The sequence below is a fragment of the Neopsephotus bourkii genome, unplaced genomic scaffold (assembly GCF_033783945.1).
Source record: "Neopsephotus bourkii isolate Nb327-2 ecotype Australia unplaced genomic scaffold, CSIRO-AGI_Nbou_v1 NB_107, whole genome shotgun sequence".
NCBI lineage: Eukaryota > Metazoa > Chordata > Aves > Psittaciformes > Psittacidae > Neopsephotus > Neopsephotus bourkii.
The window spans coordinates 5053984-5114967 of NW_026900624.1; the positions used below are offsets into that span (position 1 = coordinate 5053984).

At 44.1% G+C, this 60984-nt stretch overlaps 2 protein-coding genes and 1 long non-coding RNA gene across 5 annotated transcripts in view; 1 reads left to right on the forward strand and 2 right to left on the reverse strand.

Annotated features, from left to right (window-relative positions):
- Positions 1-1856, reverse strand: part of ETV6 (ETS variant transcription factor 6) — a 134570-nt gene extending 132714 nt beyond the window's left edge. For 2 of the 3 annotated variants that reach the window (XM_061358736.1, XM_061358727.1), the window contains exon 1: positions 1538-1855. In XM_061358736.1, coding sequence (XP_061214720.1) covers positions 1538-1570 — 33 coding nt within the window. In that variant the 5' untranslated portion in view covers positions 1571-1855. Of the gene's footprint in view, positions 1-1537 lie in introns of all 3 variants that reach the window. The other variant, XM_061358746.1, reaches the window with a different exon arrangement.
- Positions 1857-36525: 34669 nt separating this feature from the next.
- LOC133214929 (uncharacterized) lies at positions 36526-37594 on the reverse strand. Its single transcript, XR_009726272.1, has 2 exons — positions 37405-37594; positions 36526-36816 (listed from the first exon to the last, which is right to left on the reverse strand). It is a non-coding gene; the product is annotated as an uncharacterized LOC133214929 (long non-coding RNA).
- Positions 37595-38108: 514 nt separating this feature from the next.
- LOC133214974 (protein mono-ADP-ribosyltransferase PARP12-like) lies at positions 38109-60201 on the forward strand. The gene is given in 14 exon segments (XM_061358511.1): positions 38109-38464; positions 41165-41297; positions 43454-43751; positions 43754-43873; positions 44380-44541; positions 45654-45755; positions 48054-48177; positions 49346-49511; positions 50001-50121; positions 50678-50774; positions 51217-51295; positions 56155-56285; positions 58694-58845; positions 59678-60201. Coding segments are annotated over 14 exon segments (2256 nt in total). The 5' UTR covers positions 38109-38177; the 3' UTR covers positions 59962-60201.
- Positions 60202-60984: the final 783 nt, after the last annotated feature.

The following is a 60984-nucleotide window of genomic DNA, read 5'->3' on the forward strand; positions in this document are numbered from 1 at the left end:
AACGATACACATCAAAACCAAGGAAACACAACTCATATGACACTACTTTTTCATGGCATGCATTTGCATTCTTCTGTCCAGAGAACACATCCTACCTTTCCACAGGATTTACTAATAAAAACAGCAATTGTATTTCATTTTACATACATATACATATAGGGATCTGCTTAGTTAATTGTACGCGTTTTGCCTGCACTAGCATTTTACCACCCTGCAATGCGCATACAATACCCCATTATCCAATTTGTCCGTCTGCATTATGAAAAGTCCAACTAGACTCTCTGCACCACGAGACTTCACGGGACATGGGCCTGATCCCATTTAACTCAGCAAGAGAAAATACACCCCCAACTTTTCAAACTGAGGTCACAGCATATAGAACATAAGACTCCCATCATAAATGTACACAAACTGGGACAAGCAAACAAAAAAGCATCATGGTGAGTAAATACGTGTTCATTCATGGCTCTTTCCCTTACAGCCTGGAAGTCACCTTTTCCTGCCACTCAGGGAGAGACAACTGTTAAAGCACTCTTAACTCGGGCAGTTAATCGTGAGCAGGAGGAAGATTCCTGGCTGGCAGCAAAGCAAAGCAACTCCTCCAGAAAGCACACGACTGGAATGATACCGAGGGGTGAGGGAAGAAAACACTATTTCTAGCAGATAGGAAAGGTCTGGACAAAGAAAGGAAACTCAATTTTGTTTCCATTGTCTCAGCTTTACACCGCTTCCACTTAAAACCAGAAATTTCACGGGGCAACCCCTCCTTCCACAGGCCAAGCCACAGAGAAACGGATCCCCCAGGCCCTGGCAGCACGGGGCCGGGCTGTGCAGCCCCGGCTCCCCTGCCTGCTGATGGGCAAGAGATGCTAGTAAATGCAGTGAGTAAAAATTAATAACATGGGCATTACTAAATAAAAATGGAAAGGAAAGGAAAGGAAAGGAAAGGAAAGGAAAGGAAAGGAAAGGAAAGGAAAGGAAAGGAAAGGAAAGGAAAGGAAAGGAAAGGAAAGGAAAGGAAAGGAAAGGAAAGGAAAGGAAAGGAAAGGAAAGGAAAGGAAAGGAAAGGAAAGGAAAGGAAAGGAAAGGAAAAGGAAAGGAAAAGGAAAGGAAAGGAAAGGAAAGGAAAGGAAAGGAAAGGAAACCCCCACATCCCCGTGCTGGTGGAAGCAGCAGCGGCTGCATATCCCCGACGGCAGGAAACTTTCTGCGAAGTTGCTATCCGGGGCCGTCGGGCCACCAGCCCCGCGGGAGAGGAGAGGAGACCGGGAAGGGCTCCCCGGCTCCGTTTCAACCTCCCGTCCCGCCGCCAGCTCCTGCCGTGAGGAACAACGCCACTAAATCTCGGCCGCGGAGGCTCTGCCCTGCGTGTCCCCGAGGGGGCCTTGGGGAGGGCGGGGGGGATGCACCACGGTGACAACCGACGGGAGCCGCGTCCCTGTGTGTTCCCCGCCCGCCTCTATCGGGAGCTCCGGAATACCTCGGTCGGGGGCTGCGCGCTGACAGGGGCCGGACGGACACAGGGATGGAGCTTTACCTTGATGCAACACTGAGCAGGAGCCTCAGACATCTCTCAGCAGGGAAGCGTCGAAGCCCGGCGGGGCGGGCGGACGGACGGACGGGAAGTTCTCGGGCTTTCCCCACTTTCCGCTCCCCTCCCGGCCCGTCCCCTCAAGGGGAAGTTTCCGCCGCCACCATGGCGCAGCCCGCGGAGCTGCCCGCGGGAGAGGCGGAGTCGTCCCCCCCCTGCCGCCGGGGTCCACTCCTCAGCGGTGCCGGTGCCACCGCCAGCCGCCTCCTCCGAGTGAGCGCGATCGCTCCCGCCCCGCTGAGCGCGACTGTGCGTGCGTGTGCGTGTGTGTGTGTGTATGTATGTATGTATGTATATGTGTGTGTATATATGTGTATGTATGTATATGTGTCTGTGTGTGTGTGTGTATGTGCGTGTGCGTGACCGCGCGCGCTCTGCCCGCGTGCGGCGCGGGGGGAAATGGAAGTGGGAAAAAGGGGGGGAAGGGGGAAGAAGGGGCGGCGCTGCCGTCACGGCCCCGCTCCCCTCCCGGTGTTTTCCTTCCTGGAAGAGAGAAACCGAAAGGCGGCGGGGGAAGGGCCGGGCGCTGCGCTGCGCCCCGCCCCGCCGCCGCTCATTGATCCGGAGTTTCGGGGCCGAAACTGACGTGGGTTCCCGGCACCCCGCACCGCCCCTTAAAGGGCTCGCGTCGCCACGAACAGCCACTACCGGCGGGGAGGGACGAAGGGGAAGGCGGGGGTGCCGGTTGCCCCGTCGCAGTGGGCGCCCTCGGGTGCCCTCGGGTGCCCGTGCGGGGCGGGCAAAGCGGAGGGAAGGCTGGAAGGGCGCAGCCGCGTCGCGTCGGCTCAATTCGGTGTCGTTTGACGCCGCGGGCCCTTTAAATGCGGCGCGCCGGTACTGGCGTTCAGCGGCGGAGATGGGCAGCGGGATGAGCGAACGTGTCTGGCGGGGAGGGGAGGGATGGCAGCGGGCGGAGCGGCTGGCCCGCGGGCAGCACAATGGCCTTTGTTCCATTTGTTCCACCGCCGGAGTGGCCCCTTTAAGAGCCCCGACCAGGAAATGAGGCTCGGGTTACGGCGGGGCACGGGAAGTCCGGGGCGGAAGCACTGCCGGTCGCTGTGGTCTTGCAGCCCCACGCCTGGTCCGCTGCCCCACAGATTACCCCCCCTCCCTCCCCGCCCCGTCGGTGAGCCCCTACCCGGCGGAAGACGGCCGACCCCTCGGAGAAACGTTCTGGAGCCTGGGGCTCTGCCCATGTTTAGAGCCCGGGCCGGATAGCACCAGCGCAGAGGTCCAGGTCGGGGTTGTGTCAGCTGCAGCTCATGTGGTCCATGGTATAGCGTGTGTTGTTTTCAGCTGCAATGGAACAGGGCTGTTCTTCTGCACTCTGTGGCTCCTGCGGCCACAGGAGTGGGTACAGCCCGAGCCCTCTTCACAGGGGTGGGAGGAGGGGTTGGGAAGGCAAAACATACCTTGTCCCTCTCTTCATCTAAATCTCTCTTTGTGATTTTAGAGAGAGTTTGGATGCACTCACTTCATTGCAAGTTGGGAACGTGCGTGGGAGCACAACAGCCCTGCTTGTACCCATGTCACTGAAAGGCAGAGCAACCTCTGGAGCATGCTGGAAGGATGCTGTGCCTTGGAATACAACAGGCTCCTATTCAGTGATTCAGTGCTACTGAAAATAGCAGATGAGAGGCAATCCTACTATGGTGTTTTAAAGCAAGCCTCAGCACATATGTGGCATTTGCTTAGCTGTGGCACACTTGCATCAAATGTAGAGCTGTTTCGTCTGCATGGCCCAAAGGCTGGACTGCTGGGGTCTCCTGGTAGTTCCCTCTTGGTGGGCTACTGCAGGCCATTTTCCAGACAGGACTGACTCCGCACAGCCTCTTACAGCTTCACAGTGGCTAGTCCCTGAACTGAAACAAGGAAGGTGGAGGGAAGGTACTATTCCCTCTCAGCCTAGCAACCAATCACCCTTTTTTAACACAGGGCCAACTCAATAATAAAGGATTCATATTTACCTGTCTTCCCTCAGCATGGCTGAACTGCTGGAGTAGAGTCGCTGCATCTCTATCACTTTTACAATGCTGCTCTCCCCTATTATTCTCTCTGCTTCATCACTATGATGTTTTCCCTTTCTACCTGCACGATTACCACTGCTTTTCCCAAGTGCTGAGTCATTATTCTGTATCTCATGGCGAGTAGGGGTTCTTTTGTGATTCTTTATATTAAATGCAGAAATCAGAGATGGAAAAGACCTGCTAGGTCATCTGCTTCACTCCCCTGCAGGTAAAGGGTTTGCAGCACATGCTAGATTGCTCTGTCCGCTTTAGTTTTAAATGCCTCAGGTAATGGGGCATTTCTTTTCAAGACTCTTTCTTTTCAAGACTATTTCACACTCCAGCAAGTCCCATGGTCAGGAAGATATTTGTCCTATATTTTCATTTGTCCAGTTTCACCCAATTACGCCTGGCTATAACCAGGAGTATTGTATTGTACTGCCCTAAACAAATTTTCCTCTCTCTGGCTCTTTGTACGTTGCACCCAGACGTCACTTTTTTCCCCTAGCTGTTGCTATTCCTTCTTTTTATCTCCTTTGGTTCATCAGTCCCTTTAGCCACTTTATTATTGTCCTTGGTCTTCTCTAATTCCCATTCAATTGGTCATCTCATCCCACAGATGACCACACTTAGGTACAAGTATCTGCCTGATCCTTTGTGAATGCAGCCAAAACCCCATCATGGTTTAGTTTGTCCCCAACCTGCCTCAGAAGCTTATACAAAATTTGCCACCTGCCATTGCCCTGAATCAGAGCTGGTCCTGTTACTCCTCAGTGTTCTCTCTTGCAGTGCAACTGCAGTCTCTTTTTCTCCATGGAGGCTGGTGAAGCTGCATGTCCCGAGTGTTTATTTGTCTGCCTGGAGTTTCAACATCTGTTTCTTCCGGGTCACTGATAGCTGCTGTTCCTCCGACTTTGATTAATAGCCCTTACAAATATGGGCCTTGATCCATCTCTCAACCAGTGTGAATGGTTGCAAGTACCTGTCCAAGTTCACAGCCTGGTTTAGAGCTGTTCTCTTTCAGCTCTTTCTGCTCTTTTTTTCTACTACTCCACTAAATGTGAGAGCAATGGATGGTAACAAGAAAAGGTAGGGAGATAAACGGTGAATGTGTAGGGAAGGACACAGTCATGAGTGCAGTACCTTTCCAGCCAGAAGTTAATCCCATGGAAGCTGCTGTAAGAAAACATGACTGGACAAAATATACCACACGACCTTGCCAACAGAAGATATGCCTCAACCATGCTAGCCAGGTGCTAGCCACAGTGACTGGAGAACATCTTTGAACCCTTCGAACAAGGAGGGCCAAAGTCCTTGTAATGTGTTAGCTTGGTTCTGCCCCTGTTTCTCTGACCTGGTTTTTCATGGTTCCTCTCATTAGTTCTGTCTCTTGAGATGTCATGGTCCTGGCTGCTGCACCTTACAGGAGAAGACAACTGCTACCAAATCTGGTGAGCAGGATGACCTGTGGCTGCAGGACAGTTGCTCTGGAAATTTGAGGAGAAAGCTTCTCCCTTTAAATCCAGGCTGCATGGAGATTGCACAGAACGGAAAAGAAGTCCATTAGCTTGTATTAAACCTTGAGCAGGCTCCCAGTTAGCTTCCTTCCCTCTCACCTAGAGACTACTGCTTAGTTTATCTCCAGGGAGGAACTTTTAGTTAAAAGCAGGATTTACAATCCCACAGAGACACCCGTCATCAACAGCCTAGTCAGTAATCCCCTAACTTTCTGCTCAGATAGATGATGGCAATGCTAATTCAGGCAAAAGGTAACAGGACTCTGGCCTGTGAAGTGAGGCCAAGTCCCTGCCTTGCTTAGGGCTCTCCCGGGAAAGGAAGATGGGTGGCATGGTCGGGGACAGTAGCAGAATGAGAAAAAACAGACAAAAGTGTGTTCTTCCTCCTCATAGAGGCCTGAAAATCTGGCTTTGGATGCTTATGTTTTCTGGTCTGGAATTTGTCCCTAGAGCAAGCCCTGAAGAAAAGGAGGCAAACCAACTTTTCCTCAGGACTTTTTCATTTTCTGTCCACAGTGGTGCATCTGCATACTGCCTTCCACTAATTCTGTGTTACCTGGGCCTCTTTTTCAGCCATGAGACTCCTAGTGCTTTCCTAGGTGCACTTTCTCAACAGCTAGTTTAGCTTTTTTCCTATGTCCCTGAAGGATGTTGGAGCCTTCTTCCCAAAGGAGTTAGACACTTGGGAACCTACATCCAGCCGCAAGCCAGGGTTTTCATTTCTTCTTCTGCATGCTGGTTTTCTAGTTTCAGCAGTGTAGAGCAGTACCTCAGACATTTGCAATAATTGTTGACTTCACCTTGCTTTTATTAAGGAGACCTTGATCATGGTAGTGGGGTTTTTTTGTCTTTGTATTTACAAAAGCACTCATTAGTTCCCAATGCTTAGATATCATTAGCTCGTCCTGTTTCTCTGCTGTTATCTTTTCCTTCCCTTTATCTTTCCCCAGCACAGCTTGTCTCTCTTCTTTAGTGCTCGATTCTTTGCTTAGTTTGTATTAATAGTTTTCATTTTGTCTTCCAGTGTTTGAGCAGATACCTATAGTCCCTTGATGTGACTTGATGGGTCTGCTGACATTACTGAGCCTCAGCAGAGCTGCTCTTCCAGTTTGAAGGACAGGATCAAGCTCTTAAAGAACAAAACGCAGTAGGGAACAGTAGTAAATGCCAAGAGCGTGCAAGGGTACATTGATGTTAGCAGGCAACAGAGTTTTTGTCCTCAGGACACACCAGGAAATTCATGAGCACTGGTGCACAGAGGTGCAGTGGAAATGATCCCCATTGCACATTTAGCACTACGATTCTTTTTCCCTTATCAAATTTGCTTCTGAACCCAAATTGCATTTTATGGTCCTAGTATGTATCAGTCATGGTGCTTCCTGTCATTAGCCAGAAGATTAGCCTTCACTTCATATTCTTAGGGAAGTCCTTTTTCCAAGATTCAGCCAGGTTAATGTTTCCTTAGCTTTATAGGAATAGGCATGAAATTCAGTCTGAGGTGTTAGACTGAGAAATGCTATATCCACATTATTTGCATTCTTATTTGTTCACCTAAGAGCCTAATCTTTGAGATTCAGTTGTCCTCTAAATGCTCAGTGTTGGCTCTAGGAATAGGATTTGCACCAGTATAACAATTTTGGGAAAAGGTTTGTTTGGTTTTGTTGGGTTGGTGTTTATTTGTTTAAATCAAAAACAGCAATATTAGTGCATACCCTAAAGCTGCAGGCATTTGATATAAAGATACTTACACAATTTACATAGGCACTCACATAGCTTTTCCATTTCAGAAACCCACAGTAGTCACAATGGAAATGCCAAAATCCTGGTATGACACCTATTCATACAGCAGCAAAGAAAATAACCCTCAACATGCTTGATGCGCTCAGCTATGTCATCCTCACACATCATCATATACTGGATTATTTTGAATCATCTAGTGTATTGCTTCTGTAAATAAGAGAAACATTTTTCTGCCACTGTGACTGTTCTTTTAGGGGAAAGGGGAACTGCACTGATTTAACTCCTCTTTGTTGTTCAGAGCAGCGCAGTGTCTTCTGAGAGACAAGTTTATAGTCTCGTTTGAAAAGCAGACTTCATTGCCCAGGTCACTGCTTAGACATGTGTTGGCAGTGCTACTCCTGGTATGTACTTTTAAGTTGCAGCACATGAAAATGAGGCAGTAAGTGGCCCTGACAGAGTTTCTGAGAGCACTAACTCCAATGCCACCAACCTTGCAATAGCTAAATCAGGTTGGGCTAAATGGTGTGGAACCATAGGCCCCTCTCATACCATGAGGTTGTTACAGTCAAGTCCTTTTCTACCTCTTCTAGTGTTCTGGTTACAATATGGTGCCACAAAGCAAAGTTTCTAGGGCTAGCACCCTGCAAAAGTGCCCCATCCCACATTACTATGCTGTGCAGGTGATACCATACCCTCCTTTGCCATGCCAGCGGCTGCCTTTAGAACTGTGAAAAGCCACAAGGAGTATCTCTGTGTGCATCCCTATGTTTAAAGCCAGCTCGGTTCCCCTTGCTGTGGTGCAAACAGGTGGAGACTGGCAGGGATGGCTTAAACTGGAATCTTATGGTCCTTCAAAGCAACAGATGTACCTTCTCCCCTCATCTCATCCTAGTAGCCATCTTGCTCGCTACAAAAGCAATGAGAGGCTTGGCCACGCACTGCTTTTTGCCCTGACACTGTAAAATCTTGCCCCGACAGAATGTGGAAGGGCTGCCATGCATGCAAAGGCCAAGGAACAAAAAGCAGGGGACCTCTGCTTTTGGCTGGAGATGGGCAAGGCCAGGCAGGCTGTTTTGGAGGCTCTTCAGAGGAGGGAGAACATGTCCTGAGCCTGGGAGGACTGAGAGTCACAGAGGGGAGTTTGCTGGGGAAAGAGCAGGGAACTGTGGATGAGCTGGGGTAAGAGGCTGGCATGCACCTGGTGAAACCTCCCCACTTATATTCTGTTACTGGAAAGCATTTTAAATAAAACCCAGAAGTAAAACCTGGAGGGACAGAGTTCAGGTTCTGTGTCAGGTAAGTCCCGATTGATTCACATTCACATATGGATGGGTTTTAGTTCCCCAGATCACTCTCCTCAGCTGCAGAGGTGAGCCAAACTTTTCTCAACCCCCAGTCCTCTCTATTAGTAATATTTTCACAGGTCCCCCACCTCCTCCCTTCTTTTTCAGCATCGTTTTCTCCGTGGGGTGACAGGATTACAGCTCCATTCGGAGCTGTGGTGCACGCTCTGTCATCCATGTCATTGTAACTGTATCTTGCTGGCAGTAAAAGAGTGACACAAATTGTTTTCCTGCCAGATAAACATTGTCTAGTACATTTAATGCCCATAATCTAATGTGAGGAATAACATTATATGAGCAACAGCAGTCAATCTGCTTACAATGATTACCTGGTATTGCTGGGGGAAAAAAATGGGATGCTGCTGCTCCAACCGTGTGGAAGCTCAGCACCTTTCTGCTCAGCTCTGCATCCTCTGGGGCAGGGGCTTACAGCAGCATGACCATGCAGCTGCCCAGTCAGTGGGCTGATGTGGAAGCTTGGAAATGGAAAAGGAGCTCAACTCAAGGCTGAATGAGAGTAGTGCGTGCTCAGCAAATGGCAGAATGAAACCCTTGTAAATGGGGAAAAAACAACGGTGTGAGTACAGCTAGTTGTACAGAATTGTGATTTATCTGCTTTTATTTTCAGTAGTTCCAGTGGCATCATGATGTAGGATTTTATAGCCTATTAAATCATGCCTGACGTTTATGGATACAGTTTAGAATGCATGCATTATGGATAGGAAGTAGCCTTCCCGTGGCTGAGCAGCAGTTTCCACTTGCAGGTTTTAATCCGTCCTCACACTCTCTTAAAACTTTTGCTCAGGAACTGCCAAATACACCCCAAAGACGAAGATTTTGGCCAAGAATACAAAAAATTAATGTTTCTGTTCCCATTGAGGTCATTCTGATTGCTCTGATCTAAAATGATCTTCATTTCTTTTGTTGTCTTCCATTTCCAAGAGCAGGTCCACATCCAGAAGGGTTAACTGCAGCCTCTTCAGGGACTGCATGTTCTGCAGTCTCCATGAGAGCAAACAGATCACCCTCTCACAGGAAAGAGGTGGTAATCAGCGCAAGTCACTGATGAGCTTTTGGGGGGCACGTAGGTGTAATTAAGACTGGAAATTTGAGCTGACCCCAATATTAGCTTGGGAGATGAACTGGGAGTAGGCACAGAGGTGGATGGACCTGGGTGCCGAGGCCTGACCTTATTGGGCATAACTCTGCATGGGTCTCTGGTGGCTACGGAAGGCCTCCACCCCCTTACTCTGGATTTCACCTTGAGGACTGCTCTTGGCAACATAAATCCAGTGAGTTTTGTGTCCTTTTGTGGGGCAGCATGCAGGGGCAATATGTTAATAATGGGGCAGCTGGGTATGGGTATGGGTGGTGCTGGAGGACCAGACTATGGAGCCTTCATGGGCATGCATGGGAGGACAGAGACGATGGGCTCTGGACGCATTGCTCAGTGCCTTCTGCAACCTATGGTTCATCACTTGGACAGTGGTCGGATGGCAGCATCACCACTGCTGCCCACCCAGTATCTCGTCCACCACCCCTTCCCATCCTCATGGGCACACAGCATCTCACTAGACAGACGTCTTTGTGGCCACTGCCTGAGGAAAGCAGAGGTCAAGTCTTGGATTGTACCAGTTGAGACAGGCTGAGAGGGCAGCCAGGAAGGAGGAGGAGGGAGGGTGGCTTGGACAAGTCATGTCAGCCATAGCAGAGGGAAAGGGAAGAGCGAGCCAATGGGTGAGGATGGTGGAAAAGGCAGTTAAGAAGGGAGAAGAACCAGGATTTAGGTTCAGGAGAGGGCTCACTAGCAATTTCAGGGGAAGAGAGAGGAGAGAGTGATCAGGGAAGTGGCTGGATGGGTGACCTTGACTGGAGGGGAATTCAGCCTCCCTGCCTGTCATCCAGAAGGAATTGCCTGCAGCTAGGGAGTCTCCACTGTGTCAGAGGACTACGGCACAGGGACCTTTGTGACCAGCAGAAGGGAATGTTTTGGCTGCCGGGGAAAACCAGTTTTATATGTCAGGGCCTGAACTAAGCACAGATTGCAGTGGTCATAGCTACCACTGCAAGAGATAAAGACACATTTCACTCTTAGATAGCATCTTACAAGTGGTAATTAAATTTTTACAACACCCATGTGAGGTAAGTGTGCAATTACGGCTCCTATTTTAAAGCCAGGAGAGAAGAGAGGGTGAGCGGCTTTCCAAAGGCCAGGCAGTGACTCAGTGATGGTGTTGCCATCGCCAACCAGCAGCTCTCGGTTCCCAGCCCGGCCCGAAAACCGCGGCCGTGGCAGCGGCGTGACAGCCTCCCTGCTGAGAGATGAAAGTGAGCTGATTTCTCAAGAGCTTTGATGAGAGAAGGAAGGTTAGAAATAGCCTGCGGCTGTTTCTAGAGAAAGTGTCAGGGCTGAGGGAGAGTTTCAGAGGAGGGCAGCAGGAAAGGGAACGGTAGGGAAGTAACTGTTGGTACGAGCAGCTACGAAGGGAAGGGAGCTGACAAACCAGAACCCAATGACAGAGGAGGAAAATGGGTCAATAAAGAGGGTAGATTTTCTTGAGAGAGGTGTAGGGGAGAGGAGAGGAGGCAGCAAGAGAGGGAAGAACGGTGATAAGGACATGGGGAAGGAGAAAAAACATTCAGCAAGTGTGCATAATGGCGTTTGAAAGCTGTTGCGTTAGGAGGCAGACAAAGAAGTGCCACCAAGTATGGGGTCTTACAGTGCCTGGGCAATTATAATCATGCTATTGTGTCTCTTGCACAGCAGCTGGAGATCCTGGAGCCGTCTGCAGAACGGGATAAGGATCATTAGCTTCGTTTCACCTACAGGAGAACTGAGGCTCTGAGCAGCAAACCCTCTTGCTTATGGTAATGCAGTAAGGTCAGCACATTGTTCTGGTTTAAACTATTAAGATAAATGCAACTTAAAGTAGGAGTAGGACATACAGGGACACACAGTTGTCAGTGGCATAGGAGAGAAGAAGAGAGGAGATGACTGATGTCAGCAGCCCAACTACTTTTTGTAGCTCTAGAAAACATAGCATCAAGTAAACTGATAGGTTGAGGCTATGAGCTTTGGATCCTCTGTGCTTTGAACTCCAAGCTAACGAATACTAACAGGCAGACACAGCACTGTATGCACATGCGCATAAATATCTGTGCACACAATAGCCCTGATGCTAGCACTAGTGTGGTCTGTGCTCTTAGGTTATTTCCTCGGTTTCCTTCCTTTCAGCAAAATTAAGGTAAAAATTTGTACCCACAACTACAAAATGGAGACATATCCGTGCTCCAGAAGACTTCCACAATGCCATGTATTCTGAGGTTCCCGAATGCTTTGAGATAGGATGAGAGATAGACTAGACTAGGCTAGACTAGAATATTACAGTTGGAAAGGACCTACAGTTGTCTGGAAATGCACATGACCACTATCGGGGGGGAGGGGGGGGGTGTTATTTGTCTGCAGTCATTATGTGCCACAGTGCAGAAACCATACGTCTATCAGCCTGTGGCTGCCACACCAGAAGCAGCAGCAGAAGACCAGAAAATGACCGCCACTGTTACTGGTGGATTTCACTGTTTGAGGTAGCATAGTGTTCTTAGGGCCTAGAAAGTGAGATGCTTTTGTAAAAGTTCCTCTTAACTTAAAAAAACACCCCTCCTCACCTCTTCTTCTTCCTTTTCCTGACAAGCAATGAAGAACCTGCCGCTATTTTTACCTTAGTTTGAAGAGGGCAGAGAAGCCTCCTCCAGTATAAAGTGAGAGGGGAAGACCAGTGTAACACATCTGCTGAAGGAATCAGGAAAGAGCAATATAAAAGATAGAGCCTATTTTTAGTAATACCCTTTTAGTATTAAAGCTTCCACCATTTATTCCAACTTCACCACCTCTTCTTCCCCAGCTACTCGGGAGCATCAGAGGCTCCCTCGCCTCACCTCTCCCTCCTCCTGGTGCGGAGGGCTGTGGCACTTGAGCTGTGCAGTGCTACCACCCTCTGGCCACCGTCAACACCACAGTTCTCCATCGGCAGGAGTGTCCTGAACTCAGGCCATCTGCCTCGTACATCTCTGCGGGGTAAATCATGGAATCATAGAATAATAGACTGGTTAGGGTTAGAGGAAACCTTAATCATCTAGCTCCACTCCCCCAAATACTGCCTTTCAGTGTACCCAGTAAAGAGATACAGTGATTTACACCTTCTGATGCAGCTCTACATGATGCTTGTTTTGGCCTCTTGGTTTTGTAAAGAATGCAAAGGTCATGACTTCCAAATGTGTTGGTCCTCCACTGATCCAGCACATGTTGCCAGTGGGTTCATCTCCTTGTGACTCCTTGTAAGGATGCACCAGCATCTTAGAATGGTGGCTGATTCCTACTTGAAGATGTCTTTTGTGAGATGAGACATTCCTGGGTCATTTGGGGATCAAAGTGTTAGAATGGCATTTCCCATGGCACCTTGAGCAGGACACTTTATCTTTCAGCATCCCAGCTGCACAGCTGTAAAACGCAGATTGCACACCTTAGCTCTTGCACATGGATGATGCTGTGATGAATTCATGAATGGTTTTGGTTGCATGAGCACAGGGATATAAAATGCCAAGTCTCACAGCAGTCTGTCCATGACTTTCTGTACTGGTACTACCAACACTGAGACTCCCGCAGAGCTGTTCGTCAGTAGAGGCACCTTCTGCCCATCAGAACTTGCACTGAGACCTCTAGCTCATTTCCCAAGGAGCAGCAAGAAGTTATGGAGTGGAAAGGACTGGAAGAGTAAAACCAATTTGTGACCAAAGCCCGAAGTACTTGGAATACAAGAACTATTTTGCATGGTTCTACTATGTCAGCAGACTGAACTGATTTTGATGAAAATAAGCAATAATTTTCATAAAATACGAAAAAAAACTTTTCATATTTTATGCATGAAAATATGCAATGAAAACAGGCATAGAGAGAAAAACAGTCTCATAAGCAAATAGTGGCTTCAAAATTCAAAGGGCATGATGCTTTTTTTCTGTGGCAACCAAACCATGAGTTCTTTTCAACCATTATAGGACAAGAAACTCAGGAGCGTAAGTGACAAAGTGCTTTCCTGCAGAACTGTACCGGCTTTATAGCTCTTTGGGAGTGATGGAGGATCACCCTGGCCTTGTGCTGTTTGAAGGAGCAGTGAAAGTGTCTGTTGTTCTTTATCATTTCCTTGTTACACCCTCTCCCTATAGGTGACAGGTTGCCACACCCTTTTCTACAAGTGCTGTGGGTAAGGCAACAAGGAGGGCTTAGATTCACTGGGACTCAGTTCACTGGGACTTCACTCAAGCTCCTCACCTGCTCTCCAAAATCTCTTGAAAGGTGCTATTAGGTTTGTGATATTAGGCCCTGGTGACCTTGTAAAGAACCTGGTGCAGTAAATGGTCATTTCAGGCAGAATTTAGCTTCCCTGGTAAGTCATTTAAGCCTACGTGTAGATTTTTCTATTGGTAGAGCAGTTCATCCCAGAAGTGGGTTTTGGGGTTTTTCCCCTTGGTGCAGTCACATTACAGTACAACTTTCTGTGTGGACAGTAATCTTCCAATGTAAGTGTCTCAATACTCCATGGTCTATTTTTTGCCTGATAACAGCTATATTTGCATTAGTATTTCTATACAGGTCTTTGTAATATTAGAAGGCTAAACTACTGTCCCAGCAGTGGGGTAGTTGAAGTCCTACAACTTCCATGTATGGGCAACCCCGAAGTGCCAGCAATGCTACTTCATTTCTCAGGTTCAAAGTGGGAGGACTGTTTAGAGCTCCACTGTATCTTGTGATCAGCGTCTCATTTTGTGGCAGTTGAGATGTCCTTGGGAAAAGGAATTATTCTGTTTTCCACACCAGGAATGGGGGGAAATTAAATTTAAAGTCACCAATTTAAAGGGTGGCTACAGAGAACTCCCTTTTTACATGGAGTCACATGGAAAAGATGAGGAATAAGGGGTACAAGTTACTCCTGTGGAGATTCTGGTTGGACACAAACATTTCTCACAGTGAGAACAAATCTCTATCAGAATAATCTCCCCAAGGAAGTAGTGGATTCCCCAACACTGGACACTTTTAAGGTTTGGCTGGACAGGTTGCTGGGACATCTAGTCTCGTTCTCGTAGTCTATGATTCTGTGGAATGGGTCTAATCCAAGCAGTTGACAAAAGAAAGCAATGGAAATGGAGGCTGGTCTATTACATTCCCCTTCTAAGCCTGGGAATGTCTCCAAAAGCAGCCAATTTTCATGTGGTCACATTCAGACACCACACTTGCAGGCAGTGTGGCACTCCAAGTGTTCCTCAGGAGGAATATAAAACCATAGGAACGACCATACTGGCTGAGACCAAGGATCCATCTAGTGCAGGATCTTATTTCCATGAGGGTTCATGAGCAGGCATGGAGGGAAAAGTAGTAACAGGTGAAGCAGATGCGATTCACCCATTATTTCCCAGGTTTTCTCCGAGCATCCTTTGAATCTCATGCCATTTGTCAGTAACCCTCAATAGACTTTCCTTCCAAGTAGCTGTCTAACTGCTTCTTGAGCTCCTGTAAAGCTTTTGTATGCACTACGTACTTTTGCAAGGAGTGCCACAGGTTTACCATCAGCTGCATGATCCCCATTTTTTGTTCCCAGCCTGCTCCCTAAAAGCATCATCTGATGGCCCCTGGCTCTTGTAACAGTAAAGGTAATGAAGAGTAGCTTTATTAACTCTGTCAATGACATTCATGGTTAGTGTACTCCTCTGTTAAGCCCCCCTGTCCTCTCCAGGGACACCAGGGGTACTTCAGTATCCCAGCCTGCCAGGAGTGGGTCTCATTACCAACGCTTGCTGAGCTGAAGAGACGTAAGCACAAACACCAGCTCATCATGCATTGTCACTTGCACACTGGGCAGCCACTTGCACTGTGGGAAGCAAACTTATTCAAATGCAATGATACTTTTGTGCACAGTTGCTATTCCCTGTACTAAGGCCACTGTACTATATATGTGTTATCTCATATGTAAGAGTGTCTATCTGAGAAGGTCCATCATTTCCAACAGGTGGATGTGCATATACTGCAGAACATAATTATTTCTTTAAAAATCCATTTATCTTTCCTCCTCCTCCTCTAGAGGAGGGCCTTTGTATAGATGTATAAATTTTGTATGCTAGGCTGAGGTTAAAAATTGCTGTACACAAATGTGTTTAAAGGAATCTCAGCGCATACCTGAATGCTAACCATGTTGCTCACAAATTTTTCCCCTTTGAAAAAGAGACAAGTCCAGTAGCATCTCTAACACTTCTCAAAAATAAACTGCTCCTCTTTTCCTCTCATCTACCCTCCTGTCCATACCCAAGAGCTCATTTATTTAAAGAAAAAAAACAGACAAAACAAACCACATCTTCTATGCCCACCATTTTGCAATGGAAATGTGCTTCACAAAATTAAAACCAAACAACCATCAAAACAGCAGCTCTTGACACATCAGAACTTGCCTTTCCCTTTCTCACCTCCACCCACAAGAGAGATCCTGGCTGCCTGCCCAGGTGAAGAGGGAGCCATGGCACACTGAGGTATCTTGCATCATGCTTTTCAATGGCCGACACTGGCATGTCACAGGCTGTGAAAAGGAACAAATTTCAAAGTTGAATGAACTTTCCACAAAGACTGTACTTTACCTTTGGTTCCTCTCTGGGGACCAACAGCCATTGTGTGTCTTCAGGTGATGATATTCCTGGCAGGTAAATCTGCTGGATTTCTATGCCAAGGTTTGACTGCTGCTTAAGCTGTTTTCTAACATTAATGACATGATGCCTTTAGTAATAAAAACCAAAAGAAATCCACAACTTAATGCTCCAGTAAAGAAGTTAATCAGTAAAAGGTTTCCCGTGCTGCAGCTTATTCTCAGATGATGTGTGTTCCTTTTGGGAGACAGATACTCTACTGCATTTATTATATTGGATGGAAGTTACAACACCTATTTGTAACCAAGATAAGCAATCATATTCTGTTGCTCTACGACTCTAAATTTCTCACTAGCTAAGTGGGCAAAGACATGCATGATGCTGAATGACACAACCCTGTGCTTCACAAGTATATATGTCTTCCATCAAAACCTGCCCAAGTACCAGAGGTAAAGAGGGCATGTCCTAGATGTCCCTCTTTGATACACCTTCCCAGAGATGGATCTCCCAAGACATAGACAGTCCTTCCTTAGACTTCCTTACAAGCTGGAAAACTGCAGAATATCTTTGCAACAGAAATAACACAATGGTTTGTTTCTTTCTCCAGTAGCTTGTGTAGTTTCTACAATACTTTTGTCTCCAGAGATCCCAAGTCAACAGGCTGCCTCCTATACTGATCATTGAGCCCCAAATCCTCCTAGCTGCCCAGCAGCCAGCATGTGTGACTAATACAGCATAAAGGAAAGGATGGAGAAAATAGGTAAGTGGGTAAGTGTTACAGTTTAAAGATACAAAATCTGTAATGAGGAGAGTGAGGAAAATCACAAGTCCGGGCTTCCTCCCTGAAAACGTTTTCCACCAGCTGGCTCTATTTAAAATGCCTTGTTTGATGTCAACTGCCATATTATTATACATGCTGATTGAAAGGTTGCTTCCTAGTTTGTGTGAGACAGAACTCAAACCATCTAAAAGTCTAGAGGTCAGTGCCATGACTGCTTGATGAGTGACAAGACCTTCTGCAGTTTGCTTAAGAACATTTATTTTTATGGATATGTGTATGTGCTCAAGCAAGAGGTTTCATTCCAAATGAAAAAGAAGCTGACTTTTATGAGATTTTTTTCACCTCTTTTTCCAATCAAAAAAGATGAAAAAAGTGGGTGAGAAAACCGCAAACTTAAAAATACTTATTGATTTAATTCAGCTAAAACCATCAAGTGGTCTAAATCAGTTGTGAAAAATCTGCTGGTATTTTCAAAAGAATACGAATGTCAGAATAAAATTTAGCTTCTCTTTTATGAAATAACACTTCAGCTTCTTCCAGAGGCTAAATGGCTGGCACTAAGGCCAGCAGAGTTCTATTGGACTCTCAGGGAGAAATAACATTTAACTGCACATACAGGCTGCTGCAATGAGTGGATCTCTATGGCAGTATAGAACCACCTTGTCTCATAATTTGTCATTTTAAAATATATATTGTCTATAAATCTTCAGTTTATAGATGGTTCAGTGACAGCAAATGGAAGTTATCTCAAGCTGTTTGTAAAAAAGTAAGTTACATGGGTCTGTGAAGACTCTCTTAAGGTTTCTCCTGGGTTCAGCAGTAGCAGTCATTTTTCTCCTTCTTAGTAGCTGGTGCAGTGCTGTGGTTTTGACTTTCGGCCTGGGAACAGTGCTGATAACACCGATGGTTTTAATTAGTGCTCAAACGTTTAGTCTGACTGAGGACTTTGTGAGTCTCATGCTCTGCCAGGGAGGAGGGGAAGCCGGGAGGAAGCAGAGGCAGGACACCTGACCCAAACTAGCCGAAGAGGTATTCCATACCACAGCACATCATGCCCAGTAAAAAGAGGCCATTTCTCTGTGCACTATTATGAATTACATTTTTCTTTGGGAACCAGAGATAGCTTATGAAAGAAAATTCCGTATTCTGAAGTCATTTTCTGGAGAAGGAAAATTGAAACAGATAATCTTGTCACAGCATTTTAATATATTTTGCATATAAGTGACTCTAATTCGATGGCCTCCTTTAATAAATCTAATATTGTTATCCTGTCATTTAAATCATGATCCTTGCCTGTCTGCACTCTACTCTTTTCACTCCCTCCCTCCCCCATAGATGTGATATTCTCTTTCCTGAGGCAAAGGAACAGGGAAAAAATGGGAATAAATGTGCAGGCAAGAGCCACAGGCATAATGCTCCTGCAGGTGATGTCCTTCAGTAACCATATCTACTGATATATCTTGAGCCTACAGTCAGCAAAGTCATATTCCTGGCCATGTGACAGGACAGGAGCTGAGTCCCTCCACAGTGGGTCACTTTGGACCTAAGGGAGGTTTCTCATCATCCTGTCTTCCATGTGGGTCTGCCACTGCCCTGCACAGCTTCCAAGCTCACAGGCCATACATGGTGGATCAGTAGGTCTCTGGTCACACCATGAGGTGGCTCCTGGGCAACAAGCAGAGAAGCAGCAGCAGCGGCTGCCAGAGGGGCTGATAAAACAGGAGCATGAATACTACACTCACCTGGTTAGATTTGGTAGGTCTCTCTCCTTGAAGCAGACCAGACCCTTATTAATTAATTGCTTATGGCTCTCCCCACAACAACGTTGGTATTTGCCGGGGCCCTAACTGGATTGCAACATGATGGATGTATGCATACCCTGATTCTATGGATAAGATAATTAGGAGATAGATCAGGCATGTGCATGTTTCATGTTCCATCAGAGTTTATGCCGAAACATGCCTATCTGTGGGAGGACCTCCTTGGCCTCTTTGTACCCTGTGGAAAGCACAAATCTTTGATCTGAGCTCCAGGAGCTGAAGCAGTTTGAGATGCCCGTACAGAGTGTGTACAGATGCGGCGTGATAAAGATAGACAGATCTAAGGCCTGGTAATTCCATACAAAAATATCGTTATTACCTGGATGCAATGAGCTACAGTGGGTGAAGTGCCCAGCCAGGCAACTGTCCTCCAAATGGTGATGGACGGCTGATAAAAGAGATGGGAACAGCTCCTTGGTCTTTTCAAATAGGCGCATGATTTTCAATCAGAACTGCCACTTTGCCCACTGCTGATCATAAATTTGACCAATGTGCCTGGAGGCACTGGTCAACACCAGAGTACGTGCCCATACCACTGTCACAGTGTCATCAGCAGTATTGTACTACAGTGCCTTCCATACCTCCAGGGCCCCAGAGAACAGAAAAGTTTGGGGCTTGGTGAATTTGCACATATAAGTTCACCTGTGCCTTACAGCTTTCTCACAAAGCACAAATGAGAACAGTGGTAACGCAGATGAGCACGTATGGAGGAAAGACAGCACGGGAGCTAGATATTATCATTGCGTAGGAGAAAAGGTTTATTTTGTCACTCCATTTACCACCCTCAGAGACACGAATTCAGAACGCATATAAGCTACAATACAAGCAGGTCACATGATTTGAAAGGTGAAGGTGTTTATAAGGATCTGACAGGTGTTAATGATGACTTCCAATTGAAAAAGAAATCCTGGAAGAGAGGTTCCTCGTTAAACCAGTCTAACAGCATTGATGTTTTCTAACAGCATTACTTTCTGGAGCTAGGTGTTACAAAATATAAAGTGCCTTGCTACTTTTATTTTACTTATGAATGTGGTAACCTTTTAAGGTCCAATTTTATCATATAATGTGCTTCAACCCATGTTCCCTATGTATGGTTCATAATGAGATTACCGGAGTGCAAATCTTCATGCAATTTAAATAAATAGTCTCTCGAGTGTCTGGCATTAGAATATATTGTTCTGTATTTCCCTACAGGCAATGATGCTGCATCCCATAATTGTAAAGCATTTATCTGTGTCTCATTGCAAGGCATTTGATTTGATTTTAAATAGGAGAGTTTCATCTTTTCTTCATTTTGACCATCATATACCTTGGTTAATTACAATTTGTTGGATATTTTTTTCTGCTTACTGCAAAAAGGCTTTCATTTGGTCTTTCATTTAGTATTTCAAAAGCACCCTATATGGAGTAGCCATTGGCACAGTGCACGGCACAGGCAGTGACCGAGCACAGAGATCACTGTCAGATTTATCTCATTAATCTTGTATTTCCAGATTTCAATTTATATGATTTCCCATTCACACAATCTGAATGGTTAATTTCCATATTAATATTATCTGTTTGTTCTGACATCTGGATATTTCCCAAGTTTCCTAGCTCTACTGACTCATTCAGTACTGGTCAGTTCTTAATATGGCCAAGCAGTATCCAAAGAAGAAAAAAGCCATACCAACTTCAGATGTCCTTTCCTTCCTCAAATGGGGTTTAATTCTGCTGCCACCTTTACTGGTGGACACTAACAAAAACCATTCATTGCAATAAATAGAGCTGGTGGTCTAAATCAGTTGTTCCCCTATCACTTTGTGCATTGAGAGAGAAACATTGCTTTAGTAACTTTAGGTCATCATGTCCTACCACAGGTGTCTGAAATGGGTCAGAGGAACAAGGGAATTATCTCTTTGTCTCTACTGACTATAGTAGGAGTTTAGGCAATTAGTCAGTGTCACACAGACATATATTCCAGGCTGTCCCATGTGCTTGGGATGAATTTGCCTTGGCTTTGTGTTACTGTGGCGGGTCTATCACAGCTCCAAGGCTAAAAATATATCCAGCAGAAGAAGCAGAGCTGTCTGGCTCCCTCTGAGGTGCAGTTACACAATCATGGCCAGTGGCTTAGCATAGGAGGATATAGATCAGTACAAAACGCAGTAAACTCCAATAATTTCATCAACCCCTACCTTTGTTGTGATTATCTTGCCCACGCCAATGCATTTCACACGATGCATAGATTCCCTTGATAACTCCTGCGTCAAGCTCACGACAGTTTGAGGCTCAATAAGACCAACTTCTTCAGAAAATTAATATTCTCTCATTGTTCTAAGCCCCCCAGTGTGAGTTAACTCTTTCACAGCCTGGATAAGAGTCTCCTATAATTTATATTATATATATGTCTCACTATTAGACACTATAATAGGATCATCTTGATTCCCAGTAATAATCTGCTGGTGAAAGAAAGAGGTATAAAGATTTTTTCTAGCTTTCATTGTTAATATTGAAGTTACTACAAGGAAACAAGTACTGCAAAGCCATTTTCTCATATTACAGTCCCTGTGATTATCAGTCATGATAATGGTTGATCAGTAATGAAGGGTTTGCTCCCCGTGTAGACACTTAAAACCATCAAGCTCTAAAACATCACCGAGCAAAATTTACTTTGTGATGTTGCTTTGCCAAATGAGGGATCTGTGATTAACCTGCCCTTCCCTGCTGCTCTAAAGTGCTCATAACTCTTCGGTTCAAAGCCCAGTGTGACAGCCTTCGTCTGTCTCAGCCAGAGCCAGCAACACAGCCAGGGAGGAGGAAAAGAATCAAGGAGGAAAAGACATTTAAGATGATCAAGTTCAACCATTACCCCAAGACTGCCAAGTCCACCACTAAACCATGTCATGAAGGGCCTCAAGAGAGACCTACCTCGGCCTCAGGGAGACATTCTTGTTTGCATAACTAGATGGCCTGGCCATAAGGCACAGGGGCTGTCAGAAGAGATGAGGTTTCCCTTCCTCATCTTATGACTAGGTCTGGCATGGGCCTCATCACATGAAGGAGAATCACAGAATAGTTTGTGTTGGAAGGGAACTTTAAAGGTCATCTAGCCCAATCCCCCAAAGTTTAAAACTGAGATTGGTCCTCATCAGATGTCATAGGAACATGCCACCATCTCTGGTGGCATGGGAATGTGCCACCAGGGATGTGGCCCAGTCAGCCATTAGTTATCCTCCTCCCCTTCATATCCATGCATCTGCCCATGGGTTTGCTGGGTTTGGTTGCTTGGTTGGTTTGGTTTTGGTTTAAAAAACTTTTCCCTCTTAGACTTTCATGCTTTTATCTACAACTGCTATTATAATTCCTTTTAAAGCAAGAACCACGTTGCTCAGGTAGTAACTGGGCTGTAGGACCTAAGGCTTTAAGAAAAATAAATAACCATGGCAACTGATTGACAACAGATCCATGGCTCCTTTTACCATCATAAAAGAAATATAACTAAAGCCTTAGAGGGCTGTTTTGGTTTTTTTTCCAGTTTCCTGACTCCTCATCTAAACCAATTGCAAACTCTCTGGAGCAGTGCCACAAAGGCACTGACCTCTTGAAGCACAGCAAGTTTCCCAAATAGCAGAATAGGTACATACACCCAGGAGGACCAGCTGGGGCAGGCACAAGTAGCAAAGCAAAGGAGAAGGACAGTTTGGGCAGTGAATTTACAGGGATCTGTGCCCAAATAAGATCAGATAGCCAGGGCTGAGGAGACTGCATGTGACTCCTCCTTTGCTGGAAAAGGCAGATGCTAAGGAGACTTTGCTAATTTCCCCTGCCTGGAAACCTATAATGAGCTCAGAGCAGAACAGCAGAAGGGCACATCTGTTAGTTTCTCCTAAGCTAGAAAGGGCTGAAAGCCAAGAGAGATGTCTAGGGGCTAATTTGCTATCCTGTCTACAGCATAGGAGAAAGTCTAAGCCCTGGAGAAAGCTTGGTGCTCTCTGTCTGAGAGCAGAGTAAGCTGGCGAGTGTCACTAAGAGCTTAAGGGTGATACAGTTTATGGGACAGAAGAAAGGTTTGTTTCCTTCATTCATGCAGATGATCACAAAGAGCTCCCATTGATCATATCATACACATTGAGTGCTGCAAAAGTTTCTGTTTATCCATGGATAGAATGCTAAAAAGTATGCTACCTTGGCACAAGGCACCAGTCATATGGGAAACTGCTGGATGCAAAGCTTTCCTGCCCAATGGCAGGTAGAAACAATCTGTGTCTGCACAGTGCCTGTCATGATGGGACATCTAGAGATGCCCAGGGCTCTGCAGGTAATGGAGGTGCTGCAACCTTTTTAGTGTAGTGATTTAACTGGGGTAATATCTTCCTTTTCCCAGCAAGGTTAATTAGTCAGTGCATACAGACCATATCTGCAACTCTCAGGTAATGCGTATACTAGTAAACATAGTGTCCCCAAGACAGTTCTTTCTCCATTCTGCCAACCGGCATGGGACAGCCAACAACCTCGCTGTTAAGCTCACCCCTCCAAATCAGCCTGATTGCACCCAAACCTCCTCTGAGGAATGGTCCCTGGCTCATATCAACACCTGAACCATGCCCAGGCTTTGCTCTTGAGCACATTGGTTGATACAAACCAAAAGGTGTCACCAAGGACAGCTGTTAAGGACCGAACAGGGCAGATGACTGTGCTTCCATAGCTGAGGATGTTCCCTGACACCACTTAAATTGCTAGCATAGGCATGCAGTACTTTTGACTCAAAGCATTACTGCTCTATGTGCAAAGGTTGGACTTTTAAGATGTTGTTGGCTTCATAACATCAATATGAAAGGGGGTGTACATTTGCCTTCAGAAAATGAGAACCACATCTAAGCACCTGTCAGTCTGTATGTGTGATTTACCTAGACTGAAATAACAGGGTATTGAAGACATAGGCCTGGGACTGGTTGGTGGATATGGCACAAGGTCTGTGGGAGGCTCAGTGACCTTCTGTATCATTGGCTGGAAAGCTGGAGGATACAGCACATCTCAGATGGCCCTAGGTGCCTGGTATTGAGAAACTGAATTGCATTCCTAGTCAGTGAAGTCAAGAGAGCCTAAAGAACACTTCATCTCACCCTAAAGAAGTCCCTTCATGGCTGATCAGTTGAGTCACCCTCCGGGATCCTTCAGTTGTATCATCTAGAACTATACTGACTATGGAGACCAGGGGAACACAGGCATCATACACACTTCCTTGAACTCAGTCCCATCTACAGAGCCTTGTCACTGTCCTACTCCAGTCACATGGAGCTGCACAATGCGTGTAAGTTCTGCATCAACTACTGGTGTGAATTCTGGCTTACAATCACAATGGATGGTTAAATAGAACAAAGCTTGGTAAAATCCACACCATTTATTTCATTGTTCGAATCACCAAAACCAACTCATCTCGCTCCCCTTTCTTTTTCTAACCCCAGCAATCACTCTCTTTGCCCTTTGTCTCTGCAGGCATTCAGAGCTGAACTGAAAACATCCTGGAGCTGGTAAGGTCACAGTATAGCAGTATGTAACCCCTATGTAATTTCCAATTTCTTCTGAAGCATGACAGTACAGTCTACTTGAATAAACACATGATCCTGTGTTTAATTTTTAAACCTGTTGTGGTTTGTTAAACTACTACTTGGAAAACCAGAATCAGTTAGCTGCCCTTTCCTGGAGTCAGAACTGTCCCAGAATAGATGGAACAGAATTAAACTAAATGTAGAGCTTTAATCACTTGTGAATGTTGCACATCAATAACAGGCTTTCTTAATACGGAGTTGTGCCCTCCAATAAACAGATGCCTGCATATCACAGAAGATAATCAAGCCCAAAGTCTAGGAAAACTGTCTCCAGCCAAGACCACAGGGATTTTATAATGAAGCACAAGTTGTGAATGCATGTCAGTAGTCTCAGTTTGGAAGATGATATTTCTGTGTGGTCAGTGTAAAACAGTTTTATAAAAGTGACGAAACAGCTGAACGGGCATTTATTATTTACTCTCTTAGGAGGATCAGCAATGACTCATTAAAATGTTAGTTACTCTCTTAAAGTTTTGCCACTTTACATCAGATGAATAATATTTATCATTAGAAGAACAGTCTCTTATGCACGGAAACTGCTACAACAACCCTGCTTTTCACAAGTCATTTGCTTTCTTCATTTAATTTATGTCCTTATTTCCAAGAGTACTGCAGAAAGTCTCTGAGGCAAACTGCTTTTTTCCAAGAGCTGGAGGATAGACTTGGTCAGGTGTTAGTGTCTGTGAAACAGGAGGAGAAAAGCACTGACCAAAGCCAGGAAATCCAGAATTCATGTGCACAGCAAGCTTTCAATAAAACCCCCCAACCTTATTCAACCAATTTTGAATCCCACTACCTCATTTGACGAATCTTCCTTTAGGCACTAGCATTGCAAAGCACAAGTTTTGTGTCTTGCTTTAATACTACTGCACAGACAGGAAGAAATGCCAAAAGTGGGAAATGCAGTGTTCTTAGCTCAGTCTGCGTATCAGAAGGCCGGCTTTCCACATGCAGAACACTCTTCCTCTTTCTTTTCCTATACCTTTTTTGTGACTGGTACTAACTCTGCTTGGTAATGTTACCTCTGGAGTTTTACTCTCCCAATTGGACTCCTCCAAAGGGAACTTCCCTGGCTTTGAATTAGGTTCTGTAAACCCACAAGCTGAATTTAGAAGTCTAAAAGTTTAAACACTCTACAAATTTTTAAATTACAGTTTTGAACTATTCCTCTATCAATTCATTTATTTCACATAAGCTACCAATTAATTGACAAATCAGAGTAGGAACTAACTTCCCTGCATGCTTTTGGCAGTTGGCAAAATGTCCTTGTGAGAGGTCTGACTTTTCTTTCCCTGAAGTACCAGAGGGACCACTGGACTCATACTAGCAGAGCAGATCTTCCCACTCCATTTTCAATATTCTGGTGACTTCTACTGGTTTCTCAGTGTGCCTTTCATTTATACATAAAAATTGATAAAAATGGCTTATTTTTTTATCTTCAGCTGGATACCTTCTAAGCATTTCCCAGAATAGTTACCAGTTATTCCTGGGGGGGGTTTGATTTTTTATTTGAAAGGTGAAATTACTGTTGAGCAGTATTTTGGAGCCATCTGCTTCCCATATGTCTTGATAAACCAACTATCTCCACATCACTCTGTACTGTATGGCTGCTATTAATATAGTCACAATATCATCCCAATGTAGGTAAGGAAAAATAATCTTTAATGACTTTTGCAGGCTGCTAATGCATCTGGAGCAATATATTCAATTCATACACAACTCAATTACCTGATATAAGGTTAGACAGCAATATATCACACTGCATTCAGTGAGAAAATACAACATTCAATCATCAAGCATCATTTAGTATATGAATTACTTTTAAAATTTGCTTGATAATAGTGAGAATTTCACTTTTCTTCCACTGGACACTCCTTTAAAACCATAAATTACAATTTTTCACTCTCTTCTTTTTCAGATCTGAAGGAGTCTTCCTCTGTGTTTCTGTGTGCCCATCTAAAATCCCAGCTATGATCCTACAAGTTATGTGCTGTGATGTTTCAGCTGAGTACTGGAGGCGCTCAGCCTGAGACACACAAGCAGCTCTTCTAGGAGCTGGCCGGTGGGAAAGCAAGTGCATGAAAAGGAAAACCTTGTGATTCTGAAGATCTGATGCAACTCCAGGCTGGGCTTTGAATATGACATTAAGAGAGACACTTCACCTACCTTAGGCACATCCTCAACTGGTATAAATTGATGTAAACTCACAGCATCACTGGTGCTATGTCAGCTTTACACTAGCTATTGAGCTACTCTTTTCCCCCTGGATTTCCTCACACAAAGTGATGTCTTGTTTGCATTTACTAGGGCATTGCTTGCTTTCTTTGTCCCCAGGTATGTTTTGTTTTTTTTTTTTCTGTGAAGACTGTAACCTGCTTAAGGGAAGGAATTCCTCTTATTCTGTTTCTAGAAGCCATGGTACAACACATGCCTGGTACAGCACATGCCCCTAAGCTTTGTAATACGGGTTATTCTTTAAAAATAATTACAATTCTAAGCTTTTCAGAAAAGAGAGGTAGCTCTGCTTTAGCTTGTTTTACTTAGTGGGCTGTAAGAACACAGGTCCTGCTGCTTAGAAACTCAGGGCACAGCAGAGTGTAGGATTTGTAGTAGAGCAGCAGTGTCTAGATGACCACGTTTTTGTCTGCCACTGTGTACTGGCACAATGTATCCCACTTAAGAGTATTAAATCATTTCAAAAAGAACGTATTAGACATTCAGAACACTTCAATGCTGCCAGCTTCAAACCCCACTTTAGTGATGGGGGAACCAAGCAGCAGTCAAGTTAAATGACTTACCCAAAATCACATGTTGGTGGTCTGTCTAACAGAGGGTGTATCACAGTGCTCTTCATCAAGTCATCAGAGGGGTTTGTGCCAGTAACATTTCCATGGTTTGGACATAAAATATTCAGTGTCCCTGCTCACTAGAGTGAATAAATTATTCAACCGCATTTTGGGAGCTTTTGATGTAGTTCCATACAAGCCTTATGCTACTATGCACAGGTGCTAACACTCAGCTACCAGAGACACAGCCTTACCTAAAATCGGGATAATCTCCCTACAGCTAGTGAGCGAATTCACGCAAAGTGTTTGGGTTCCATCTAGTGGTTAACAGACTCACCAGCAGCCACGTCTCTCATGGGCTGCTTTTATCGCAAGCTTCTCTCCTACGACCCAGGAGCATGGGGGGCAGCCATGACAATACATTTTTTTTACCATGTCACCACTACAGGTTGGTCCTTTACTTGATTTCCGACTAGTCTTTTACCTGTCTGAGTCACTGATACCAGCTGCTCTTCTGCCTACCAGCTGCTCTTTTAGTTTTGCTCTTACTCTCTGGGCTCCTGGGCCAGGAAGCATCATGGGAGGAGAAAGCTCCACAGCTGTGTGAGATGCTGGTCCTGCAGGTGAGAAGGGAGATAAGGCAAACCCAAGTGACAAATTCTTGTGCTTTACACTAACAGCATGAGATTTGGTGGGTCTGACATTAAGCAGAGAACAATCTGGCCTGCAAATAGCCCTATTGTTTGGGATGGCTTTTTTCTTCTTTCAGTTTCTATCCTTTACGGCTGGAAATTTTGTGAATTTTTTTTTTTTTTAACAGTCTAAACATTTGGTTAGGATTGAAGCTTAGCTGCATTTTCATTAGCTTCCTTTTTCCTTCTCTTTAAACTCTTATTTTCCTCTGCTATTAGCTTACTCCACAGGCTCTAAATCACACTAATCTTTCATCTAGCCCAAAGAGCTGCAAGCAGCTCCTGCAAATTTTCAGCATCCCACTATCTCACAGCAGAGGAGATTACTGAAGAGAGATTGAGGTGCTTGAGAGGCTTGCTGTGCAGTCTTCACTGTAGTATTAACTCTTGTGACTTCAGGCTTATGCTAAAAACTGGCAAATATTGTAATGCTTGTAAAGACTACTAACAGAGCAAATGGGTGACTGGTGGAAATGGCTGTATCACAGCACACTGGGCACTGTAATAAGCACTTTTAGCTGATGTCTGGAAGGTTTTGCCCAGCACAGAACTAAGGGTGCTTTGAGGAAATTTTAATCTTGGACATTGAAGGCAAAAAGGATCAAGACAATGAGAATATTGGAATATAAAAGACAGTCTGTATGTCCTTCAGAAGTTCAATGATAGATAGACAGAACAGGAGACAAGGTGAGCTGGCCCTGGAAAAGGGCCTTTTTCAAGCAAGCAAAAGAGCCCAAAAGCTCAAAAGAAGGGGTATCTATAACTAGCAGGTATAAAAAGCTGTAAGGAGGCCTGAGGCAACACAGCACAGCAGAGCCCAGTCGTGGATGGGGTGTTGGAGGAGGCAATAGGCAGTGCTAGAAGGATTAGTCCCTGTAACAAAACACAGAACATGGTAGATCAGATGGGGCTGATAAGAACATGTCTTTTCTGCACTGTCATGTTCTCTATGTGCCTGTGTTCCTATGACAGCAGCATTGCAGACTGAGGTTTCAAGCTGAAATCTTTAATGGAGGGTCGAAGTTAATATCACTCTTCATCACTTCCTTACAGAATCACAGAACAATTCAGGTTGGAGGGGTCCTCCAGAGGTCTGCTCATCCAGCCTCCTGTTCACAATAGAGCCATCTCCCAGGTCTGATGTATTTTTGTCAGGATCTTGCTTAGTCAAGCTCTGAATAACTCCAAGAGTGGAGATCCAACACCCTCTGCTGTATGGTTCCATGGGGTTACTCCCTCCCAAGTGCAGCACTTTGCATTTGGTCTTTTCAGACTTAGCAAGTTTCCTGTCAGCCCATTTCTCCAGCATGTCAAGATCCCTCTGAGTGGCAGCCCTGCTTCTCAGTGTAGCAACTGCTTCTCCCAGTTTCACATGATCTGTGAGCTTGATAAAGTGTGTTTATAACAAGATGTTAAACATGATGTCATATGAATATCCAGGACAGTTTGTTCCATAATCTTCTAAGAGACTAGAACTGAGGTTATTCCCACATGCAGGGTCTTTCAACATTGCTTCATTTAAAGGTTTGCATTACTGAGTTTTCTTAGTACCTCTTTGCTCAGAAGGGTTGAGAAAAATTTGATCCATAGTGGAAAATTTCTTCCTCTTTTCTTACTGCCACGAACCATGAGAATGCCACTTGTATTGGAAAAATTACTTTTGGTTTAACTCTACGGGCACAAAGTCTCTTTGGCAGACGTAAGCATACATAGAGGATTTGCAGTTGTAATTACAACAGCAAGAGCCTTTTTGGGTGCTCATGTCCAAGACTTGGCAAATGACCTGAAAAAGCTTGCCTGTTAGAACAAAAATATGAGTGCACACAGGGAGCTTATGGATCAAATATCTAAATTATCTGGAAGGCAGGTGCCCAAAAATTTATTATGTTATAGGGGAATATGGTCATCACCCAGATCAAACAGGGAATTTCAAGGAGGTTTCTGAAACAAAGCAGCAGCATGAAAAGAAGTCAGAGAGAAGCATGGAGAATTGTCGTAAGAGGAGAGATACCTTAGACTGGAAACAGCAGGAGCCAAAATCTGATCTGGCACTGCCAGAAGTCATGCTGCTGGCATCCTGACTCCTGCTTAGGCCAGACAGAGCAGTCTCCCTGTTGGATGCTGTGAAGACCCTGCACCCAGCCAGCAGTCACAGCACAGTGCAGCCAATAGGAACCCACACTGGGGACTGCACATGTGAGGACCAGAGGGTGGTATGGGGTGGCATGGGTATCCATAAGGCTGGAGAAACATAAATGCAAGTAGGGAAACCCTATGGCATCTCCAGCCATCCTGGGTGGAAGAACCACTGAGCCTTAATACTTGCTTATAAATATATCTGCTGGCTCTGGTCTCTGCTGAAATAGAAAAATGTATCTGCTAGTTCTAACAGGTATCTGCCAGCTTTGGTCTGGCTCATGTAGCCACAAAGTCTGCTGATTTTGATCACAGCAGGATTGCACAGCTGGCTACTGCTAGACCCACACTGGTTGAAAGCCAAGAACCCTCAAACTGTATTTTTGAGCCCAGATCAGATTCTACTACAGTATGAATGGGATCCTGCTGGCAGGCAGGGATTGAGTTGCTACTCCTCAGAGCAGTGGGTCTGCAGCACTGAGGACTCTCCCCTTAGCTGGGACACTGCCTGAGGTAGCTCCTTGAGGTTGAGAGCTGGTAACTGAAACACATTTTGGGTTAATGCCCTTTAAAAATTAAGCTTAAGTCAGTTGTGTAGTATTTGATTTCACTTGGCATCTAGAACCTGTAATTTACTAATGATGCTGGAGTATTAAATTGGTTTTTATTAGAATAAATTTCCTTTGGGGCTTATAAACTACCTAAGTCAATCCTGTGGGCCTCTGCAACAGTGACTAATAGCATGCTAAACTTTGAAATCTTGATCAAGTGATTAAAGGATTGATAGTTCATATAAATATATATATGTATCTTTAGACATAAACCTTAGACCAAGTCTGGGACTAGGAATGGATTCAGCTGTACCTAAACACCTCTTTTAGTTTAGAAAGCAAGGGGGCTATCTCTGAGCCTCACGACTCAATGGGAGGGTCTCCCTCATGACTCAACAGGAGGACGGTTCTATCTAACCCTGTCCTCTATGCAGTAAATAATCAAGTGAACTTTCCTACTGAATCATATTAAACCACTGTCACATTTTTCATTGAATAAAGTATATTGTTGCTTCTCTCTTCTGAGTGAAGTGCCTAACTGTTCCACAACAAACCCTTACTTCCAGAAGGTTGGGGTTGGGGGGTTGCTTGTCCTGTGACAGGAGAGCTTTGTGCATATACTCCTGTAACTCTGTGTGTGCATGGGTGCAATTAGAATTTCGAGAAATTAGTAATAGAAGGATCTTTAGAAATGTGTAGATAATTACCGAGATTTCACAAGAACCTAGCAATGTATCTGTTGATTCACCAGTATTGATCCTTACTACATAGATCAGTGATTGCCAGTTAAATATGTGCCTTTAATTAATTTATAAACTCCTTTGATCCCCCTTTTTTATTTAAATTATTTGAACTGACCATTTCTTCCATGAGCAATCCTCACAGCAAGGATTACCCCAGTTGCATTGACCTTCCAACAATAACCTCCACCTTCTGTGATAAAAGGTGTCCTGAGCAGTGATGTAGGCTGCTTGTGTGCCTCTGAGGCTTTATTTTTGCCTGAAAGAGAGAAGTGAAAACCCCAAAACAGTAACACTAGAATCCAAATTTAGTGAAACAGTGATGGCAGAGGCTGCACAGATGAGGAAGGAATTTCACCAAATAACTCATTTCAGGGGAATATTAACCAAACTTTTATCTGCATAACTACACAGAACAGGGTGCTTCAGTCACCTCTCCCAGGCTCCCTGTGTAGTCCCCGGAGTGTCCAGCTGAAACACTGTCCAAGAAAGATGCTTTACCTTAGGTGGTGTGAACATCTCCTTAAATGTCTGCTTGTTTGACTAATTGACGTTCAATGGCTCTGTCCTTAACTGGCTCGCCTATAGCAAAGATTGGAATAACACACAGCTGACAAGAAAGAAGCTCTCCAGAGAAAAATGAACAGGTGACTGTAAAGACTGGTTGGTATGCAGTGAACAAATCAAGGTCTCTAAAGACAACTATTAAAATTCTCTTCCACCATGAGCCCAACAAAAACAGAGACTCAAAGTAGTTCAAAAGCAAGCCAGAGATTTCTGAACAGATTTCCCTGTGAATCATGGACTTAAATTTGCACAGACTTTGCTGACAAAGCAGAGTTTTAGCTACAGTGACTCCAGATTCTGCAGTGCTTGTAGGAACGGTCACCATAGCAAAGGGATAGGACTTTGTTACTAACTCTGGGTAGCCATAATCTCCCACCCACTAGGTAAGGCTGGAGTGATTTAATGCCAGACTTGGCTGGTCTGCAAAAGAAGCTTTCAGTCTGGGATTTCCTGCTAGTACAACCAAGGGGGTGCCTGAAAACTATGTCAGAACTGGGTTTGGTGGTTGCTGACCCTACTAGCCATCTCAGAAAGTGTAACTTTTGCCTGACAGCAGGCTGACTTTTGTGGAAAGTTGAGATTACTGAAAAGCAGACCCTCTTCTATAAAAAAAAGTACTGAAAAGTAAATAACAAGTGTGACTGCCACAGCATCTGATGAGCCTCATGCTTTGGGGCCAGATGGTTAAATTTTCCTCTTTTGCTGGGTTTTTCATCAGGACTTTATGGGGTACACCTTCCTTTTTTCCTTGCTGTGGATGCACTGAATAACCATGGTGGACATTAGTTATCAAAGCCTAGCACAGGCACAGTGACAAGGCTCTGTCAGGCACAGGAGATGTCCCAAAGCATGGGAGACAGGGAGTAGGAAGCTTTTCAAGAACAAAAAGTAGTGGATTTGATGGAAGCACCCATGGACCAAATCCAGCCTGGGAGCTCTCAGCAGAACAGGTTCAGTCTTCACAATGGAAGAATGTCCCTGAATGGCTTAGTGGTGATCCACCTGTCCTAAGTCTGATTTATTTTCAATGCTGACTGTTGGTACAGACCCATAAAAGCTGCAGTTACTAAGACCACCACCCTCCTGTGTTGTTCTGAGGCATCAGCATTAGCCAAATGGGTCATGTTCTTGCTCCTCCAATACATGCAAGAAGGGGGACAGCTGGGTTGCTTCAGGCTTGAAGCTTGGTCATGTCGCTGGCTGCAGAAGGAAGGTGGATCTGGGCTTTCTGGAAATCTATTCAAGAAAATACAAGCAATGTTAAGCAAGACCTCAAGGCAAACATAAGCCTTGAGCAATTCCAAAGGAGCGAAAGTAGCTTTGGAGTAAGCAACAAGTGGCAGCAACAGAGATTCTCATGTTACAGTGTAGTGTGAGGCCATGGCAATGGCAGAGATTCCTGGCACAGAACTGCTATGCACACAGTTAGTAGCCACAGCATCCCGGTATTGTAGGCATTTGGTTGGTCACAGGGAAGTTTACCTGGCGGAGTCCAAAGCCAGCTCCTTTGTGATCAGAGCTGTTGTGAAGAAAGCAGGACATGAGTGCCTGCCCCTCCTTTCCCCAGGGAGATGCTCTGAAGCTGAAGCTTTACTGCCAGTCCCTGCCAGTGCTGGGCTGCAGCTGGGCAACAGCCGCACCCATGCTCAGCCTTAGACTTTTGCCAGTCTAGCCCTGACCCGCACTGAGTGACGCTGCTTCCCAGCGTGAACTTGAACCCGCCCCGTCACCTGCCCTGAGCTTTGTCTGATCTTGACTGATGTCTCCAGCCCTGATCCCAACGTGGGCTTGCTATTCTGGGTCCCTGTTGGTAGCGTAGCTCATGACTGGCTCACCTTACTACTGGGCCATGCTGTCAGCCCCATTCCTGCTGCTCCCTGATGCCTGCAGTGCAGTGCAGTGCAGCAGCAGGAGAGCAAGGGAAGCAGTAGCTCTGTGAGCAGCCACCATTCCCACCACTTGCCAGTGGCCAGGCACAAGCATGACTGCAAGGCAGCTGCAGCCCAGCGCAGGTGGGATGAGGGACAGGACTCTCAGCTTAAGCATAGTTCCCATGAGAAGCAGGGGCTGCTCCCACAGAAATGCCTGCCAGCTTTGTCTCACAGAACTCCGCTCAAGGCCACACAGCTGCTTATAAGTGTAGGCCAAGAGTGCAGGCATCCCGGCTTCCCAGGGTGGGGAGTGAATGCTGCCAGCGCCCTAACTGGCACATTTAACCCTGCAGTCACAGCTACAGGAAGAGTACTGCATAACAGAGGGCATGGATAGATCACCTAGTCAAAGGAATGAGTTAAGATACTCTTGCTTGTATCACTTACTGATACAGAGGTCAACAGCTGACAAGTTATCTTGTTAAAGTTGTACAGTTGGGTGCTGAACTGAGAGCAAATGAAGCTGGAAGAGCAGTCAACCTTGTAGAGCTTGTACAAGTTTCTGGAGATGTTTAACATCAGTTGCTCTTCAAAGGCAATAGCACAATGGGGTGCGTTTTTGAAGATCTCTAAAGGTTTGCTCTTTGACAGCACCATGCCTCATAGCGATGTAATAACTGAAGTGCAATGCTCCTATGTTACTGCATTCCCACAGAAAAAATATTTACAAGTGTACTGTGAAAGAACTAGCTGCTGGATTTGATTTACAAATGCACATGTGTAAAACATGCTTAAAGAGAGACCCTCCTTTCCTCAGGAGAAAGATCCAACATACATCCTATCGCATACCTTTGCCAGATCTGACACTCTGGTTTAAAAAACCAACCAAGTAACCAACCAAACCAAACCAAAACAAAACAGACAACCACCAAACATAAAAATAAGAAGCCTAATATCTAAATTGAATTTTTCATATTGCAAGGTGTGCTTTTTGCCGCTCATCCTTTCCCTGTGCACCTTAGAGGAAAGTCTAGCTCTGTCTTCTCTTCATCCCGCAATCAGGTGGTTGTAAAGAGCAATAAGGTCTCCCCTTTGCCTTCTCCAAGCTGGAGAGACCCGGCCCTATCAGCCTCTCCTCATCCATCATGCGCCAGAGCCTCAGCCATCTTGGTGGTCTCATGTTATTCCCATGCCAGGGCACTGGTGGGCTTCTTTACCACAAGAGCACATTGCTATCTCCTGGTCACCAGTTGTTCACCAGGACTTCCAGGTCTTTTTCTGCAGATCTTCCTAAACACTGCCACAGCCTGCATTATTGCATGGTATTATTCCATTCCAGGTGCAGGACTTGCATTTACTTTTATTGAACTTGATGAGGTTCCTGTCAACCCACTTCTCCAGCTTGTCTGGGTCCCCTCTGAATAGCAGCCATGCCCTTCAGCTTACTGAAACTACTTCCAGCTTGGTGCCATCTGCAGTTGGGCTGAGAGTATGCTATGTTCTGTCATCAAGGTTTTCAATAAGAAGTTTAAGCACCGTTTTCACAGGGATCAGTACTGAGATCATAGAACTGTTTAGGTTGGAAAAAGGACCTTTAAGATCATCAAGTCCATCAACAAACCTAACACTGCCAAGTCCACCACTGAACCATATCCCACATCTACACATCTACACTACCTCCTGAGATGGTGACTGAACCATTTCCCTGGGCAGCCAGTTCCAGTGCTTGGCAACCCTTCTGGTGAAGATTTTTTTCCTAATTTCCAATCTAAACTTCCCCTGGAGCAGCTTGAGGCCATTTCCTCTTGTCCTATAGCTTGTTGCTTGGGAGAAGAGCTCAGCACCCACCTTACTACAACCTCCTTAGCTGTAGAAAAAGAGTGATAAGGGAAGACAGCTGGGAAGCTGCAGAACAGAGTGGGAAAGAGGTTTTGGGTTTCAGGAAAGACCCTTTTGCTAATGAAGAAAATGAAGAACAGAGGCTTGCTATAGCAGCCCATACTCTGTGGAGTTAAACTGGACAGGATTGTCCATCCCAGGACAGTCACAGAGCTGTGTCCTGGGAACACTGGTCTTCACTGGCAGTACAGTTGTGTTTAGGTGAGCATTCATTTTACTCAATTCACCCACTTCATGCACATTCATTCAATTTACTCAACTTCATTCACGCCATCAAACCCCATACTCACAAGCACTGAGGAGCATCTGCCCAACAGGTCTGCACAGGATCTGTGACATACAGTGTAAAGGAAGATAGGCGTCAACTATCACACCCTAATGGCATCTCTTGTGTTGTTCTTCACTGTGGCAAACTGCCTTGGACAGGTCTTTTATGCCTAATAGAGGGTAGGAAAGCTACCTGGGATCCAACACTTACTATCGTGGCATCCTTGTGTTTTACAGTCTGGCTACTTCTGCTTTCACACACTTCAGGCAACTCATTTACCTGTTATCTGTGTTTCTTCATTTTGAGTTTCTGAGGCTGTGATCTGCTTCCAGTTGGACCAACAGGAAAAGAAATGTCATTTGTGATGTGCTGTATCTTCCTGCCATGTCCAGCTGTCAGATGGTAGGGTTTTCTGCAGACAAGTTGCCTATGCTACAGAGTGCAGGTCTTCCTGGTTTGAGAGAAATAGTGTCTTTCCCAATTTTACTGCCTTAAACTGTGTATTTAGTTACCAATACAAGCCATTCTTTCAACCTTTGTTCTGCTATTTCTGCTGGTGCTTACGCACACCGATTCCCATTTCCATTCAAACTTTGCTCATACCAATCAATACTTCAGTTTCAATTCTCTGAAATCTGATTTGGCTTACTAAGAAGTCAGGTGAATACCAGAGCCAGGGCAAACAAGCAAACATTACAGCTGGAAGTAGAGAACACCAGAGAGAAAGATGTACAGGGACATTTTAGCAGCAACAAAAGGTTGCAGCAGCCCAGCCACTCTAACTTCTTAGCTTCAAGCAAATTGCTTGATATTTAAGACCAGAATCACTCACTGCACTGTGACAATAATACCAATTTGTGACCCCTTGATAGAGCGGTCCCTTCTGTCTCACCTAGTTGTGTTTCATGTAAGTAGGTCGTGTTTGAAGTTGGTAAGGAAGTCCAGTATTTGGGACATTTGTATTTGCAAAACATTATACCAAAACCCAGAATAAATCCAGTAATGTTTCTTAGTTTGCTTTCAGTCTGAACTGATCCAAAGCCCTTCTTAAGTGCGTTTAAGTGTAGAATAGAACACGCTTGCCAAGGCTGTGTTTGCATCTTCTTTCTGCTTGCAGTACTTTACTTTTCTGCTCTGTGCTGTTCTAAGAGAGTATCCAGGAGAGCTCCGCCCACCACATAGTTCAGTTTTCAGGGTGGGTTAAAGGACAAATGCATGTTCTCACCGGAACTGGCTGAAAAGCAGAAGACATAAATATAAGCAAATGACTGAAAGGTTTGCCTGATTAATGATTTTCTTCTGCTGCCTGGAGTTGGCAGCACTGTGCTGATTCACTGTTTGAATCATTTTCTACCTTATCAGCCAGTCCTGAAACTACATCAAGCACAGATCTGAGTTTTATCATCCTCGACCTGTTGACAACCAAGAACACACATATGCATGCCTAGAACATAAACCAGCCTAGAACTATCAATTTAGTTTTCTAAAGCTAGAACTGATGAGGCAAAATTCTTCTTTTACCTCTCCTTTTCTATTGCTTTAGAAAAAATTGTTTGTTCAAGTTTCATAGCAACAGGGTAAATATGGGGAACTATGACCAATGAAAAGATCCTTCCGTAGCCTTTCCTTCAACAAACCCACAGACAGTACCACCTCGGTCCCATTCCTTGAGGTGGCTCTCTTTCTATGACCTAAACAGTGGTCATGACTGCATCTAGGTAGTTTCAAATGACTTTCAAATCGGGCATTTGCGCCAGGCAACACAGGCTATCATTGATTTTAAGGCTAACTTCCTGATTCAGAGGGAGCAGTTGATACTCACTGTTCCTTAAACTTGCACTGCTGAAGAGTTTTAAGTATTGAAGCTCATATCAGATGCATTTAGTACTCAGCCCTACCCCGATCTCTCTGATTCAGCATTTGCCATGCTTCCTCACACACTCATAGACCCTCCTTCAGCATTAATGGGAGCCAGTCACTTCTCTGCTGCACACCCCCTGCCAGGACACCCACTGCTGGCTGCCCATCCAGAAGAAAGAGAAGTAACGGCATTGCTACACAAATACTAGAATTGTTTGGGGATCCCAAGTTTTTCTCCTACATTATAGGCTTAATGCTCTGTACATTTGTGTTACTGTCATGTATAGGCAGAGAGGGAAGTTACAAGGGAGACAAGGAAATGCTTCAGTGGACGCTGGTGCTCTCCTCTAGGTACACACTCTGAGAGAGACTGGCTGAGATCCATACTTGATACCGTGGAATGGTTTGGGTTGGACGGGACCTTAAAGCTCATCCAGTTCCAACCCCCTGCTACTGGCAGGGACACCTTAAACTAGACCAGGTCGCTCTAAGCAAGCCGGAAGCCACCCATCCCTTCCAAGGAGTTCTCGCTTCTCGGCTCTCCTGGGTGGTGTCCAGTGCGTGCTTCCCTCCCTTCCCCTCAGCTCTGCCTCCAGCCGCAGGCTCCTCCCCAAACCTTCGGTTTCGATTCCCCTCCGGCCGGGCTGCGGCCGCGCAGATCCGCCCCGCCCCGCCCCGCCTAGCTTCTTAGTTTCTTTTCTTCTGGACCCGTCGAGTTAGAGCGAAAGGGGGACGATGGGTGACCCGTCGGTGTGCAGCTTCCTCACCAAGACCTTGTGCGCGCACGGCGGGCGGCTGGCGCTGCGGGACCTGCAGCAACACGTCGGTCTCTCGGCGCAGCAGCTGGAGGAGACGCTGTCGGCAGTGGGTCCCCAGCGGTTCCTGGTGCAGCGGGGCGGCGACGGCGTGTGGGTGCTGGCCGTCTCGGCCGTGAGGGTGTGCGTCCGCAAGGAGTGCGGGGGCTGCGACCGGCTGCATCTCTGCAAGCTGCACCTCATGGGCAAGTGCAACCTGGGGTCCAGGTGAGAGCCGCCGGGGCAGGCAGCCCTCGCTAAGGGCAGGGCACGGGGGACCCTCCTCATATGCATCCGACCGCCGTGGGCTTCACACAGAACGGGCCGCGGTCGGGACTGGCCCAGGGTCCCCTCCGGTCTCGGTCCCCGCCTCGGGTACAGCCTCGTACCGCCCATTTCCCGCTGCTTGTTGTTGTGTCCCGCTGTTAAACCCCTTTATATATTCCATGTATTTTTACATTTAGTCACTTTCAAAGTGATTGCGGTGGCTTGTGGTTTTCTGAAGCCTGGTTTTCTTTGTCAGTATCATGACTTTTTGTTTGTTAAACCCGCCCCTCAAACCCTTGAAGTGCTAGTATATACCGTCTGGTTTTAAGCTATAGTTAACCAACGTAAGTTGCTGCTCGGCTTACATTGTTGTCTGTGACAGTCATCGTTTGAGTTCCCTTGTACATTGATCCTGTTATGTATGGAGGACCCACAGGAAGGGTAGGCCTGGTGGGCCAAAGGTTTGAGAAAAAATATAAATGAAACAAAATCAGGGCAGAAGTGTGACCCAGAAGCTTTTCAGTGACAGTCAGTGGCAACAGTGAGCTCTGGCAGAAAAGTTTAAGCCCCCCAGGCCTTGTGCTGTTGCAGTATTAAGTGTGTTGATAACCACCATATTCTTCCTCTTCTGTCCCAGCAAACCAGCTTGGAGTGCACTGGGATCTGAAGAGCACAGAGGGGAAAGGCTATGTATGTCTCAGAGTGGTACTAGCAAAGTGTTAGGATGCTGAAACTTTCTTACCGTTTCTCACGTCACTGGCAGTACAATAACCTTCTACGTGGCCCGCTGTTAGAAATACTTTCAGGTGCATGTAGGCACTTGTGCTGGGTGAGTTGGTGTGAACTAAAATGTGTAGTGAGGTGACACCCTTAATAATGATAAACGCTTCTGTCCTCTCAAATAGCACCAATTATTAGTCACTTTTGTATGCATTAATGATTATTAAAATGAAGAGTATGGCCTTCATGGCGGGGGGGGGGGAGGTTGATTAAAATGAAATGTAGAAGTACTGCTAGGAGGACAACATGGATCAGGACAGAGAGTATTTTTAACTGGTAAGGTAAAATCTGCCCCTGCTTCCAGATCTTGCACCCTTTTTGTTTTAGAATCTCTGAAAATAAAAATGTCAGTGCAAATACTGGGGTCCTCTTACTTGGTGGAATTAGGATTTTAATCCCATTAAACCTGTTCTTAATGTGTGCCTGGCAAGTAACTTTTCACTGCTTTTTCTAAACGTATTATTAAACTCAGCTGATTAGTTATCACTGTCTTTGTGGACCATTCCAACCTTTGACTTACAACTGTGTGCTCAAGTGATGCAGCTCACTGTGTAACTAGTGGAATCTGAAGTTCTCTGTGGAGGAATGCTGGTGATGGTTCCCATCTGCGCTACAGATAGCTCACTTACATTCATAGCCATTAATCAAGTGCCTACAGAATCTAATATCCTTAGGATGTTATTTCTTAGGACCAAAGATGGCACACTTCTGCCCTTGAGGCTTTGCATTTATTTATATTATATTTATTATTTTATACTATTATTTATTATATTATATTTATTACTTTATTATTTATTATATTATATTTATTATATTATTATTTATTTTATTATATGTATATATTATTATTTATTAACTTACAAAGCAATGAGTCCAACAGGTAGTGGTGATCAGGGGTGAACTGGCTACACAAGGGTCTGTACAGAAGGGTTGGATCAGGCACAACATGAGGTAAAAAAGCTTTTGTGAGAAGAGTTTCAGAAGTTAACTAGAGGGAGTCTAACATGATAAAGGGAACAGAGGCTTGGGTCTGATACATTCACAGGTACTTTTAGTGGTTGAGTGTGTCTAGCCTAAAGGCTGTATCAAATGCTTTTGAAGAGCAAGACATTAGGAAGCTGTATTTTGCTGCACTGCATTAATGCATAGGTTGACTCTTTCTCCTCTTATTGATTGTATTATCTTTTCAAATAGATGCAAAAAGCCCTGCAATCTCTAATTAATGCTCACTTCAGACATTTCTCTTGGGTTAGTAAATGCTACCAGCATCTTTGTTACTGTTGTTTAATTGCTTCTTTATCTGAAACTTTGAAGTTAATGAACTTCCTTTGGGTTTGTTGTTTGTGTTTTGGGGGTTTTGTTTGTTTAAATTCCCACCCAGCAGACATAACAAAGTGTGTTGTTTTCAGTTTCACTATCTCTTTGTTTTGCACTCCTGGACTCTTGCATCTTTCTTCGCATGCCAACCCTGAGACAACAACCTTTTTATGTTCGTAAAACCAAGCGTGTTTCAACTTCCTCTGTTGATGTATTCCTCTAAAATTAGCTTTCTCTCTAGCTGTTCGTGTTGTGTGACTTGACTTGCCTCTTACAGAAGGGAAAGAAAGTGTGGAGTAGACAGACTCTGCTGCTAGCTTCCTTAAAAGTGGTCTGGCCACATCAGTGTTTAAAATGGGGATAGTAACACTACTGTATTTCACAGTTATGCTGTTTGATCCATCCTCTACATAATTACAGACACCATCTGAATGTTCACAGGGGCTTTTGCCAAACTACCTTGTTCTCCATGGCTTTTCCCAGGTTGCACATTATCTGAGGTGGTTCTTTACATCAGCTTGACTGAAGAAGTAACCACTGATATTTCTGTGTATTTTCCTGCAGATCTTGTAAGTACCCGCACGACATCATCAATGCTGAGAACAAAAAAGTTCTAAAGACCCATGAGTTATCTAGCCTTGATGAGAATGAGCTGCGAGTCCTGCTTCTCCAAAATGACCCTTTCTTCCTCCCTGATGTGAGTTGTACTGGTTTCTTAAGAGAAGCTTCTGTTCATTTGGAATGGGAGAGGGGCAGAGAGAATGTGGAGTTCTGATCTCAATTTCAAGCTATTATGCTGTGTAACAGTAATGCCAGGATTAGTGTGAATAAAGTAGGAATGGGAATGGCTCGGTGTGAAAGCACCAGAAGAAACAACATAGAGCCAGGGTTGTGAAAGTGCCAAGTACTTACAATGAGAAAACACAACAGCAATAAAAATTCTAAATGCTGAGGACTGTGTTGCTTATGTAAATACCAGAAAGGTCACACCTAGATAAAACTCTCATCTGTGACTTGTCAGCAGATGACCTGCTGTCTGAGAGTAGGAATTGGACAACAAGGCTATGGCCTGTTTTGTGTGCTACTCCTGTTATCCCAACAGGATAGCTATGAAGTTACTCCAAAGAAGCAAGCAAAAAACATCAGCAACTTCAGCAGAGATTTATGGTGAGGTAAGCAAGATGGAGGTGAAAGATCACAATAACTGTTTGTGCTTACAGGACAACAGGCCTATGTGATGGAGACCAGGAAGTAAGGGCCCCCTTTCCTTTTCCAGCCTATGTAGGCCTGCACGTTTTTGTGCTCGAGGGTATAGGGGAGTGAGAAAAATCTGTGAGAAAACAACCAAATGAGTGCAGTCAATTTTGGCTGAAATCTGCCCCTTCTAAAGTGCACTGAGTTTTTTGAACACTGATTTTTTTTACAAGGCACTTTTTTGTTGTTGTTGTTGTTTGTATGCAAGTCACTGGTTTTGATAAATTTGCCTAACAATCCGTTGTGGTTCCGTATGCGTGCATAAGGGCAATGCTATCTTCAAGGTATGGCTGTTTCAAAGCCGAGAATATCCTGGTTTGGCTACAGCTGTTCCTGGTTAAGAAATTACCAGAGTACTTCCTGTTACCTTTGGTTTTTGGAGGTTATAATCTCAACAGATCTGTTGGCCTAATACTTCTACTGCTTTCTTATTCCCTGCTGTGCCAGTGTGGGGCTTTGATGAAATAGATCCTTTCTTGCTTTTTGGTAGTGTTTTAAAATATGTTGTGCTGGCAGGTTCAGGGAGCATGGTGATGATGAGTGAGGAAGATTAACAAAATCTTTCTCCTCTCAGCTGCATCTAAAACTTGTGTCACTTGTTTAATTAGTCCTGGCAATGACCGGAGAGTGGCAACCATCACTGGCTGGTATTATTTTAAGCTCTTTTCTATAGCTCTGTTCCGACTTCACTGCTGTCAGGCATTGTTGATTACCTCTAATTGAGCACCTAAACTATTCTGAAGTAAAACAACAGAAGACAGTGATCACGCAGGCCATTCATAAACCTGAGAGCTGGAGAAAGGGGTGTGAAAGCCCATTTGGTTGTTTTGAAATGCTGACTGGCTCTGTGTGTGTGCTGTGTCTGTGGGAGCTGGGTCTGTTTAGCTTGGAGAAGTGAAGGCTCAGGGGAATCTCATCTCATTAGTGTTTACAAACACCTGAAGGGGAGTGTGTAAAAAGCACAGAACTGATTTTTATCTCAGTGGTGCCCAGAACCAGAGGTGATGGGCACAAACTGAAACACTGGCGCTTCCCTCTGATCATCCCAAAATACTCTGAGGGTGACTGAGCACTGACACAGGTTTCCCAGAGAGATTGTGGGGTCTCCCCACTGGGAGATACTCAGAACCCATCTGGACACAGTCCTGAGCCCTGCAGTGGCATCTCTGCTCAGGCACCTTGAGCACCTCCCCTTGTTCCTTCTTCTCACCTTGGTGTCTGCAGGGATTGGTTTGTTTTTTAATAGAATAGCTGTAAACCAGTCAGTTGTTACGTGATTGTCTTGTTTAGGAGTGAGAATGAATGCTTGTTGGATTGGCTTTTCTTGGTGGGGAAAAAAAAACCAAACCAAAAACCAAACCCCACTTATGCATAACTTCAAAAGTGGAAATGCATGAGTCAGCTGAAAATGCCTGCTCTTCCGTACAAGAAATCTGCCTAGATTAAAAAAGTCACAATGAAAACATGCCTTTCTGTCACTGTATTACTGCTGTTAAAACTGCATGTCTACAGAAGAAAGAAAAAATTTACTGATTCTAATGTGATTCTAGTGGAATTACTGATTCCATTTAATACTTTGTCTGTCCTCCCCACTTCTAGATCTGCCAACTTTACAACAGAAGGGATAGTAACTGCAGCCAGCAAAACAACTGCAACAAGCTTCATATTTGTCGGCACTTTCTCAAAGGGGAATGTAGATTTCTTTGGTGCAAGAGGTCCCATAACCTCTTGGATATCGATTCACTGAAAGTGTTGGAAACTGGAGGCATTGATGCGAAGATAGCTTCAAACATGCAGACTATATATAATCACAAGCACATAGAACTCAACAAGGAACTGAAGGGGAAAAGTAAGTTGTAAGAAACATCATCCTGGACACACAAATTGGGATGATACCAGCTAGCTCAGTTTCTGGTCCAGCAGTGCTGTTCATTCAGTGTTCTCATGCAGGTCCCAGAAGCTATGTACCTGGTCAGAGACAACACCAGTCTGCAACAGGAACTGGAGGTAAAGTTGAAGGTATGGATTGTTTCTAACATTCAGTCCTGGGATCAGTGGGTCTCTTTGGGATCTGCTGTCATACAGCTCCACAGCTCCCTGTGGTAGTTGGAGTGCAGCTTCTGTGCTTACTCTACCAGATGCTGAAAGCCATGATACTGGACAGCCTGTGCAGGAGTGTTGAGATATCTGCCCAAGCACTGTGCAGCACAGTGTGGAGTAGTCTGGGATTGATCTCTGTAATCTTAACACACTGTTCCTTTCCCGGGAAGGAAACAGAGTTGTGTCTGTGTGAGAGATCTTTCCTTGCCTTCTGTCCCCAGGGAATAGATAACAGCTTTGCCAGTTGAGCAGTAGTCTCGATCTACCTTCCAGGGAGGGAACAGGAACTCCAATGTCTCCTGTCCTCCTGAGCAGAAGGGCCTTGACTTTAAAACCTGTCAGAGTCCAATACTCTGAACAATTTTTTTTTAGATGTTCTGTGCATGGAGGGTGTGATGACTAATATCAAATTTCCTTATTTGAAGATAGGTGCCATTACACGGGTGGTGTGCGCTACCCCAGCGGGCAGCTGGGCATCACACAGCCACACGCTCACTTCCCCTTCACCACTGGTGGATCAGGGGAAGAGGAAAAAAAGAAAGCAACAACAAGAACACCTGAGCGTCAAGAAGAGGGGAAAGCAAAGGGTAAGTGGAAGAAGTAAGAAAACAAAGGAAAACAAGTGATGCAAAGGCAATCGCCACCTCCCATGAATAGGCTGATGCCCAGCCAGTTCCCAAGCAAAAGATAGCTAACCATCCTAAAACACCCTTTTTTCCCTTTGATTGCTGAGCGTAGTGTTATATGGAATATTTTTTTGTTTAGTTTAGGTCTTCCCAGGTGTGTGCCCTTCTAACCTACTGTGCACTCCCCAGTCTATTCACTGGGGTGCAGGGTGAGAAACAGAGAAAGCCTTGATGCTGTGCAAAAACTGCTCAACAGAAGCTAGAGTATCTGTGTATTATCAGCATTGTTGTGGTTGAAAATCTAAAGCACAGCATCATATGAGCTGCTATGGAAAAGATTAACTGTATCCTAGCCTGGCCCAGGACAATGAGATTTCTAATGCAGCAGAGTAATGCAAAATACAGTGAAAACAAAATACAAATGTGAAGTTACACTTACCAAAACGTAGCAATTGCAATACACATTTTAGTCAATACCAATGTGATTCCCATGCTGGTCTGTATAATATGCTCACTGTCATGATGCTGAGTGTTCCCAGTCCCTAGGAACAAATATGTAGGCTGAAGCCAGCTCAAGGCCGTTGCTCTCTTTGAAGTTCTTTTATTAGTTGCTTAATTTTTATACCCATGTGTTGGGTTCAGCTCTGTGTTCACTCCCCCCATGCTGGTCTGGCTAATTAAGGGAAAAACATTTATATTGCCAGTTGATTCACTCAGCTGTTGTAGCTCTTTATCTACAGTAAAGGCCACCCTTTGGTCCCCTTTGTGTTGAGAAAAAGTCAGCTTCTTTGCAGTAGCCATGGTCAGTCATACCCTGTGTAACTCTCTGAAATTCATGACGTTGCCCTTGCCCATTTCTGCTGAGACTTCTTCCACTGTAGGGGTTTATTGTTGAGTCACAGAGCCCTAACTCATGTGGTGGGGCTTCATGTATGTGGCATAGTTGGATCCTGAAAGCACTTAACTTGGCTACTGTTATTTCTGGGATGAAATACCAAATGCAGTGTCTTTGTCTTGGACGTCTTGGTCTATTTTGATAGGGCAAATAAGGATTGATGTGTTCTTTCCTGTAGATAAAAAAGGTGATTCCTCTGCTAAAGCTTCAAAGGACAACAAAGAAGATAACTGTGATCAGATATGTGTGTTCTATGTCTGGAAGTACTGCAAGCATAAAGGTAAGCTTTGTAAAAAGTAATGTTATCTTTGGAGAGCAGGGTCTACAGAGGCACTCCCCAGTCATATGGCAATAACGGTGCCATATGGACTGGCAATTTTGCCTTCTCATTTACTTTGTTTCCAAGTCACTAATAAGCACTGTTAGAATTACAGACATAATCAGAGGGAAGTCAGGTGGGTACTCTAAACCTTTTCTCCTCTAGATGATCCATCTATGGCCTGTTTCAGCCCTCTTGATGGGGGCAGGCTTTGTCTGTGTTTCTGTGGCAAAAACTCTTCAAATGTTAAATATTACACTTTCTGTAACTATTAAATCAACTTAAGAGCTCTTCTTACGTTGTCATCGTTGACAACAGGTAACTATAGGCCATCCTGTACTCCTGCAGTATCTTATGTACATCAGATAATAATGATACTCTTCCCTTTTAAGTTCTTTTTAAAGTGATCTGAGGTGTTAAAATGTCTTAAGAAAACAGTAGTCCTACCAGCTAAGCTGAAGGTAAATCTAGTCCATTGTCTGTCTGGCAGTGGCCAATATCAGAGGTCTGGGGAAAATTGCAAGTATAACAGTTGTATCTGGGGACTGTCCCTGAACAGTTGCTTAATCCCCAGGTTAGGCTCTTCCTTGGTTATGAAGAGGTACCATGAGATTTTCTTTAACTGAGCTTGTCCAGTCTCTTTCTAAAGGACTACTTTTCTGACCACCTGATCTTGGCAAAAGAGGTGCTTAAATAGGTCAGACTGTGTTTGCTTTCACTTGGGATGTGCACAGTAAGTTGGCTGATAACAGGTCTGAGATGTCTCTGTGCATTTAGCATTTCCATAGTGTGTATGTGTTCTGGTAAAGATGCCACTCTCCTGTCAGAAGCTCCTTTTCTGAGATGCAGATGAGTAAGTTACTTTAGGGCTTGACAATACCTTTTCTTAATCATTACTTTGAAAAGAGATGGCACTTTAAAAAAATAAGTTATTTCTTTTATGGGTATTTTATGAATAATAGAAATGAAATCTGGCCAAGAGAGACCAAGTGTTGTTTTTTGTCTACAGTATGCCAATTTAATTTAAGCACACAGGGTGCACTCCAGCTCTGTTAACAAAAACGAAGGAAGAAAGAAGTGAATGACACTCTTGTCTTCATAATTAGGGTTAATTTCCGTATGTTCTGTGGTCAGATACATCAGGGTCAGGAATGGTGAAAATCCTTTTGGCTCTCTCTCTGCAGCCGCTACTCCAGCCTTGTGTCAGATTTCTCAGACTCTGCTTGTTTAGGATGAGGCTTGAGGCTGAAGTTTATCAACTTTTGGACCTGCATAATGTCAATGGTGTACCCGTGTGCTGGCTGTGGAGGTCAGGCTCAAAGCAGCTATATTGTGACCACCAAATAGCTAAACTCAAGTAACAGTTGGAGGGTTATGGTGCTTTGCTGTGCCACATTTGTCTCAAAAGTGGTAAATAAGAGGTTTGGTCCGTAACTGGATGTGGAGCACATCAACTTTCCCCAGCACGGAGGCTTGGAGGGCAGCCTCTGCCTGTATCCAGCCACGTGCACATGTGCAGGGGTGTTAAGCAGATTTGAACTCATCCATGCATTGAAAACATAGATGATTTTAAAAGTCCCAGAAGTCTTCCTCTTCCTGTGTGAGTGGTATATAGCACAGCTGCAGGTCTTGCATGCAAGGCAGTTAAGAACTGCTGCTTCCTATGTTCTGAGAAGCAGAGCAACAACTCCAAAAGTGCCTGGCAGTCTCGTTAGTGGGGGAGCATGCTACCTGTTCAGGGATGAGTGTAGGGTCTCCTTTGGGTGATGTTCTATGGAGCGTTGCAGTCCTTTATGGTGCCTCATTCATTGGGCTTGGCCTGAAAAAAAAATATGCAGGTTTTAATAACCACCCCATATGTTCTAAAGGAAAGAGAGAACCAAATAATATTGAATGCTTATGTGATGTGTAGACCAGAGTTTTTACACCTGAGAAATGTGGTCGTGTGACCCACAGACACACATTTCCTATCTGTGGCACTTCTCTCCCAGCTGCCATTGTTGAGCCTCAGCACAGGGAAGGTTGTGGTTTCTTTGGAGTATATTTAGCAATATGAGAGCTTATGTTGCTTTTCCAGGTAAGACTGGAGACACCCCTATCGTTCAAATTCTGTTTTCAGCATTCTGTCTTCATTGCTCATGCCAAAGTCCAGGAGATAAAGCCAAGAGTGTAAAAAAGTGTTCCTTCCCTCCCCACCCTGCCTTATCTTGCTCTCTGTTATGGTTGCAGAACTCTTGACTGTGTCTGATCTCATTACAGATAAATGCAAATTTGTTCATTACCACTTGCCATATCGATGGCAGGTATATAATGGGGTGACCTGGAATGACCTCGCCATGATGGAGGAAATTGAAAAGGCTTATTGTGACCCACAGACCAACAGGTATAGTGATGCTGCACTGATTAGTTGAGCCCTGGAGGACGACCATTTTGTTTTCTTCCTATAAGTATTTGACATCCATAACTTTTGTTTACTGAGATGCTCAGGATCTGGAAGATGTACAAATGAGAATTCTTCTTATTAAAAAGAAAAGTAAAAATGATAGCATGGAACTATCACCCCATTTTCGTCTTCTAAAAGTAACAAAACTCTTGCATTTAAAACTCGAAGGTAAAAAGAAGTGGATGGAATTTAGTGCTTAAAATATTAGTGTTTCAGATAATGAATCATGCTTTATAATAATTTGTGTCTTTTAACAACAGTTCACAGCTGGTCCTTCTCTATGGCTATTCCTTTCCCAATACAGCTAGTATATAATAATTTAATAGTATCTATAATACGCCTAGAGAAATTTATTAAATGGCCCCTTGTGTAAGCAGCCAATCTTGTTTTTTTTAAGAGAGTGCATTTTCCCTTTAACTCCTTGCTGAAAGCACCCCTGTGAGCCACATGGATTTGTAGGGGACCCCGAGTCTGGCCTCAGTAAAATGGTGTAGGCATTTCAGCCTGTGCCTCTTCTGACAGCAGATGATTTGGATTTGCATCTCAAGTAGGCTGTGGATGGTACAAATCACAAGCAAGATTCCCAACAGGAGGCTGCTTTCAAAGTCTTTTTGCCTGAGAGTTAATTTTTCAAGCCTTCCAGGAGTAAGAGCCCAGGGGGCTCCAGTGATGAATGCCTCGCAGCTGGGACTGCATCCTCTGTAGCCACATTAAGAACAAAGCTGGTATGCTGCAGGTGTTTGCTGGCAGACTCAGGCAGGTACTTACCAACTTCCACTTTTGTACTGAGAAAAACTAAACATGATATGTATTTCAGAAGTACTGTTTGCCACATTGTACATGTAGCCCCAGACTGTATGTAAAGCTGGCAGTGCAGCATGTGGCTAGTGATTGAGTTGGCATTCGGTGTCTCACAGGCCATAGTTCACTTCTGAAACTTGGAAACAGTTTCCAGAGCTGCCACACAGCCTGTGAGAAATACTCATATTTCAGGCCTATTAAGTTCAGGCAGTCACATTATATTAAAGAAAATTCCACCACATTAAACTGGGAATTAAAGGATAATATATACTGTTAACTACAAAAAAAACTGATCTTGTCCTTACAGTATAGTGGGTAAGAAAATTGATTTCCAGACAATGACCTGCTGCTCTTCTCCGCTTCGACGCCTCTCTACACCATCATCAGTCACAAAACCCACATTTGTATTGACCACACAGTGGCTTTGGTATTGGAAGAATGACAAAGGCCAGTGGATTGAATATGGAGAACAGGTGACTCTGCATCCTGTGCAAGGAATCACTTCTGAAGTAATGTGTGGATCCTCTTTCCCTTCTTCCCTTTTACTCAGCAGGGTTAGTTAAGTAAATACTTAGGCTTGAATGTTACAGTGTCAAGGCAGTAAAGCTACAGATATTCATAACAGATGTGATAAAATGATGACAGGCTGTGGGGAGGGAAGGTGCCTTATCTCCTTGCAGTGAGATTCAGTATGAACTTCTTGCATGTTGTACATTGTTTTGTACTTTAGAGAATTATACTTGCATTGTGGTTTAACCCTGGTGTCATGGAGCAGATTTAGGACCTGCTGACTATGCCAGTTTGTTGCGGGGGGAGATTTTAGACTTAATGTAGATTCCTTTTCATCCTACTCTGTGTGTCTTTTCTCTCTCTACCCAAGCTAGTCATCCAGGGCTTAGTCCTGACTGTGTTCGCTCATTACTCTTCTCTGTCTCTTTTTTTCTCTTTGTTTCCCCACAAAGGGAGAAGGGGATAGTGTGAGCTCACCATCTTCTGCTGCTATTGAGAATTTGTATCTAGCAGATCCAGATGGCACCGTGTTTTTCCAGTCTGGCTTGTATAAGTACGAGCTCAATTTTAAAGGTACTCGTTTTAAAAATTCTTGTTTACAACTGTGAAGTGCTTTACAAAGGTCAATTTGCAAGCTATCCCAGCTTTTAGAAGCCATTATTTGTTTTAGTAACACTACCAGATTTACTCACTGAAATGGGAAGTGAGCTAGTGATGGCCCAGAGGAAATTCCTTATAAAAGTAACCTTCCTCCATATTCCTTGACACTATCCAGACTCGCACTGGACCAGAAATAAAAAAGATTCTTAGTCTTCACATAAAGGCATAGTAAACCTTAAGTAAAGTAAGTTAATCTTATGGATGGTAAAAATGAAAAATAAGCACCTTTCCCTGCCACTGGCACAACATTTAAAGAGCATTAATGACTTAAAGGAGCAAGCAAGACAGATGCATCTTATATAAGAGTTACAGGAAGGACAGGAAGCTTACACAGTGTTTATGCCACCAGTCTTCAGCAGATAGAACTGACAATGAATATACACTTTTCATTAATGAATAATTGTCATTAATTAATGACCCCATCTTGTAGGCTTATTTGTGACTTTTTTCCCTGCCTTTTCTCCTCAAGAAATGACCCAGACAAACACCTCTTACAAAACTCAAAGACGGGTCTGCAGGCGACCAAAGTTTGTGTCTTCTGAAGATGTGCAGAAGATAAAGAAAGGGTAAGTGTTGCACTTTAAGTTGTTGGGTCTTCATATTTCAGAAGTAATTATAAGGCAAAATGGCTTCCAGTGTTGGCAGTAATTGTGCAAAGAACAGAGCTGTTGGTGGAAGGAAACATATCCATTTGGCTTAGCGGAAGATGTATCACAAACTGCCAGCTTGGTGCATCACGTGGTTTTTGGGGTACATGTTACTCCAGGTACCATGTCTGCAGAACTGGTGATGGACAGTTGTTCATTAATAAAAAAGCAAATGAAAGAGGACCGTGACAATTGAATGGCAGCATGCAAAGCCCAGCTCACAGACTGTTTCCCAGGGATTTTGTAGCTTATTTTGTGTATTTTTAAATGTAGGAGCTGGCCAAAGGGGATGCTGCCAGTTCAGATGCTTGGAGCATTACTGAAATTACTAACACCTCATTTTCTGTCTGTTTGCCACCAGCCAGAGGGATTCTTCTATTCCCAATCAGTCCTGTCCTGGCCACTGGGATCAGTCTGCACTGCCTGACTTTGGATACAAGGTATCTTCTTCCCCCCCCCCCCCCCCCGCTTCCCTCCTTATTCTTTCCCTTTTGTAATTCTGATTGAAAGGCATGATTCAAAGGAGGATGCTGCTTACCTGAAGCAATTGTAACTGGGTAGATGCTAAAAAGGGAAAGGAGTGATTTCTTGGGTGGATGTGCTAAAGAACTAGGTGATCTCACAGGAGCATGAAAAAAGGTGCCAAATTCTTATGAACTTCAGCAGCATTTTAGGCATTTGCCTACACGCAAAACCAAAATTCATCAAATTCAGTACAAAAAGATTTACTGTTAAAAAATGACGACTTAGTGGGCCAGTTAAATAAGGGGCTTCTGTGAAGTGTATTCCTTCACTAGAAGCTGGACTGAGACCAAAATCTTCCTGTGTAGGACATTAAAAAATCATCCAATAATAATACCATCATGGCTGTTGATGGATAAAATTTGGATTGGAGATATAGGAAAGGAAATCTCTGTATGCTCTTTCAAGTCACCCAATACTGTTGTGTACATCACAGATCTGAGCGCAGGCCTTGGCCTCAAGGAATGGCAGAAGCAGACTTACAGTCCATAGTAAAAAAACTGTTTGCAGTGATCTCTTCAACAAACCAAACCCCTGTCAGCCCAAGGTCTAGGTTCCTATTTGATCTACCAGGAACAAAAATGTTCAGGTGTTTTTAAACATTAGTAATTCTTTATTTTAGCAATATTTTTAAATTGCTAGATCTAATGGCATTAAGAAGCAGTCCTGAAAGAGTGACACAGACTGTGGAAGTACTAGAATGCTAGAGAAAAAAAAAAGGCTTTTCAGTGTTGCACTTGGCCTTCTTTATAGTGTTTTTGCCCCAGGTTAGAGGACAGCACATAATGTGGAGCATAAGGTTTTCCTTGTTGACTGTGTCAGAGTCTTTTATGATGCTGACCAAGTTGTATTGGCACAAATACCGTGATGGCGAGGGACAGGACAGAAGTAATACCGTATTTCCGAACTGGGAGACCTTTCTGTTCAGTTGATGGAGACCTCCATTGGTATTGTCACTCTTCGCGTTTTATTTTCCCTAGTGTAGTTACATTGGCAGTGGCATGAGAACCAGAAATATCTTGTCTCTTGGCTTCTCTGGCCTGGTTTCTGTTACTCTGCTTTGTGCTGAATATTTCATTTTACCCTGACTGCCCTCTTGTGTTGGATTATGCCTTAGTGTAACACCTGTATCTGGCCATGTGAATGCAGCAAATTCATCTAAACCCAGTCCCAATGCAACATTGGCAGGTAAAATTGAAGTCGGCTGCTGTGTACACCTGCTCACTTCAAATAGCTGGTTTCCACGATCAGCAAAACTGAAATTTCACTAAAAAATCACAATTATAAAAGTGTCAGTGCCTGGCACCCACCGAATGAACTGAGAAGGAGTTTGTGTGAAATGTGGCAGCCAGACCTTTTGAAGATTTGGGCCTGTGATATTTTGAGCTCTGTCACAGTAATAAAGGATATGGCTAAGCAGCAACCCCTTTGGCGTAGCAGCAGCTTCACTGGTTGACATAAGCTTAATTTTCCCAAAGAATGCCAGGAAGACAGGTAGCTCAGTTCTTTATAGGTCCCAGAGCTGTTATGTGCTTGGCTGCTTCCCTTAGCTAGTCTGCAAACTTCAGTCTGAATTTTAATCGAGTCCTTTTGCTGGGGTGTGTCTGGAGTCACTGAGGTGAGTGTGAGACACTTTGGAATGCGATGTACAGATCCATGGTGTCACTAGAGGTACTTGTAGGGATGTGTGTGGTGGAAAGTTCATCTTGCTCCCCCAAGCTCTGTTTGCTTGCTGAGTTGGTGCTTAAGAAACCGTCTCTTAACAGGTAAACTGAGTGGAAGGAAATGTTAATTCTGTACCTAAAAAGTGACAAAGCCCACAGTACCTGTTGGCTAGATTATATATTTCTGTGGGACCCTATGCTTTTTTTTTTTTTGCAGTAGGTAATATTGGGACTGGCTGGGATTCTACATGCATGTGGTGACCATCAAATGACCTGACAATTACTAACTGATGCATTCTTCAGATGTTGACAAATAATCCTGGCAAAATTTGCTGCGCTGGAAGTGATTCATTTTAAAAAGGAACATCTATGAGGCAGGGAGAAAGTCATCTTTGCTTAACAAGAGCAGTTGTGTTTTGGTAACATTGCTTATTTTTTGAGTGTTGCAGTGTCTTGATCTGTAAGTCCTTCAGAATCATAGTTCTGTAGAAAGTAGTGTATGAAATGCCCAATGGAACTTGGGAACACCAAGTGGCAAGTTGGTGTATATTTCTTCTGTCGGCGTGTAACGGAGTGGAATTAGTAGTTGATAATTTTTTTTATTTGTCTCTAAAAGATCTGATATTGTCTTGGAACTTCATGATGGGTTTTTAAAATGTATCTTTAATGTACAATGAGAAATACGTGCAATGAATGTGTGGGTTTATGTCAGAGGATCAGTCTTTAGCTGCTACATTGCAGAATACTGATGCGTGTCCCAGAGATTGCTGTACTGTAACAGGAATGAGAGCTGATGCAATGTGAAGAGTCTGTCTGTGTACTTTACAGATAGCAGTTCTAGTTGGGTTGTTGTTGCTAGTACAACCTGTGCTGCTTACAAAACCCAAGTTAACCAGAGGTCAAGGTTTGATATCACAGACTACTGTTTTCGTAGTCACACACTAACAGAAATTACTGTCAGGGCAGGGATTCCTCCACTGCCTCAGAAACTCCACTCCTTAACAGATGGTTAGCAAATGCTTATGCTCTCTAGGTTTTTCCATTTTAGCTCTGAAGATGAAAAGAGCTAAAAAAGTTAATGTCGTTAAGAAGTACTCGGTATCTCAGGGGGTCCTGCAAGGATGCTGAAGAGGGACTCTTCACCAGGGACTGGAGCTCTAGGACAACGGGTAATGGGTTCAAACTGAAACAAGGGAAATTCAAATTAGATATTAGGAGGAAGCTCTTTACTGTGAGGGTCGTGAGGCACTGGAATGGGTTGCCCAGGGAAGTTGTGAATGCTCTATCCCTGGCAGTATTCAAGGCCAGGTTGAACAGAATCTTGGGCAACATGGTCTAGTGTGAGATTCCCCTGGCCATGGCAGGGGGGTTGGAACTAGATGATCTTAAGGTCCTTTCCAACCCAAATTATTCTGTGATTCTATGATAGGTATCAACCTGCAAGAGTAATGTGCTGTTATCCTTTATTAGCAGGAGAAGCATCCTTGGGAAAATATGGACAATCCCACAGTTTTCATGAAAAAGATAACTGGCTTGGTTGCTTGAAGGCCATCATATGATAAAATAATCTAAGTACTTTTCTGACAGGATTAGACTTTGTATCACGTGGCTGACTCTGTTTTACCCAGAAAGGTTACAGTTCCTCAGTAAAAGATGCAGCATATCAAAAGTGTAATTGTAGTTTAAGGAATTGTTTATGTAGGAATGAAAGATTTAGTACTGAAATATAGTGACATAATTTTCATCTTCTGAGGTGATGGTGAGCAACTTGAGCTGTGGTGTAGCGGAGGTTGCAGATAATAAATATGTGTCCATCCAGATTGTTTTATGTGTTGCATTATGTTTTAAAAAGCTTTGGAAAATACTCTTGTATTTAAAATATGAGAAATTCCATTCAATCTTGTACAAACTTTTTAATAAATTCCAATAAATTATTCTTCCTTGTGTAGCTGACTTTATTTTTAATCCTTGGAAGACTGTTCTATAAGGCCTTTTCATCAGTAAGTCCTTAGTGCACAATCTGTACATGGTGTCCAGAAAAACACCTCTTTATTTATATGCAGCTGTGAAATATGTCTGATTTTATCCCTTGTTTAAACTCAGCCTTGTAAAACATGAAGGTTTTGCCTGATGTTGGTTAAGATGTTGGTTCCGTTCAAGCAGTTTTTGTGCTTTAAACACAACCTTGATATGTGGGATGTCACCTTGAGTCCCCGCTTGCTTAGGCAGTGGTGAAGTGGAAAGTACTGCCAAGTGACATCAGTCTACCAGCATTATGCATTTTCAGTCAAGCTTATGGAAGAGAAGTGTTTATTCCACAAGATTAAAGATATAGATTACTTCATAGAAAAAGTGGAAATTTTATGTGTTACACAAGCAAGCAGAAGAGATCCAATCATATTTTAATTATATTTTGATTAGCTCTTTGGGAAAAATGTGCATTTCCTGGTGGATTTTTAAACACAAGAAATATGGATAAATAGACTTTGTTTCATTTAGGAAAGGATATCTATTTGCTTAAACAGGTGTTTAGTGGAACCTTATTTGAATCCTAATTGTTCTCTTATGTTTAGAAATGGTGCTTTTTTTCCTTAAGTCTGTATTTAAGTGCAACTTTCCAAGTTTTAACTTTGGCAAGTTAAGGAGCTGTGATCCTGGGAGGTTGTATGTATTTGTTTCACCTTTAATAGCTGAAGCTTCATTAAATGTCTGGTTACAAATGACACTGTTATCTAACACCTTCTGTTCTTAAACAGCTTTGTATGTAAAGTTATCTGCCATAATCAGTCAAGTTTTCTTTCTCAAATTTCTGCTTCAGTGAGATCTAAAGTTGTGTCAACCCATACTTGGAGGTGATGAACATTTAACTGACCCTTTCAGCATCCTTCTTGAAGAGAAGCGAGGTGTCCTTGCAATGCAGGAGTGACACACTGACTTACACATTAAGTACCTGTCCTAATTAGCACAAAGTCATGATCTAAAGCATTAAGTTAACCTTCATAAGTATAGTTGGGGACCCTCTTCTGAAAGTGCACCTTCTGTAATTAGGCTTCTGCATGTTATGAGCGAACTGAACCCTCATGTCTTCTTTTGCTTTGGTTTATATTTTATAGGCAGTGGAGATCAGGGATACAACTGCTGAATACAACCAAATAAAGCAGCTGTTTCATCAGACTATGAAGAAATACAGCATCCTTAAAATAAAGAGGATTCAGAATCCATCCCTCTGGAAAGTGTTTCAGTGGTGAGTATTTGTCTCCTCATCCTTCTCGAGGCTGGGGGGGTGTCCTGATGTCCTGTATCTGCTTCCTAGGAAAGAAAAGACGTTACCACCTGTGCTTTAACATGACTGAGATTTCCATCTTTGGAGCAATTCTGGAGTAAAATTTTGTGTCAGTGGCCTTCCAGAGAATGCCATGCTTCTGGGAGAAGGTTCTCTTTGCATGTCTCTTTGGAAGGTGGGGGGACAGATACAGACACAAAGACATGAATGATGCAGAATTTGGGATGAGGATGCCCACAATAATGCAGCATAGTGCATTGTCTTCGGGATTGAACAGTGACTGCCTGCCGCACACATGTTCTGTCTGTTACAAATGTTCATGCATTAGAGAAAGTGGGCAAGCCTACAAGGTGGTTGGGGCTTTTGTTCCAGTCAGATGTAGTGAAGGGCTTCTCAAGACTACCTTTGCTGAATGAAGACAGTATTTGCTGAGAAAGAATCCTTGTGCTTTAACTTAATGATCCCTGAGATCAGAGCTCCTTTCCGATTTGCAGCATTTGCATCAATACTACTGAATGCCAAGATATATGATAACAGATTTCAGCTGATGCTGGTGACAATGTGACCATGTTCAGGTCAGTTTGGTAGCAGATTAAGCTGCTGCATAGAAATGATGTCTAGTTTAAAACAAAGGCATAGATACTTAACACAAGTATTCAAGGACTGTATGGAATGGCAGTGGAGAAGGAAAATACTGCTCAGGTAAGTACTTTCACCTGCAACATGACTGATCCCAGGAAGTCACAGCTAAAAATGTCATAAAACCTTTTTGTGTAGTGAAGCTTAAGACACTTCAAAACATGTAGTAGCACATACTGTTTATCCTCCTATAATGAGATATTTAAGCTAACCAGAGTTTAACAAGTTCTCAATGAACAAATTCCAGTCCATTGCTCTTTTCATTCATGCAGTTTACCAGTTGGAAGGATTCTCCCCTCTCCCTGGCTCTGTTTATTGTGTAGCTGATCACTTCCTGAAGATTATTGTTGTATTGTCCTTCAAGAGCTTCTGAAGACCTGTAGGATGTCTGGGTGCTGTCAAATATTTTTGCCTTCCACTGTGATTCCTCTTTTGATACATGCCATAGCTCAGTCTGGCTCTGGCCTAAATGAGTAAAATCTCAAGTGGTGGAAGGAGGCTTAGTTTCTCTCCTGGCTTTGTCTCCTCAGCCACACTGATCTGACAGAGGGGCAAGAGCTCAGGGTGTATGGCATGAAGAATAAGCTGCCTCTAGCTCCTAGTTACTGCTGGGGCATGGAGGGTCTGTGGGTACCAGCACCACTCTGCAGAGTGTTCTGGGTGGGACGAGATGAGACAATAAAGCAGAACTAGTAGAACCCTACAGAGGAGCAAAAGGTTGGTACAGTGGTGCAGGTGACTGTAGTAGTGTCAGTACTTACTTAAATTCACTAAAGAAAGCCAGGATTATCTAGAACTGCTGGGCAGTGGTACCAGTATATTGCTCATCTTGTATTTGTTCACCATCCTGCTAGTCTGTCTCATCTTCCAAACTGAGAGAAAACAGAAAATCATAGAATGGTTTGGGTTGGAAAAGACCTCAAGATCATCTAATTCCAACCCCCTTGCCATGGGCAGGGACACCTTACACTAGACCATACACCCCTGGCAGTGTTCCAGGCCAGGCTGGACAGAGCCTTGGGTGACAAGGTTTAGTGTGAGGTGTCCCTGGCCATGGCAGGGGGGTTGGAACTGGATGATCTTAAGGTCCTTTCCAACCCTAACTACTCTGTGATTCTGTGTTGCCCAAGGCTCTGTCCAACCTGACCGTGAACACTGCTAGGGATGCAGCATTTACCACTTCCATGGGCAACCTGCTCCAGTGCCTCAGTACCCTCACAGTAAAGAACTTCTTCCTTTTATCTAACCTGATATGTCCCCTGTTTAAGTTTAAACCCATTACCCCTTCTATTTCTCCAGTCCGTGATGAAGGGTCCATCCCCAGCATCCCTGTAGACCCCCTTCAGATACTGGAAGGCTGCTATGAGGTCTCCACGCAGCCTTCTCTGCTCCAGGCTAAACAGCCCCAAATTTCTCAGCCTGTCTTCATATGGGAGGTGCTCCAGTCCCTGATCATCCTCGTGGCCTCCTCTGGACTTGTTCCAACAGTTCCATGTCCTTTTTATGTTGAGGACACCAGAACTGTACACAATACTCCAAGCGAGATCTCGCAAGAGCAGGATAGAGGGGCAGAATCACCTCCTTCAACCTGCTGGTCACGCTTCTTTTGATTTAGCCCAGTATATCTCATTTAACTGATACCGACATATACGTTATACACTTGTTTTTAAAAATGACTTTCTCCCTTTTATTCTGTGGCTCACTCGCTCTCCTCTGCATTTTTCTGTTAGGCAAAAGGAACAGATGAAAAGGGAAAATGGAGGGAAGGATGTAAATGAAAAGCTCCTTTTCCATGGAACCAAGACCTCCTTTGTGGAATCCATCTGTATTCACAATTTTGACTGGAGAATCTGTGGAAGCAATGGAACTGTCTATGGGAAGGGTATGTAGGAAATGATTCTGTGTGTTAGATGTCTGCTTAGACTCCCCTGATATTACAGCAATCAAAGTTTTGAACTATAGAGGGTGGAAAAAAAGGAGTAGGTGATTTTTATGATTTTCCTTCCCTCTGGGGAGGACAAGGATTTGCTTTGAGCAGGGTTAAGGCTTTTCCTAAGGTGTTAAGAGGACGAGTGTAGGGATTTGGAAGAGCCTCTGTTGCTGTAGGTGGGATCTTCTGAAGGCTCAAGTTCATAATTTGTTCAAAGTGACACAAGTGCCATGAAGTGCCATGACACTTGTGACACAAGTAAAGGAAGATGTGTGTGGTTATAAGAAATAAATAGCCACATGGTCTTCAGTTAACTTGCTATGCAGCTCTGGGTGGTGTGCCTACCACGTGTGTGCCTCAGCATGCCCACTTCTAACAGAGCATTTGGTAGTTCCTATTAACTCAGACAGGAATCTGTGGATGCTTTGTGCTTTTGAGCACATGAAGTACCATGAAGGCTGCTAGTCTTCATAGCAGGGAGCAAGGGCATGCATTCCCTCAGTAGGATTGTGAAGGTCATCATGTTTTCTTGTCTATTCCTCATCATAACACACACCTGTAGTGGTTTTGTTTTTAAATTACGAACTCCTGTAATAGCAAATTCCAAGTGAAAATCATGTGTGGAAATCTCTTCTCTTGTAAAAATTTCCATGGGATTATGTAAACTGAGTAAGAAGAGACCTGCAGGTTGGGTTGAATACTTCTTGAAAAACAAGGGGATGCTCAGTTTCCATTGTGCCTTTATATGTATTTCTTATAACCACATTTTCATATTATTTTCTAGGAAGTTACTTTGCTAGAGACGCTTCCTATTCCCACTCATACTGTGAGCCCACGGTGAAGAACAAAATCATGTTCGTGGCTCGTGTGTTGGTTGGAGACTACGTTAACGGCAACGCAGCCTATGTGCGCCCGCCGACAAAGTCTGTTGATGGGCTCCGGTTTTATGACAGTTGTGTGGACAACCAGAGAAATCCCTCCATTTTTGTTGTCTTTGAAAAATACCAGATCTACCCAGAGTTTACAATAGAGTACACAGAGGAAGAAAAAAAATGTATTATATCTTAAAGGGATCAGAGCTGTTTGTATCCTTTCTTATTTTCTGTACTGCAGGTGTTCCCATACTTGGCAACTTTTTACTAGAATCCTTTGGAATGTTAATCCAAGGAAGTTCTCTATTGAGGAGGGCTAGCAAAGCAGATGTTACAGTTGAGACGTTGCCTTGTCTTCTCCTCTTCCTCTCTTATATCAAATGTAGACATTGGGGTAACTGTAGCAGAAGAATCAGAAATGTGGGAAATACAGTGTTTTCACTTCTGTGGGCAAATAACTGTAAATGCATTTTCTTAGAAACAGTATTTCTCTTTGCCAAAAACTCAGTTCAGAGAGTTCAGTACAGCTGTTTGTAAGCAAGATGTCAGGTTTCTAGTAATCAAAGGTTCTTTCCATTGCAGAATACGGTTGTTCTTGGTCCTCTCGTCTATTGCAGTTCTAAACAAGTCAGTCTACCTTAGAATGACTTGACTCAGTTTTCAAAGGACCACTTGTTAATGTTGATACAAGTTTCAAGTTTAAAACGGCAAGACAAAAAAATCAAAAGCTTATTTTAAACCTGTATCATAAGTTCTCAAGTTTCATCTGTACATTGGCAGCTGCTGTTTGGATCAGAAAATGGTTGGCTCAGATTCTCTTTGCAGATCTGCAGTAACTTGCTGTGTGACCTCTATAAAAATAAGAGCTCAAGTGAAACTGTGAAAATCCCAGTCTATGAATAAGTAGGTACTAAAATGTGATGGCTTGGCTGCAACTAATGGTCTTAAGTATATAAAGGCTGTGTCTCAATGAGCCAGGTTCTCAAGTCAATGTGGCCGCCTGTTTTCTCACTGTGAACGTTTTGCTTAGCTACAGGACAGGAGAAACATCTCAAGAAGCAGAGGTATTTCCTGCCCTACTTGTAGCTGTTTTCATTTTTCCAGAAATACAACCTGATTGGAAGAACCCAGTTATGTCCTGTGGAGGCCAGTGGTAGAGCTGCTGTTCTAAGATATGTATTTGGTTATCCACATTGCGCGGGGCAAATTGCTGATGAGC